Source organism: Coffea arabica, chromosome 7e, assembly GCF_036785885.1.
Source record: "Coffea arabica cultivar ET-39 chromosome 7e, Coffea Arabica ET-39 HiFi, whole genome shotgun sequence".
Lineage (NCBI taxonomy): Eukaryota > Viridiplantae > Streptophyta > Magnoliopsida > Gentianales > Rubiaceae > Coffea > Coffea arabica.
Genome location: NC_092323.1, coordinates 10,980,161 through 11,050,886, shown reverse-complemented (window position 1 = coordinate 11,050,886; position 70,726 = coordinate 10,980,161). Strand labels below are relative to the sequence as shown.

General features: G+C 36.5%; 7 protein-coding genes across 9 annotated transcripts in view; 5 read left to right on the top strand and 2 right to left on the bottom strand.

The window, feature by feature from the left end:
* LOC113702080 (protein REVEILLE 1) overlaps positions 1-2,371 on the bottom strand; it is a 4,369-nt gene extending 1,998 nt beyond the window's left edge. The window contains exons 1-3 of the mRNA XM_027223049.2: positions 1,521-2,371; positions 115-258; positions 1-9 (exon numbers count right to left, since the gene is read on the bottom strand). The exon at positions 1-9 is cut by the window's left edge and continues 103 nt beyond it. Coding sequence (XP_027078850.1) covers positions 1-9; positions 115-258; positions 1,521-1,547 — 180 coding nt within the window. The 5' untranslated portion in view covers positions 1,548-2,371. The remainder of the gene's footprint in view (positions 10-114; positions 259-1,520) is intronic.
* A 12,445-nt stretch (positions 2,372-14,816) lies between these two features.
* LOC113702209 (expansin-A13-like) lies at positions 14,817-17,897 on the top strand. Its single transcript, XM_027223281.2, has 2 exons — positions 14,817-15,425; positions 17,206-17,897. Exons 1-2 carry the CDS (start codon positions 14,920-14,922, stop codon positions 17,513-17,515), a joined length of 816 nt encoding a protein of 271 aa, XP_027079082.2. The 5' UTR covers positions 14,817-14,919; the 3' UTR covers positions 17,516-17,897.
* A 2,150-nt stretch (positions 17,898-20,047) lies between these two features.
* Positions 20,048-21,895, bottom strand: LOC113702049 (protein ALTERED XYLOGLUCAN 9-like). The gene has a single exon (XM_027222997.2). It carries the CDS (start codon positions 21,484-21,486, stop codon positions 20,386-20,388), a length of 1,101 nt encoding a protein of 366 aa, XP_027078798.1. The 5' UTR covers positions 21,487-21,895; the 3' UTR covers positions 20,048-20,385.
* Positions 21,896-23,410: 1,515 nt separating this feature from the next.
* Positions 23,411-31,613, top strand: LOC113700443 (autophagy protein 5). 2 transcript variants are annotated; one of them, XM_027220894.2, is made up of 8 exons: positions 23,413-23,787; positions 24,985-25,109; positions 25,999-26,065; positions 27,558-27,647; positions 28,378-28,465; positions 29,472-29,615; positions 30,079-30,207; positions 31,070-31,613. In XM_027220894.2, exons 1-8 carry the CDS (start codon positions 23,671-23,673, stop codon positions 31,426-31,428), a joined length of 1,119 nt encoding a protein of 372 aa, XP_027076695.1. In that variant the 5' UTR covers positions 23,413-23,670; the 3' UTR covers positions 31,429-31,613. The 2 variants fall into 2 exon arrangements, with proteins under 2 accessions (XP_071915837.1, XP_027076695.1); XM_072059736.1 differs by lacking the exon at positions 30,079-30,207 and having other exon boundaries at positions 23,411-23,787.
* A 944-nt stretch (positions 31,614-32,557) lies between these two features.
* Positions 32,558-34,270, top strand: LOC113701204 (probable glutathione S-transferase parC). The gene is made up of 2 exons (XM_027221738.2): positions 32,558-32,932; positions 33,640-34,270. Exons 1-2 carry the CDS (start codon positions 32,615-32,617, stop codon positions 33,982-33,984), a joined length of 663 nt encoding a protein of 220 aa, XP_027077539.1. The 5' UTR covers positions 32,558-32,614; the 3' UTR covers positions 33,985-34,270.
* Positions 34,271-40,858: 6,588 nt separating this feature from the next.
* On the top strand, positions 40,859-49,141 carry LOC113701970 (PH, RCC1 and FYVE domains-containing protein 1-like). 2 transcript variants are annotated; one of them, XM_027222893.2, is made up of 9 exons: positions 40,859-41,419; positions 42,322-42,408; positions 43,159-43,248; positions 43,334-43,408; positions 43,495-43,689; positions 44,486-46,555; positions 47,535-47,681; positions 47,888-48,267; positions 48,605-49,141. In XM_027222893.2, exons 1-9 carry the CDS (start codon positions 41,369-41,371, stop codon positions 48,723-48,725), a joined length of 3,216 nt encoding a protein of 1,071 aa, XP_027078694.1. In that variant the 5' UTR covers positions 40,859-41,368; the 3' UTR covers positions 48,726-49,141. The 2 variants fall into 2 exon arrangements, with proteins under 2 accessions (XP_027078694.1, XP_027078695.1); XM_027222894.2 differs by lacking the exons at positions 40,859-41,419; positions 42,322-42,408 and adding an exon at positions 42,974-43,064.
* An 8,931-nt stretch (positions 49,142-58,072) lies between these two features.
* Positions 58,073-62,443, top strand: LOC113701402 (NAC domain-containing protein 54). Its single transcript, XM_027222030.2, has 7 exons — positions 58,073-58,342; positions 58,476-58,715; positions 59,830-60,107; positions 60,273-60,632; positions 60,814-61,227; positions 61,347-61,422; positions 61,531-62,443. The coding sequence occupies exons 2-7, from the start codon at positions 58,559-58,561 to the stop codon at positions 62,232-62,234; spliced, it is 1,989 nt and encodes a 662-aa protein (XP_027077831.1). The 5' UTR covers positions 58,073-58,342; positions 58,476-58,558; the 3' UTR covers positions 62,235-62,443.
* Positions 62,444-70,726: the final 8,283 nt, after the last annotated feature.

The following is a 70,726-nucleotide window of genomic DNA, read 5'->3' as shown; positions in this document are numbered from 1 at the left end:
TTTTCTAACCTACTTGGAAGGAAGCAGAAAAATTAGAACACATACCAAAAAAACATGTTCTAATCAACAAGGAAGTGTGGAAAACTTAGACAAATTCATAAATGCCATATACACCTTTTGAGCATAGTCATCACCCCCAGGCTGAAATTGCCCAGTCAACTGGATACTCCTTACAGAAGAGACTTCCATATCCAAAGGCATTTTGTTGCCTATGACCATGGGGAGTGTGGTCTCTGAATCTGTGCTTCCACTGTCATCCTATATAATCATGTTGAGAAGAGAACGTTACAAGAGAGTAAAACGGTCTCCTCCAGGCATAACCAACTAAATCATCATGAACAAGTTTGATAACTTTAAATACATAATTTACAGTGTGTACAAAAACAGATAGGATTTCTGCAGGGAAACTCTGTCTGAATTTTAACGACTCTGTCATAAGCCTAGTGGCTAAACTAGAATCAAGTATGGTCAACTTTAACCTTTGGACAAAGGTCTTTTGACTGCTTTTACCGTATGTAAAACAAGTTGATTTCACAATTTCACAAAATCACTAGAACTTTTGAAGCTAAGGCTCTTGTCTCCTGTGATACGAAGAGATACAACCGTTTCAACTTTCAAGAGCAAGTGATGCCAAGTAGAATAACCTAGCTTCAATCTAAGAAAACCCTCAAATGCCAAATAAGGTAACAAGCAACCATTCAAAATCTTTGATTTAGCAATATGGAATTCAGTCAGTCACCACAAATTCTTGATCCCATAATTAACACTTAATATGCAGATAGATGGCCCTTCTAAGTTATAGATGAAATTATGCAACAAAAACTTGAGCTTTTTAGTCGCTTAGATTGAATATTTCATTCTGCATTTCCACTTTTTTTTAATAGGTGATCTACTCCAAGCAGAACAGTGAACTCTGGAAATCAATCATTTACTCTCAGCAGCTGGGATCAGTGGCTTTGCACAAACCTGTCGTCATTCTTCTAATCTCAATAATTAAAGCACTTTCAAATGACAAAACTGTAACGGGGTCATTTAAGTAAGTCTGCCATAAGATGAAGTTTTAACCCACCCCACCCCCCCCCCCCCCCAAAAAAATTTATTATTATTATTTTTTCAAATTTCTCCTATTTAGTTGTAGAACTAAAAGTGAGCTTACCCCAAAAAAGAAAAAAGCTGGACAATTAAATTGAACACCCAAGTAGTTCGTCTAAGAGTAAAATTTCACTTTCCATTAAAGCAAGCATTATTACAACTCTTCAACAGCTAAGAATCAGTGATCAGCCCCACGATTCTCAAGCTAATCTTCTCCCTTTTTGTTGAATAAATTTTAACCCACTACTTGCTAAAGTAAAAAATCTTTACCAGAAGATCATGAAGAAAAAAAGAAAAATAGAAACAGATATCCAGTAAAAAAGTAGGCACATAACCATAAAAGCTAATATATAACCATAAAAGCTAGAAGTACTTTTCCCAACTTTCTTTTAAGTCAGTTATAGACAAGTAAGCTCGTGTCAGAATACCTGTAAAGCCATAGATGCTGCAACCATAATTCTTCAACACTCCAAACCTCTTTCAAACTTCTGGTTTTTTCAGCAAAAGGTAACTGTTTTCACCGGTCTTCAGGATCAGAAAAATCTTATTAAACTAAATAAAGAACTAGAGCTTCCTTTAACCTCAGACGCTCCGCAAATCAATTATCTACAATAACAAAGGCTCACATCTGGATCCAAAAACTGAAGCTTTTCCTTCATTCTCGCACTCAATTTCCATGTTCCACATCTTGAAATTAGGTAATGGAAAAAACCCAGAACGAATTCCACAACTACTTGAATTCTGCTCTCACCAGTCAAAGTCTCCAAATCAACAGAACTCAATCAAGATCCAAACTTTATCTCCTTTCCAAAAAACCCCCACCAAAGAACTGCTTGACTTAATTATATAGGAAAAGAAGACAGATACAAGAAACAATGAAGAATAGCTGGGGATAAAGTACAATGACTCCGTTGCTTGTGCGCACAGAACAAACTCTGAAGAAGGATTCAAGGAAAACCTGGAAATTTTCAAAAAGAGGGGTTTCATATAAACAAACGATTAGCTGAAAAATGGAAGTTTCAAGACCAGAAACACCTGAAAGCTTCAACCTTTACAGAGCAAGAACAGAGGTACAAAAGTTTGCCAAGGAAGGAAAGACAGAAGAAAGGGTATTAGCTGACGATTGGTTATTTTAGAGAAGAGTTAAGGACAAAGACGAAATAAAGCTAATGGAAGCTGTTTCTCGGGTCTTGAGAAGATGAGAATGGAGAACAAGGGGAATAGCAAAATGGATTTGTGCCGATTACAGAGGAGTTAACTGGCTAAGTGTCTCGTTGGGAAGAGGGAGAAAAAGCAGAAAGCAAGGGGTTGCCACGTCAGAGAGGGGAAATGGAAAGGGCCAATTGCTGAAATGGTCCTTGGAATTTCAGAGATATTTTTCTTAACCATTCAATTTTGAGATATAGTAATTTAGTCCCTATTAATTTAATTTATAGTTGTCACTTTTGTTCCAGTGAATACTTTCTTCAACCATGTATTCACTTTCATATGAATTGATAAGAAAAGTTTATTTTGATAAGGAGATGCCATGTTGCAAAACTCAAAAGATTAAAATACATACAAATCCGCCTTACAAATAAATATAAGAAATAGAATCAACTTTCTAGCGTAAAAATCAGCGCTAATTCTCTGTATTGCAAGGTTGAACATGTACAAGAAAGTCATGAAATTCTTAACTTGTTCATTTTTGCCAAGAGGATGGATGACCCCAAGACGGAATGTCGGGGGTAGAATGGTACTCCAATTTATACCTTTGATGCTTTAAATTACTCAAATTAAAAAAATGAGGGAATGAAAAGTGATTCTTGAAAGAATAAGGGACCATCTTGACCATTTGCTCAATCGGAAAATATTTATATTTCTATTTTTGTTGAATAGAACGATCGAGAAATCCATGGAATCTTGTGGCTCACATTGAAAGAGAGCCCCCGACACGTGGCTGTTCATGTCAGCCAACGACACCACCGCTTTTTCTTTTCTTTAATTTTGATGTTTGCTTTTTTTTTTTTTTTGCCCCTTTTTTCCTTTTTTCCTTCTAAAATCTTCTAATTGCAATTATTCTCACGGGAGAAGTAATAAAAGGAATGTGTACTCCAGATTTTGTGGCTGGTACGTAGGGTGCAAACAAACCGAGTTCGAGTTAATTTGTGAAGCTCGAACTCAAGTTCGAACTCGACGAAATCAAAATATCAAGCTCGAACTCTCGAGCTTAAAAAATAAAAAAATAATTATTATTATTTTATTTTAAAAAAATAAAAAGTAATTATTTATTTTTAAAAATGAATAAAATAATAATTTTTTTAATAAATAATAAAATATTAGGGATATATATGTAAATTTATTATTAAAATAAATATATATATATATAATTGAGTTCGAGAACCAACGAACTTAATGTTTTTGAGCTCGAGCTCGAGCTCGAGATCGACTTAATTAGTTCGAGCTCGAGTCGAACTCGTATTCGAATCGCTCGCGATCTGCTCGCGAGCAAAACACCCATACTGGTACGTGTCCTGCTTCTAGATTTAGGTGAATGTTTGAAAGCATATGGCACTAGTTGGCAGTTGGAGCTTGAAACCTCGAGCCTTCGGCTCTATTTGGCAAGTGAGTTTTTTAAATGTTTGTTTAAAATTTTACTGTAACCCATTGTAGAAGTTTTTAAAAAAATTTTGAAGTGTGTAAATTTTTGAATATTTTGAAGTGTATAATTTAAAAACTTGAAAAAATTTCTTAAGGTTACTGTAGTTAAAGTTTTTAAAAAACTTGTAGTAGACAAACTTGGAAAAAAACTCAAGTGGCAAACAGGGCCTTCATTTACTATTTGTTTGTCTTTTTCTCTTCTCTTTTGCCTTTTTTCCCCTTCAATTAATTCTGAGGTGGAGTATGTTTTTCGTAATCAAATTGAGTATTTTCCCTTTCAATGAATAGTCAAAATGTGAAAATTCACTCTCCTTTAAGGTCAGGTCGTATTTTATCCATCTCGTTTGGATTATTATTTTTAAAATTTTTTATAGAAAAAATTAATATATGTAAAATAAAAAGTTGATTAAAAATATATTTACAGAAAATATAAAAACTCTTCTATAGAGAATCACAACTCAAATAAGGCCGACTCACATAATAAATACGTATCATTCATTTGTAAATGCGACAACATAGTAGTACTTATATATTATATTCTTGCTCAAATTAGGTTGACCAATCATATTAAGTTTTTATAATTGAAACCATTTTTCAAAGGCGCCTAAGTAGTCAATTCTAACGAATCAATTACAAATGTAACGCGTCATATGATTGGAAAGTAAAACTTATTTTAATTGACATGAAAAGCCCTTTAAGTAAATAACTTAATTTGACAGCATCTTAACCAAAAAAAGCTACTTTCTTTACCACCGACTATCGCTTCCTTTGGTATAATTTATTTCTTCCGCATATAAACCTAGATTAGATATATAAGCATGAAAAATACCACAAAACCTGATGTACTTTAACTTTATACTATTAGATTGCAACTTGATGCAAAATTGGACAGATGCTGAGAGGGAGAGAGAGAGAGAGAGGAAAAAAAAAAAAGGTAATACTAGTACTGTAGACATACTCTGTTTGAAAAATGAAAAGTGAACGTCGAGAGGAGGAGGAAAGCAGAAGAAAATAAAATAAAATAAAAATTCCCACGTCCCATCCCATTTGACAAAGTGCAAGCCCCAAACAATCAAAACGTTGTACAGTGTGAAGTGTGAACCCCACCTGTCCACAAGCCAAGAGCAGGAGGACACAAAAAAAATCCCACACAAAATATTTGCTGCAATAATCAAGAACATGGATATTTTTTTTGTGACTAGGAAAAATTCCCAAAATATCTGCATCCTCTAAAATATAGAATCACAAAAATAAATAAATAAATAATAAAATAATCCAGAAAAAGAAGGAGAGAAATTTGGGAAGCCAAGAGTTGTGGATTACAATAAAGAAAAAAAGTGTGGGTGTAGTCTGTTTTGTGGGATGAGGATGAGATAATGATGAGATGTCATCTAGTAAGTTGGAGAGTAGTACATTTCTTGTTGGCCATTAGTATTTAGTCCACTCCACCTCTCCCTTTCCCTTTCCCCTCTTCTCTCTCTTTCCTTCTCAGGTGTGACTTTCAACTTTCTTTTTGCACTTTTCGCCACGTCAACACCACTCGCCGCCCCTCATTTCTCGAGCCCTCCACGTGTACTTGATTAATGCTATTTAGAGAGAGAGGGGGAAAGGCAAAGGGCTAATTTGAAGAGTTTTTTTTAGACGTGGATGAGGGCTTTCTGGACCACAAACATATGGCAGGGACTGTTGGGGAGATGATTAAAGAATGTGAAATTTTTGTGGCCAAAAGTTTTTATTTCTGCTTGCCTGGATTTTGAATGGAAGGGAAAGTTGAGGTTGTTTCTTTTATTCTGGTAAAAAAAAGCGGATATATTGAAGGCTTTCATGAACTGACAGGTGGCATTGTGGTGAGAACCTTTTTGTCGAAACAGCACATTTAATCTAGTCTAACTTCCTCCTACTCTTAAGGAAGGAACCTACTCTATGGAACTGAATCGGAGGAACCTGACGGGGACCGGACCACCATCAGACCAGACGGATGCATCACACACCTGTATAAATTTAGAACAATCTCATATTGAGGCACATTGATGGAAGGTAAGGTTTTAATCATTGACCTCCCACCCTACAATTAATATGGTGGCCAACTCCCTCTAGAGGAGTTGGTTAGAAGGTTCGAGTTCTCAAATACTAAGAAATTGTTTATGGCATACCCCTAGTTTGGTCCAATTGTAAGAGTTCCCTCTTTCAGTTTCAAGATTGTAGTCCGGTTGAATCTGATTTTTGATTAAAATTGGCCGAATTTTTTATATTCGATTTTTAGAGGAGATTCGAACCGGATGCTTGGCCGATTTCTAGTAGTTCAATCGATCCAATCTAAATTTGAAAACATTAGTAACAAGTTAATAGGTTGCTTGTTGTTTGTATACCTGGCAATTGGGCGGGTTGGGCGGATTTTGTGCGGGTTAATATTGAGTTTTCATTTAAATGGGTTACACCCAACCCGCCCAACTTTAGATTGGATTAATTTTGGGTTGGGTCATCTCAACCCCATGACCCAAATATGACCCAATATATTAATTTAATAGATTTTAATACATAAATTCTCTCAAATATATTTTCACGTAAAAAAAAAAAATTTAAGTGGATGCCCAACACAAATATCCAAATCGCCCAAAAAAAGATTTTATGCTAATATTTTCACAAAGAAAGTATGGTAATTTTGGATTTATGTAGTTTTTACATATTGAAAATACGGTTTATAAAAACAAAAATCTTTTAGCATGAATGAGTTATGTGGTAGTTATTAAGCACCAAGGGCACGAGTAGTTGTAAGTTGACATTAACGTTTCAAAATTAATTTCGAATTTAATAATGTTCAAATTCTTCATACTGCACATTTTGATGACGATAATATAAATGAAAAAAAGTCACATTCGAACTCACATTGTCACGATAAATCTGGCAATTATTCTAACACATCTGCCCTTTTCCATATCTAAAGTAATACCCTATTAAGTATGTAACCAAGGAATTAAAAATAGGCCAAGTAAAAAAATTTTAACTTGCTTGGCGAATTATGTTATAATCACAAAAGATGTTTATAGCAAAAATAATAAAAAAAAAGTCTACAGTTGATACTTTTGAATAACTATTCACTCTTTTAAGATTGTGTTGATTATTCACTTGATTCAATTAACATAAGTTGGGTAATTGGTGCCCAACACAAATACCCAAACCACTCAAAATATATGTGAATTTTTATTACCCAACCCAAAATTGACCCAATACCCAACTTACCCAACCCAACCTCTCAAATTAGTGGATGGGTTGGGTGGGTTATTGGGTTTTGGGCATAATTGCCGGATCTAGTTGTTTGTAATAGTATTTCATATCTGTCTTGATGTTGATAAGCTCTTTTCTTTTCAAAAGAAAATCTCGTGTTACTCGTACATCTATTGCAGGTTTTGTCTATACATATTCATTTGGTTTTTGTACCAAATTCAAATCATTAATCAGTCATCCTTACTCTCATTTTAAAATTACGTTGTGGTTTGTTGAGAATCTCTTAGCCCATTTTACTCTTTTTTTCTTAGGAAAAAATTGAAAGGTGTGTTGAAAAAACATGTGAGGAAATTATTTTAACATTACGAATTAGGAAACATAAATCATAATTGTGTGATAAATTGCTGGGGACGCAAGTGCAATTTATCCGAACAAAACCCTAAAGGAAAGGAACCATGAAAGGGAAACTAAACGGCCACAATAAATTCCTCCATAAAATGAGAGGGCAAAGATCTTTTGGTGGATACGTACAAGCACGAACCTCGGATAATTTTCCTCATCAAAACTACCTAATCTGTCTCCCAGGCTTTGGAATTTTCGGTGGGTTGAGGGGGAGTCCTCAGTGGTTTCCTAAGCACTATCAATTTTTGGTGCAGGCTTTTGACACAACATGAATCTCGATTTGGCATAGGATGGAAAGCAAAAATCAGATTAGACAACATAATGAAATTGAACGGACGCCATGAGTTAAAAGAGGTACATCGGATCATTAGGTTGCCGAAGGCGAAATTTGGACCTTGTATTTCGTATCAACAAAAGTGGATTAGGCACCACCTCCACAGCAAATCACAACAAATAGGACAGGAATCTAGTTTAGCAGCAACACTTGGGACTCCTTTTATTATTAGTTAATAGTATTTAATATTTGGATCCCTCGTGCAAAGTTTGGACTCTCTGAATTTTTTATTCTTAATTAGCAAGGAGAGGGAGGAAAAAAAAGACCTCAACTTAATTAGTATTTCCACAAACACATGTTTGATTAGCCCCTTTCCCCCCCTCTTATTTCGCGTAATTTGAGGTTGAAAAGGTGCATGGGTGGGTGTCCAGCCAAAAAGAACTGCTCTTTCCGTATACAATTCTTGTTGGAAAGAAGACTGCTATAGCTCTGACTATTCTTGCAGCTCGCTTGGACTTTTTCATTAATCCTCATTTTCTTTCTGCCCATCGTGCGGGTATTGACAACCACTAAGCTTTAGCTCAATGACTACCAAAAAAAAAAACGGATTAAATTTCTTTTTAAATTATAAATTGAGGATTTGAATCTCATCTGCAATAAACAAAAGAGACGTCAAATTACCCTTTTAATATAATCAGATCTGTATACCTGTTATTTATAATCCTTTTTTTTATTAGTGTCGAAAAAAATCATATAGGTAATGACAATGTTGTTTCTTTTTAAATTTTTTTTTTTTTTTGAGACCATGTGTTCGTTTTCCTTTCATAATCAATGCCATGGTGGTGGATTTGTCAATTGAAACTGGGGTTTATGGGAAAGAACTGTCCGGAACACTATCCAAAATAGCTTTTGACGTGTCTAATGTCGTTCACATGTTAGTGTATAACTTCACAAATTGCTAGGCAGCGAATAAGTACACGCAGGCCATGATTTCGCAAATCCCTTTCATTTCCCAATAATGGACATTTTCGGAACCCACGTCTTCAGGTTTAATCCAGTTTAGAACTCGTAAAGAATGAAAATTTAAGGGCCCATTTCATCAATATTTTTAGCCACGTTGAAAAGTGAAAACTTTCTTCTTTATATTTTTACCCTTTTTTTTTTAAGTGCAAGTGGAGAACTCGAATCTAAAACTTTTTTCTTATATTCTTCCCCGTCGCATTCAACTCATCTCTTTAATCATTATTTAAACTAAACTAGAGATACAATAGAGTCCAATCAAATGGTGCACTTTGGTGTTTAAAACTTATTTATTTATTATGCTAAACTTAAACAAGTTTTAGTCAGACTAAGTTCACATCAAACTCGGGTAGCTTTGAAATTTTTGTATGAAGATATCAAATTTTGGCTTATCAAGCTAAATTCAAGTTGAGTTCGAAAGTTCACCAAACCCAGAAGAATGTTTTATATTTGATTTGATTAATTAGTGAACCGATTTGAATCTAGTTCTTATGGCGCGTCAAACTCAACTCAAATACTGTATCAAATATAGTTTAGTTCACTTTTCCGTCATACATTCAATTTCTGTTGGGCGCATGAATCTATTCATTTTCTTTTAAAGTCTAGGCACAAATGTTAAATGAGTGAAAATATTCGACCTCCTTTATATTTGCGTATATTTAACAAATGTTAAAAATGTTGGGCTCTTGAAGAGGAAAAGCTAAAACAGTTCCATATTTGCGTATTCCATTGCTTAAAAAATTGAGCTTACAACACAAGTTATACCTTCTACCACTAGCATCATTCAAAGGATATTGGAATCTTTCTCCACTTCTTGAGCTCTTCCATATATCCATTGTCAATTCTACAGCAACGATAATACAAATGTTTTCTCCAATTTTTCTTCAGCAGGTGGATTTCCACTCACCATGCTACTCAAATTAGGTTCCTAGTGGAGATCAAGAAAGCACCCAAAAAGAAAAATAAAAAAATCGTCCACGATCATTTGAGCACATTAGGTACATTGCGATTTGCTACACTTACACGTTAAAACAAACTACCGTCTGTTTACAGACTTCTGAGAAAACGGAACTAATTATTTTTGTCAAATTTTGTTAGGAGCTTGTTTAATCAATGGAAATACCATCTCTACTAAAGATAACAGCTTTAGAAGCTAGCACAGGTCACCGCGTCTGCCTAATCCATGCAAAGATTACACATTTTACATGTGACTGTTCATGTGGGCTATTAAGATAAGCCCCCAAGCAGTCTTACATAAGTATTGATGCGAATGTTTTAGATTAAAGTGCAGCCCATTTAAGACACTTTGGGGCTCAAATTAATCAACCTATCAAGTGTTTGGTGCAGTCACGTGCAAAAGATCAAACTCGTTTGAATTGTTATTTTTAAAAATTTTATAAAAAAAAGTATTATAATGATTTAATGTATGTGAGATAAAAAAATATATTCACAAAACATGTAAAATTCTTTTGCAAAAAATCACAATCCAATTCATGGTCCAACCCGATGGAAATAAACAGCGGTCTAAATTTCCCTCTGTTTGGGGTTTGCATTATCTTATCTTATTACATTAAAAAGAGTAAAAGATTCCATTTATTCTATTCTATAATACAATCAGAGTGTTTGGATAGTAAATTATTTCAAATAATATTTCGCTTGCATCATAAATATATTTTTCAATTCATCTTTTTATATTTTTAACTACCTTTTTATTTCACATAAATTATATCATAAAAAGTACTACACTAATTATTTTAAATAATACTCTATCCAAACAAACAAACAGTACCCGTCGATTTAACTATAATCATGTGCATAGAGGACAATAGTGAAGCAATCTAATGAAAGAAAACCTTCATATATCTAATCACGTGCGTCTGATTTTCTTTATTTTCCCTACTTTTACACCTTTTGCAGATAAGAGCATCCATAAATGAATCATTATTAATTGGATCTGCGGCAAATAAAAAGTCAAGCTCATTGCGGTGGGAGCTACACCTGCCGAACTTTGGGGTCCCATGTACACTATGCCTGTTTTTGTGAAGTGATTGGTGAAATTGACCTAAGTGGATCATGTTCATATGATGCAGTTTCTTAATCACGCAAATTCATGTGTTCATTCTTTATAAGCATGCACTTGTGCAATTACCTGTCGTATTTGTTTGGTCTTAACAGCAATATGAAAGAGATTAACAGCAATATTCACGAGGTTCAGTATATCTTAGGGATCAATGCAATTATTACGCTCACAAACAAATATGTTTGAATACACATATGTTGTTCCACCAGAATAAAAATACAAATGTTAAATAACAAAATCATACCGTTTTGGAAAAATTAACAATAATTAAAATAATAATATAATAATGCATAAATGTGGAGGGTTGAGGTATGGATATCTTGCTTTCTTTAAGGTGATTCAAGTCTCTGCGAAAAAATCAATTCCTGTACAGCAGAATTTTCAGTTTGTCACCCCCATGCTACAACACCCCAACCACACTAGCTGACACTCTCTCTAGACTGCATAACTAGAAGAGTATAGCTCTACGAACACCTTTTTTCTTGCCTAACTATGAGATAGAAAATAGTGAATTTAAACTCACAAGATATAAGTTGTAGTAGTAGTATTTTTCCATTTCAATTATGCATATTTATAGGTGAAGAAAAGTTAGACAAACATAACCTATACTACTAATAAAACACCAAGTAAATGCTAAAATTATTGGCTATTCAAAACGCATTGAAATTTGTCTTGTAGGTTACAAAAACTTATTGTAATTGAAAAATCATAATTTCACATAATAATTCTTTAGTCAACACCCATTCAATTCAAATTTGAATTGTAAAATACAAAATCTCAAATGAAATTGAAAAGCCATAATTTCATATAATAAGTCTTTATTCAAAACCATTCAAACACCTATAAGTTGCAGAAAATTTTACTAGGTTATTTTCTTTGTAACATGCACATTTAATTGAGAATTTAATTATTTTATTGAAATACTCCAACAACATAATTATTTGCAAGTAATTTTTTTGATTGTATTACAAACACGCTTTTCATCTTTCTAACTATCTTTTTATTTTACATACATTTATTATATCATAAAAAGTTCTATGATAATTCTTCAAAATAAGAACATACATATTTATGTATAGGCTCTCGTTCTCAACAAAACAAAAAGTGCTGCAGCATTCTATGATTCACACATGCTCTCCAGATAGTCTGGCAGCTGCTCGTTGCTACGCGATTTCTATTATTGCATGGGCCCAAATATTCATGGACCTAGGAGGAAGGAGCTTCTGTCTACATATTCATGGACCTAGTCAATTTGAGAATTCCCATGATTGGTCTAAAGATCCTCCAGTTTCAACAAGCGGCAGGAAATGGGGAGTTATTGGACTTTTCCGAAACCTTTCCTTCCATCCACAAGCACAACTGAAGTCCGTGGTTGAGGTTTAGTAGTTTCAAGTGATGCCCCACCTACAGACCAGGGGTGTTCACGAATCGAGCTACTCGTGAGCTGATCGCGAGCGGCTCGAATACGAGCTCGATTCGAATTTAATTAATATCGAGTTTAAGTCGAGTTCGAATTCAAAAACATTAAACTCGTTGGAACTCGATCATATATATATGTATATTATTGTAATAGTAAAATTACATATATATATCTAATATTTTATTATTTATTAAAAAATTATTATTTTATTCATTTTAAAAAATACAATAATTGTTTTTTTATTTTTTAAACTCGAGCTCGAACTCGACTCGAATTTGAGTTGAACTCGAGTTCGAGCTTCATAAAATTAACTGGAGACTCGACTTGATTAGGTCAAAACTCGACTCGACTCGAGTCGTTTGCACCCCTACTACAGACTACCATGATGGATTCTATTTGAGCATAACGGGTTATCTCCAAATGCTGCAATAAAAGAGATCAACCAGAAACCGCTAGACTAATCAAATCGTTTGACTTGCGCTATTAGACGATCAAGAAATGGGCACTCGTGCAAGAAGGATTCGAGAACATCCCTAGTTACGTACAAACTTCTCAAGCCCAATGTTCTTTTGGGACTTAAAAGTCGATCAATTCACTAACTGCGATGACTATCAGGCCAAGGGATTCAGTTGAAAATGTACAAGCATTGGGGTCTGTTTAATTGGGCTGAAAATATTTTCCATCATTTTCAGGTATTTGGTACTAGGGGTGCTATCGAGCCGAGTTGAGTTCGAGTAGCACCATACTCGAGCTCGAACTCGATCACAATCAGTGTTACTCGAGGTCAAACGAGTGTATAAATTTGGACTCGAGCTTGACTCGATAAAATAAAATTAAACTCGAGCTCGACTCGTTTGAGTTCGAGTAAATATCAAGCCCGATCTACTCGAGTTCGAGCTCGAGTTTTGAACTAAACCTATAAATATTTTCTCAAAATATATAATATAAATATAATATGAATATATAAGATAAATATAATATGAAAACTCGATTAAATTCGTCGAGCACTCGAGTATTTATTTTTGAAACTCGAACTCGACTCGTTGAATGTAACGAGTAGTTCGAACTCGAGCTCGAGCTCGATTTGAGCCAGGCTTTTGACCAAGCCGCTCGCAAGTGACTTGATTGCACCACTATTTGGTACAGATGTGACTTCACAGTTGTTAAAATGATTTCTTTACTCATTAATTTGGACATAAATTTCTCACATGAATATTAAAAGCAAATAACTGTGAACTGATCACATAAATTTCTCACGTGTGAAATTTCTCACCCGTTGTCTGCCTCAAAGGGTGGCTGGCATTAGCATGAATTGGCTGGCATTAACTTGTACCTGTTGCACGCAGGTACATAGTTGTCGTACCTTACAACTAACAATAGTGACAGCAGTTCCAACTTCCAATCATTCGGCTTTGCTGTAACGCCATCATGCTAAGTTGGAGATTCAAAGCCAGCCTAGTATATTACAAAGAAGTATTATGCTTGCTTTTTTTTTTTTTAAAGATTCAGAGATTGCAGCAGCGCACTTATCTGATCTAGAGATTTACACCTCAACCTCTTTATAAATCTAGTTGAGCTTCCATTCTCCCATGGTATGGTTATAAAGTTTGAGTCGCTATAGCTGCCCTTCGAAAAATTTAGAATTACAGAAGCCCTCCATGGACTATAATAATAGATTTCATTAGTCACAAAAAAAAAAAAAAAAGATGTCGTTCGTTACAAATAGGCTCAGATTAGCCACAAGTAGGCAATGCAAGATTTCGTTAGTCATAGAATTGTCCTTTTGAATTGTTTGAAAATAAGATGTGAATGATCAATCCGACATTTGGCCCTAACTCTCCTGACCAACGTTTGGCAAATTAGGAGGAACCCCCGCCATAAATTTATTTCTTTTAGATGAAAACTCCTTCCAATGGTTGTCATGGCATAATTAACCAGTTTTGCAACTGAATGCTTTCCTTGTTGGTGATTTCATTAATCCTAAGTAAATGGTAGTCGAGAATGCCTCAAAGTCTAGTGTTTAAGATTAATCTTAAAAATTAAATATTTTGAATTTAAATTTCCATACCCCTCCCAATCTCTCAATTCTTAGACTTCGATTGGGAGTTGACAATTTGGACAGAAATGAAAGGGAAAGAAGAGGAAGTTTAGTTTTATTTTATTTGTTAATTTTTAGTAGAAAAGAAAAGAAAGGAAATGGGAGGATTCCGAAAGATGAAATGAATAGTAGTCAAAACTTTTTTCCCAAATTGGACAAAAATGAAAAGAAACTTTGAGAAACCTTGTCAAATTTTTTTAAATTACCTATTTTGTCCTTAAAAAGATCTTGAACAAATATTTAATGACTTCATATCCAAAATCATTCCACTAATTTTCAAAAACACCCAAACAACATAACAATCCCTTCTCTCCTCCCCTTCTCTCATAACTTAAGTTTTTCCTTCTTTTCTTTTATATCCTAAACTCCCAAACTAAGCATTAAACAACATCATTTTCCATCTTTTTAAAAAAATTAAATAAATAATAAGAAAGTAATACAAAATACACCAAATTCATCACTAACCTAATAATAATAACAAATATAATATGTAAAGATCTCATAATTATTTTAGTTTAAGATTTCAAGAAAAGAGGAGAACATAAAAGGAGAAAAATACAGCTCCCAAGAACAATATGCGACTAGGTATAGGAACTTGAAAGAGGAAATCAAATATTGTCTTCGATAGCTTCGCTCCTTCACTCACCCTCATCAAGATCAAGACAAAGATGCCACCAACTTTACTCTTGCAAACTCTAGTCACAGTCACAGTAGCATTCACGCTACTCTCCTCACTACCCCAGCTAGTCCGCTCCCACTACCACTACTCCCCTTCTTCCTCCACCCCCTCCTCCTACACAGAGTGGAGATCCGCCAGAGCCACCTACTACGCCGCCGCGGAACCGGGAGACCCGGTTGGTGGGGCTTGTGGCTATGGGGACCTGGAGAAAATGGGATACGGGAAAGCCACAGCTGCACTCAGTACAGTCCTGTTTGAAAAGGGTCAGATCTGTGGAGCTTGCTTTCAAGTTAGGTGTGTTGAGGACCTGAGATGGTGTATTCCTGGGACTTCCATTATTGTTACTGCGACTAACTTTTGTGCTCCGAATTATGGGTTTGAAGCTGATGGTGGAGGACATTGTAATTTCCCTAATGCACATTTTGTGCTTCCCATTGAAGCTTTTGAGAAAATTGCCATTTGGAAAGCTTCCAATATGCCCATTCAGTATCGCAGGTATTGAGTTTGTGTACTTAATTCTTTAGCTGAATTCTCCTTTTCTTTCCTGCTGTTTTTTTTTTGTCTGAGCTAGAGTTACTCGTGTAATGGTATATTTGTAGCTGCATCTATTTTTTCAGGCCTATTCTGTAAACAATTTTTTTTAATTTTATAAATAGTTGGTAAAGTGTTGGTTTGTTTTTATTTCATATTGCTTTTTTTTTTTTTTAGGGTCTTCAGGAGCATAAAATTAGAAATATATGTGACTTATGTTCTTAATCTAGAAAACTTAACATGGCACAAACAAATGAATAACCTATTTTGTCTACGTTTGTTGTTTTGGGATGTGACATGTAGATTCCATCCCGGTCCAATGTTAATGTGAAACCACAATCATCTTTACAATGGAGAATGGATGTGGGACCGGTGACTGACTAGTGTAGCTATCTGATGTATGCAGCAGAAAGCCTTAGAAAGTTTGCTTCAACAAGGTGAAATAGAATATTTTTGTGATTAGAGTTGTAATTTGACAGGATGCCAAAGGAACTAAAGATGTAAAGATCTTATTTAGCATGTAATAAGGTGATTGAACTACAGAAAGTATGAAATTTGGAGTCAAATTTTATTCAGTGCAAACTCTAAACATCCTTTAATGCTGAAAGACTAAAAATTTCTGGGTAATCATTGTGATTATAAACTCAGGATATCAGAAAAGATTATTGTAGGTATTGCCTATTGAATTAGTACATGGAGTATGTTGAAACAATTGGACTGATTTTTTGAAATTATGGGTGTTAAAAATTGTAGGCTAATGACTCACGAGAAAGACTTGAGAAACTTGAAAGTCAACGGAAGATGATATATCATCTGAAACTTCTGAGATTTTTCAATATGTCCATGGCATAAAATTTTTGATATGAATACGGTAAGTGAAATATGATTACTTAGAGGGCTTCAAGTTGCTTCTTGTAGAATCTCTTTAATCTTGAATATAGAAGCCTTTGTAGTCTCTGGTGAGTCTGAGAGATACAGGACTTATTAGAAAACTACTTTGGGCTTAATGAATTCTTTGCAGTCTCTGTTCTGAAACGTCTGGAGAAATTAGTTGAGATTTTTTTTCACTAGTTCGAATTATTCTTTTGAATATGCAGAAATTTAGCTCTTAAAAAAACTTAAATAAGTTCTTGAAAGTAGGTAATCTGGACACGATACCTGAAAAGTGTGCCCAGATATGATTTGGGAGTGTTGGGAGGTTAACTAAGGTAGCAGAGGAGAATTGAGACTTGGAAGGTATAAGTGTGCTGTAGTGTTGGTAAAAGTTGTATTATAGAAGACGTATGGTCCAGATATGATTGAAGCTTCATTTCAACACCTTGCTGTTTCTTGAAGTTGTCAGCTGTGAAAATCTTTTTTAGGCCCTCTTATCAACATACTTTTTGCACCAAGAAGCAATTTGTCACACGGTGTGGTGTTGATTAATTTGCCAAGTTTTTTATGCTTGTTGTAATATAAATGCAAAGGTAAAAGTAGTACATTCCTCTTTTTTTTTTTCTTTTCTTTTTTTGGGGGTTTTGTTTATCCTGTTGACCATGGCACATCTTGTATCTGGTAGTTATGGTACCATACTTCTACTTATAAGAGGTGATTGGCAAAAAGACACGGGAGAGAGTGTGTTAGTTAAAAAATGTAAAAACATCCTCTATGACTATAAATCCTTTATATAAAACTATAACGAGATAGAGGTTTCTTGATAAGATTTTTTTAGTCATATGCTTATTTTTTCTTCTTACTTGAACAGGGTCAAATGTAGAAAGGAAGGAGGGGTTCGTTTTGCAGTTAATGGTGCTGGAATATTTCTATCAGTGTTAATCAGCAATGTTGCAGGTGCTGGAGACATAGTTGCTGTGAAAATCAAAGGCTCAAGAACCGGATGGCTTCCAATGGGTAGGAACTGGGGGCAGAATTGGCACATAAATGCTGATTTGAAGAATCAACCTCTCTCATTTGAGCTTACCAATGGTGATGGAGTGACCCTTGCATCTTACAGTGTCGCTCCAAAGGACTGGAATTATGGGCAGACGTTTGAAGGAAAGCAGTTTGATTATTGAAAGTAGAACCTGTCTGAAATGAAAAGATAATATTGTTATTGCTGACCCTCTCCTGAATCAAAGGTAGGGAGTACGAGGTGTATTGGTGGCTCTTTCTTTTTGCTGTATCATTTCCGAAATGAGGTTTAATTTGAGGAAGGGGCAAGGCTAGGGGTTTGGAAATGGTGTTGGATCATCATTGAGGGCAAAATATGTTGTACAACAGAATTTGTATTCACTTTTATTGGAGGGCACCTTTCGAGCACCGCATGGAGCTTGAAAATGAGAAGAGAGCAAGCAAGCTGTCTATGTAGCAGTCTATTTTCACTTCCACAACAGACTTGCAAAAAAAAAAAAAAAAACTGTTGTCACCAAGTGGAAGTTATAAATTTGTTTGCCTTCACTTTGTGATAGCTATATGCCAGTATCGAGATCAACGATGAACCTCAAAAGACTTCTCTTAACATGCCATGCAAAAAGTGAAAGAGAATTTTGTCTATCAGTTGCTGCTAAGTGCAAGGCCCAATGAATATAAACAGTATAAACTGATAAAAGTAATGAAGACACGCTGCAGATCAAGGCAAAGTTGCTCTATGCTAATTCATTCAACTGTTCAAAAATTAACAAGTTAAAATGATAAAAGAAGAATAGGTTACAATTGAGTTTGTGAAATTGCCATCCTTCTGAAACTCGACGAATGCCAACTAAACAGGCTCCATGTTGAAGTCCAGAATTTGAAGCTTGTTCATGAAAAAAAAGTGACCTTTTCCTTCAGATGGTGGTTGTCCCTGATAACAAAATCTCTACCGATCAATACTCCATCGGTCCCTTAATTAAGACCTTCTGGCATTGACGCATTATTGGAGTAACTAGACCTCAGTCTTCTTCTAACAGAAGTTTAATGGTTCTCACCTCACTGAGAATCTGGAAAATTTTAAACTCGTTTGCCAAACAAGGCCAAGATTTAGAGGCATGACTTTTAACATGGTATTGCCTTGTAGTCCTACATATTATCCTCCTCCTATCCTTCTTTCTTCTTGCGTATCTAAGAACTTCCTATTACTGCTTTAATCCAATGTTCTAAAGTCCAAGGACAGAATCAATACGTCCACAAACAATCCATTTACAACTTCATCAAATAATCAGTTCTCTACTGCTGATGAGAAACAAATAATAGGTTCATAATTTAACTATTCCATCAATCATATTTGCACCTAATGCTTGATACCATTATAGTTTCTTGCCAATTCTAAAATTCCATAGAAAAGGCTTCGACTTGCCAATCTGCTTCAGCTAAATATTCAGTTCTCCTGACCACTGAATCCTAAAACCTAACCAAATACAACAGAGTGATTATACATCAGTTCTATTACACTGAATCTGGTCCATTATTCAATAGATCAACTGGATGATCATGAATTACCATAAGAAATTAAGGACCATTCCTATATGCTTTTTTATTTTTATTTTAAAAATTTTTCTCTCTTTGTTGATAGACACAATTATCTTTTACTTATTCTGTTAACACCATACATAAGCAGCTATCTTCAAAATCACCCTTCAATCCATGGTCCAAGGTAATAGGGAGATAAAACTCCTGGGGATTTGCAAATGGTTATTCTTAGAATGTCACTTCTCTGCCAAATTACAGAATATCACTGGACAAGTGAGTGGTGCATTGACATGAAAAGGTGGGTTCAAGCTCAGCACTTGTGTTTTTTGAAAATCCAAGATAGATGTTCTACCTAGCATAATTCAGTGGCAGCCATTGACTGCAGAATTGACAGCAAAACCTGTCACAATAGGTTTCAATATAGAACCAACCACAAGCAAGCAAGAGGCACCAAAGATAATCCCAGCAACAGCTTAGGTAAAGTGGTAAACTGAAGATGCTTGCCAACATTGGTTTCCTAATATCTGTTAATTAGAGAATTTGAATGATGAAAATACAACTCAGGTGTATGCAGGATTAATTCCATACACATTATGCAGAAGAGTTAACTGTTTGATTAATTCTTTATTTACTACAGGAGAGATAAAAGACAGCATGTAGCCTCAAGTTCAGATGCAGATGAAGAACAAGCTTGTGGCAGGAAGGATATGCTCTACAGTATCATTATGAACTGAACTACAATCATGCGGCGTACCCTATAGTCCTAGATCATTGCTTGGTCAATCACATAAATATGCAGGGATGAAACAAAACGTGGCGTATATTTGCTTAAAAAGAAGTATCATCATTGTTGACAACGAAGCATGGCCTAGTTAAGATGTTTCACCCGTAACTGATAGGTCACAGGTTCGAATCATCACGGGGGTAAGTAGGGAACCAATATTGATCCTCTAAGTAAGAAAAAAAAGAAGTATCATCATTGTCAACTTACCAACTATAGAGAATGAGAAAGTTAGATACCCTAACTACGTGGCAGAAAGCATACGTGTAGCTTTCTTCTCAACAGAGGACGTTACACCATCCCAAAATTCATATTCAGAACTACCACTCAAGAATCAAATGAAGTAATTTAACAAAGCATCTACATCAAATTCTTAAAATTGACAAGTATGTATCAGAAACATTCATAACTAATGTGGAAAAACATCAATTCAGATCATTGTATCTCTTCACATCAAAATTGAATGAGATACAGGAGTGGCTTCCTTGACTATGAAATACAAGTTTTGTAAGTGTCTGTATGGATACAAATTATCAAGGGGGGCAAAAATGAACCTATAAACCAACAACTAATACAAAACTTCCCATATCAAGGGAAGTGGGCTTGAAAGAATCATACATGAAACATTGAAGCAACTAGAGCTGAAACTCATGGAAGAATGATTTTGCTCCTCCATGCTTCTGGTTTCCTTAATTAACTAACTAAACCAAAATTGCATCACGACAACCTCTGTTGGGACTCAATGAGCAACGCGTTCAACATGATATGTACAGCAGCTTCATAAACAATTCCATCATAATGCATCCCATCTACTGTACATGTCCTTCCACATCCGCTACTCAAATAGTGAATATCCAATAAGAAAAGAGGTCCTCCAAAATTCCGCACTAGCTTACTTTTGTAAATCTGCTCATCATAAGCATACCACATTGCATCAGTCATCTTCGCTCTTTTCTCCTCTGTATTCAAAATCGAGTTTATCAATGTTGGCATCCCGAGCCAAAACATAAGAGGTGAGCGAACTACTACCGGCCTATCCTCAAATTCAAATTCTGGAGTAACAGGTAAAAGTGGCATCAACGAATCCTTCAACCTGCTCACTGAAACACCATAATCAGTTGCATTATTCACGTGTAACATATCCCACAACCCTGACCCAATCACAAAAACATCTGGATGGTACCTTTTCTCCCTAAATTCAACCATCAAATCCGTCAAGTTACTAACATATGGCGCCCAGATAAAATCCAACTTCATCCCGATCACGTCCACAGTGGTGTGGTAATCACTATGCCTCTTGAACAAATCCCCTCTAACCCTTTCTATCTCGTCCAATCCCATTAATAATTCTAACAAAGAAACCACCATCAACCTCGCCTGTGAATCACCAGCAACAACGACCCACGACCCGTTTAACAAATCAGAAGCATCAGATTTACTCAACTTCTGAAACTCACAATCCACTACACCCTTATTAGAATCTACCCATTTCCAAGACTTCTTTTCACTAGTACTGTCATTATTTCTAGAATCTTGATTATGAAATTCAATTTCGTGTAAAGAGGAAATGCAAGAATCACGATTTACAGAAGAAGCTACAACAGTTGGTGATGAAGGCAAAGACGATGATGATGGAATAAAAGCGGAAAAAGAAGGAAAATAAGGGGTTAGATGAACGCCTACCGCAAGAGTAATGAAAAGGGCACCGCTAAAAAACAGCATTTTGTTGCGACTCAAGTGCCAACCCGCCATTCCCATGGGTACAAAGAGTACTATACAGGCCGCCAATACTCCAAATTGGACGGCCCCTAACATCATTTCCGTGATTTCTGAAGTGGGTTCTTGATAATTTTCACATTTGAAGCGGCAAAAAAAGAATCAAACTTCTGGGTTCCAATCCTTGTGCTTATTTGTCTGGGGCACTCTAGGGTTGGGATGGGTGGGGAAGGGGCAGAGGGCTGTGGATTGTGAGCTAAGGGAGCTTTCTGGGGGTGATGGAAATGCTACAACTACAGAGAGAGAGAGGGAGAGAGCGATAGATAGAGTCAGTGTGTGTTGTGCGTGTAAATTTGGTGCTTGAAGAGGCTTTCCTTCTGGTAGCTGACAAAGATGGCCGAGGAAGGACGGACTGAGGAGGATGATGGAGACTTGCTACTTGCGACCTTTGCTTCCGATTTTTGCTTTCATTAGCTAATGGATTTTGGGCTTTTTGCCATTTTAGGAGCGATTTTTTTTTTTTTGGGTCTAAAATTTTTGTTGTTTTCTCTTTTATAATGAAGTTTTTATTGTTAGTTTTTAATCCTAATCAAATTACTGACAGAATCTGCAGACCGCACTCTGCTAGACGAACTACTAAATATGCCAAATTCGAGTAATGTTAAATTTTAGAAACATTTTTTTTTTTGAAAATACCCCCTAGATGAAGAGAGAACCAAGGGTGATGAAAAATGTTAGAATCAAATAATTAGTTGCACTATTTGTAAAAGAAAAGTGTTATTAAGACCTCACATAGTTAGAATCAAATAATTAGTTGCATTATGTATAATGAAATCTCCAGCAGTGAAGTTTGTTTCTACATGTTTTCCGCTTATATTCAAAGTACAAGAGGTGTAAGTAAATATTTTTAAACTACAAGGGGTGCATTTAAGAAAACACTTCGTCACAAGAAGTGGATGAAGAATTTGCACTACATTAGATGACACACACACCACTCAATAAGTAATAGTAGTATTAGTTTGTACATTCCCTTTTTCCCTAAGATTTTAAATATACCTCGAGGCTTATCCTAGTTAATTGATTTTTTATTGCAAGATTGTGTTCAAAATATGGTAATATTTGTAGGGTTACGAAAACGTTGTCGATCACAAATCAATTGCCGTGGTATTTAATTTGATATGAGAAGTGATGTTATTGAAAATTGATGTAGCATTAAAATATGAGGAACTTTGAGTCTGTAAGTAGTGATTGATTGAGAGGGCAAATTTGAAAATGGAGAAAAGAAATTGTGGATAATAAAATTTAGGTCTCCTAATGCTCAATAAGCTAGTCGAGATACCATTAAAGTGGAAGCAAAAAAACTAGTCGAGATAGTTATTCAAAATAACAATATAGTAAGTACTAGGGAAAAAGGATGTTTATGGAAAATAAAGATCTATATCAATACAAGTTGATTTAATGGATAAGAACGGATTATATTTTCGAAAACGGGGTCACGTGTTTGAATTAGCTGTTGATATCAGAACTATATTGATGGGTGATTTATAAGAAATCTTATAAGCACCTGTAGTTTTGGAGCACACCCTCGCATGCTCGTGTGTTTGAATTCTATTGTCGAATGGTAATTTGTAAGAATTTTTGTAAGCGGTCTAAGCGATCGATAGTCTCAAGAGACGTGTCCTCATGTGTTTGAATATTACTACCATATGCTCATGTGTTTGAATCCCATTATCGTGTGCGAGTACAGTGTTGGAATGCTGTACCGTATTAATGAGCAATATATGAGAGCCGCTATATGCTCCCAAGGGTCAGCTCGAATGGTCCGCTCCCCTCTTTAGGGTATGGTGGACCTTCCTGGGCAACCAGGGTTCGAGCCCCCTTGTCACCGTGCTCGAGTGGAGTGGGGTCTCCTCTCCGGACCGAAGTGGAATTAGTCGGAGCTCCGTAAAGATTGACCTGAATACTCACTCTGTAAAAAAAAAAAAAAAAGAGAGCCGCTATACACCTAAAATACGGGGGCATGCCCTTACCGGTGGTCCTAAAAAATAAGGATCCACTGTGCGAACTTAGAAACGTGGGATGAGACTCGACTCCTTGACTAGTCCGAGTCTTTGATTATTTGTGTTTGACAACTTTGGGGTTTAACCCGGGCATCACGAAACTGATGAAAGAGCAGCTGGTTTAAACCCCCCCTGAGACTCGACAGAAAAAAGAGAGAGAGGTCAGAGGAGTAATTGTGGAAGGAAAAGAAGAAGGAAGAAGAAGAATTGTGCAGTGAATCAGTCAATGGGAAGTAAAACGGCAACAGAAGCCCAGAAATACGTATGGGAAGGAGCCATCCCTCTTCAAATCCATCTTCATGAATCTGAAGTCACCACTCTTCCTCCCCCTTCCCCTGCCCTGGTACCTTTCCCCATTTATTGCAATTTTTATATTTTCCCTTCTTTTTTTATCTTTTCTTTATTTTGTTGAGTGTTTTTTCTTTCCTTGCTTTTTCGGGGTTATGATTGTCTCCTAGACTTTTCTTTTTTATAGACTGTAATACTACAAGAGTATTCATGATTGATCTCTTAATTAGTATTGATCGTTGTATTGAGCTTAATGGCAACCTGGTATTGATGGGTTTTCATTGCGCTAAAGCGTGCCATTGATGACTAGCATGTAGAATAGCTACAGTGTATTTTCCAGCAACAAGAATGTATAGAGTTTGAGAATATTCTTATCTGATAAATGCGTCGATCTGCGATTATGCCCAACTGGATTTCTTAGGGATGCTTTTCTAAAGGAAGAATTTTTAGATACTAAAATGAAGGGATGATATTTTTATCAGTGCTAGGAACAAGTTTTAAGCTTTCATTGGACCGTAACGGATGTGAGATAGTATCTACTAAGCTTGTAGCTTGCGTGAGTGGCTAATACTCTTAGTGTGAGTGTAAATGTGACGATATACTCAGACATTCTCCGTAGTATGAACTCTTAGCTGGGCGGCAGCTACAGTAAATTGACGCACTGGGAACAAGCTGCAGTAGTTTGATAGGAGACTCTTACCTCGGACCATGTTTTTAGACTTTTCCCTTGTCTCTTCCTTGAGATTTGTCAAGACAATGTCTTTTGTGCTGAACTCTTAAGGGAGTGATGTTTATGTATTCACAGTTTGTGTATGAAGGACCCCTGATGAAATTTTATTCATTGCTAATCGTAAATATAGTTGGCTGCCAAACTCCTTGCAACCCCACTTCTTCTTTAAAAGAATAATACTTCCTGTTATTAGTCTTTGACTTTAAAATTCTGCATGGCTTGCCGAAGATGAGAACTATGATGGCTCTAATTTTGATGTTTCTGTGCCAATTCAAGAGTTTGTACTGGGTAACACCAATTACTTGAACAGTGGAGTATTTCGCTTGGAGATGATAATGAGATTTGGTTAGATGTAGCCAATCTTATAAGACTTCTGCTTAATTTCTTTTACTGCATCCCAGTAGCATTTGCTGTTTTGGTTTGAGAATCCTGCTCAGGCGTAGCACCTATTAGTAAACCTTTGGCTTTGTAAGATGATTTGGTTTTCCTGATGAAGTAACAGATCCAGTTTCTCTGTTTCAGATTTTGGCTCCTCGCATAGGATATCTGCCTCTCTTGGTGCCACAAATTAAACCTTTCTTCAGCAGTACGCTTCCTCCTGGTTCTGACACTGTCTGGTTTGAGTACCAAGGATTGCCTCTCAAATGGTATAATGTGCTTTACGTGAACAAGTTTTAGTAGATGGCTTCATTTCTAGTAGCATGGATAATATTATCATAATTGTATTCTTTTGAAACATCAGTCAATGTAAATATGCTGATTTGCAAGTAACATGTACCATACCACGAGTAAGTCACTTGATAAAAAATTATACTTATTGGCCTTGAAGGATATATATAAAAGCGTGCTTCTTTCATTGCTTTATTTGGCACTTTGTGTCACCTCTCAATAGCATACCTAATATTACCGTTCATTACCATTTTCTCTTTCCATAAATTATACTTGCATGCTACTTAACCTATTGGGCTATGGTCTACACTACCTGTTAGACCATGGTGATGAGCAGGAGACTCCGGAATTGATGCCTACCCATGGTGATGCATTCTGTTTCCTGCAGTATGTTGCACAATCGGGGTGGTGCGTAAGAAATTCAGAATGAAGAAGAATAAAAAAATCTAGTAAATGAGGAATATTTTACAATTTGAACTCAATTACTGTCACTTTCTCTTGATTAAAACTTCTACCAAAGCTCTTTCACACTTGAGTGCATGGTTATGGAAAAAGAAAAAGAGTAATTTTGTTATTTGCTACTGTTTTTTCTCAATTGGAAATGTTGTTTTGTATGACATAGACTATTTTTATTGTTTTATTTAAAGTTTTCTGTCCAGCACTGGACTTCTCATGTCACCATAGCGTAACTTTTGCTTATCAACATTATATTGACTAAAGAATGCATATTCTTGGTAGCTGTTATTTGGGACGATCACTGTTTCATGCACATTGGCACAAAAACTTTTTGCTTAATTGTATAAGTTTTCTTGAAGGTATCTGCTTATCTTTCATTTCTCTTAACTGAAATTTTCATGCTTTTTTCAGGTATATTCCCACAGGAGTACTTTATGACCTTCTTTGTGCAGAACCGGAAAGGCCCTGGAATCTCACGGTATATGTTTGCCATTTGTATTTCTCTGAAATCTTATAGACGTTTATACCATTGGTTATACTTTATTTTCATACTTTGGAGTTTATTAATTTGCTTACATCAGACAGATAACTTACATATTCAATTTTATTGCCAAATAAATTTTGTGGTCAGAAGGGTTTTCTGCTCTTTTAGACTCTTCTGAAATGTCAAAGGAGAAGATTTGGCTACTTTTTGCTATGAATTAGTTTGTTGCTTTATTATTGTTGCATTAAAAATACTTGTGTAAAGTTTTCAATCTTGTGCTATTATGCTATCCTTTTAAAGCATATAGCGTATGTCGTTTTTTATATGAAGAAAAGCAAGATAGTTGCATTAAAATGATAAAAATGCTGCTAGATACATCTCCTTGTTTAGCCACATAAGTTGTCGAAGTGGCTTAATATCTAATACTGCAGAATGCGTGATCGTATTCTTACCACCCATTTGGTTTGGGGGAATCGCCACTATGGAATGGGTTTTGATGTCTCAAATCCCTTACATGATGGTCGGTTGACACCTATAGGTATGACTCTATCACTATGGAAGAGCCAAAAGTGGTCAATGGCCATTACCGACCAAATTGGACACTTTCATTTGGATTCCATAATTTTAAGCACTTTATTTTTAATAAAAAAAGTAAAGGCAAAAGCACAAAAGACCGCAAGCCTTCATCATTCTCTGTCTTCTCCATCTACATTTTCTTCTTTCCTGTTTGCTCTCTTCCCTTCTTGCTCCACCCTTTATGGAGCTCTCTCTTCTCTCAATTCAACATCCTGACTATAGAATATGGGTGCTGCCATGGTGGGACTTTTTTTCTTTGTGATTTAAACTCGAATTTTGGTAGATTCAGAGAATTTGGTAACCAGGTAGTGTTGCCATGCATGGATTCTGTTCTTGATTTATTTGGAAAAGCCGCGAATCTGCCATGAGTTGGAGGTGGTTTTGAACCATTTTTGTTGGGTATTTGTTGATTTTGTTGAAACATCAAATCAAAGGGGAAAATTGGATGGAGATCTGGAGGTTATGGAGATTTGAGGTAGAGCAATTGATGTTGTGGAAATTAGTCCATCACAAGCATTTGATGAAGGGCTGATGACTAGCGGGACTATAACAGAAGGTTTCAACAGAGAACAGAGCCATTGAGGCGATAACACCCCCCCCCCCCCCCCCAACAAAACAACAAAAAAAAAACCCAAAAAAAAGAAAAACCTTAAATATGCTGATTCCTATACCGATACAAATACTCCCAAACATCAGTTTTCAGCAAAAGGAATCCCACGTAAATCCATTATTATTGAGGGGTCATAGTTGTTGCCATTGCCTAATGTGAACCAAATGGGTAAGTAATTTTGTTGGGTTGTCATATAACAACCTGGGGTCAGCTTGGCATGTTGCAATTGCAGAAAGATTTAAGCTACTTACTTATTCTGTAGAATTTGGTTTTGCAATAATTTTCCTTATGCTGTTGCAGGTACATTTTAGAGGATATCCAGGAAATATTCTAACTCCATGTGAAGGTGAAGATAGTGTAAAATGGAGCTTTATTAATTCATTGAAAGAGGTTAGGTATAGTATCTCTTTAGCTGTTTCTATGATGTTCATATTTTTCCTAGAGAATTTAATAGAAAATTTGTCATTCTAGCTTTCAGTTGGTTTACATATTATTCATCCTTTTTTCTTTCATTTTATCATGGATTGTTTATTGTCTTTGTTTTGTTATTGTGGAGCCACACAATTTTCCTCTTCATATAGGTTGAACCACATTTCCTTCCATGGCTATATTTGCAGTTACATACCTTCTTTGTTGAGTTTCATTAAATGTACTTTAGTAATTCTGGTGGATTGAACATGATTTCAACTTTCATAACATTGTCGCATTTAATGTAGTAGAAAAATTGGAAATTTGATGAATAGAATGGAAAATGTGGTCCTCTATCCATAAAAATAGGAAATGAATGGGCATGACAGCAAAAAATTATATTTGTGCCTTACATCCAAGTAATAGTAGAACAAAATAATTTCAATTAGATTCCCTCTAATATTTAATTAATGATTGTCTGGCACTTCTGGAATGATCTTGGAGATATCCTCCAAAACACACAAGAATGTCAGAAAAAAGGGAAGATATCTGCATTGGATAAAAAATGTATTCTGGAACCTAAGTTAGTCTGGTTAGTATACTTCTTAATTTCTTATTGCTTTCCAAATGATTTTTTATTTTCATAACAACTCTTTAAGTTTCAAGCATTTTGTGCCAACCTAAATCTAGAGGGTTCCTGAATCTTCTGCAGGCAGCGTACATAGTCAATGGTAACTGCAAAAATGTGATGAATATGTCGCAATCTGATCAGTCAGAACTTTGGCGCTCTGTCCTTAATGGTATTGTACCACACCATTAGCTTTCTTGCTTCCTGAGTTCTTGTTTCACACCTTTGCATTCTGTTTTAACATGATTACACTATACTTGATAACAATGTGGAGCAAAAGCACAGGTCAGGATGAGGATCGTGATTTTAATAATTTTTTTCCTTTTTCTTGGGTGCCCCCAAAGGTGGGTGGGAGGTGGCACATATCTAATCTGGTTGCATACCTGAATCACGTGAAATTACCCAGTGCTTTTTTGCTTTTCCCTTCCCTTTGAGGTTGACTGAGACTTCTATCACGAGATATATGTTAGGAATGTTAGGCCTTGAAATTTACAAATTGATCTTCATGAAAGCCAATGGGATGGAAAAGATTCAAAGCTTAAATTGGCGCAAGATAACATGTAATATTGAAATTCGGATCTGTTGGTTACTTTCAGATGATAATTATAGATTCTGAGTGTCCTCTTTTGAATTGTCCATTGTACGGTTGATTATTCACTATTGATGTTGGAGAGGAAGTTGATTATTTCCATTCCTTTTCATTGCTTTGTTTTCAAATGTTTTGTTGTAGGGTTGCATGATAGTTGTATTGTGTATAAGATTTAAACTGTTATATCTGTCTTTTCTTTCTGGAGTTTTAGATGCTAGTGTTATGGCATCGTGACACGAAAGTGGCCCGATTATCTTAAAATTATAAGTTTCTTGTAGTTATCCTATTTGTTTCGCTTTATATACTAAATCAGTTGGATTTCCTTTATGTTAGGCATAAATATCAGTAGATAGATAGATATCATTTCTTTTACAGCTTTTAATTGAAAAGGAACTAATACTTTGGCTGTTGTAGAAGAAGTGCAAGAGCTTTATTCTGATATTTTTGCGTGTCTTATTTAGATCGTAGGATAATGAAAAATCACTAGCTACTTGATGAAGTGGGAACTACTCTACTTCTGAACTTGTTAATTTGTTAAATTACATTTTCTTCTGAAAGCAATCTGATTCCATCAATAAATCATGGTCAGGTAACTTGGAAGCCTATATCCGGGTTTCATCAAAGCTGAAACTTGGCTTAGGTGGAGATGACTTTTCAATAAAGTTGAACACATCCTCTTTAAAATATCGGCAAAGTGCTGCTGATGCAGAAGCTAGTGCAACAATTAAAGCAGGTGAGAAGATTTGAGCATGTTCAGGTTGGGTATACATGACATGTATGTAATCAAAATAGTGCATGGCATTTCCCTGCCTCCCTTAGTTTTTCAGATATTTCATTTCACATGCTTTAGCTTGTATTTATAGATCACCATACTATGCTTTTCTTCAGAACTTGCTGGTAATCTAGATGGACATATGCTAATTTTTCAATTTCAGGTTTCACCATTAGGTTTGGTTAGTTGATGTTTGCTATGTCTAAGTGCTAGCTTCTCCTGTGATGCCATTTATCTGAAATCAGGCTGGTATGGGGTCCATATTGCAACTGATAAAATAGAGGAACAAAAACATGCTTCATTCTGGTTTGAGATATGGTCCTTTACTTGATTTGCAGGGAGGAGGATAGAAAGTAACTCATATCTGTTTTTACACATTTTTTGGTCATTTGCATCCTTCACCTTCAATTCTGTGCTCTGGCAGGTAGAATTCCTGTTAGGTTGTATGTTCGACGTGTCAATGAAGATTTTGATGATGTGGAAGACGCGCCTCTGGTTGATAATTGGGATAAAGTGTCTTATATAAACCGCCCGGTTGAGATTCATGACAATGGTAATAAGAATTCTTGCTTTAACATCAAAGATATTCATTCCTAGGTCTACTCAAAGCTGGCAAGTGAGCTCTTAACTTCATCTTGCGAATCATTACCCATGGATACCTTTAAACCTTCTAACACTGCCCATGGATGGTATGGTTTTAGAGAGAACTCTAGAAGGTTATAACTTGGGTAATTGGAGGTTAGTTTGTTCAATCTGTCATGATTCCTTTGTCTTGATTTTGGGGCTGAACATGCGTGCAAGTTTTCCATAAGAAACTTTTGCTTTTGATGTCTTTCATCTTGTGATTTTGATTCCTGAAAATTGTGATGTGGTATTAAGTCTTAAGATTAAGCATAAACTAGTTTTCCATGCCTGATTTTCCCTGTTAACAGCTTAGTTTTGGCTGTTGCTACTTGCTCAACATCCTTCAGGCAAATAACTTAAAAGAATTGGTTAATAAGCCGGTATGCTGTTCTGGCAATGCTATGGAGTAGCCATATTATATTGCTCAAAACACCATTGATGGCTATTGCTAATACAAGGATAGTGGTCGCCTATATTTTTTTAGGTGGCGGAGGTGGACAGTCTTAGTTGCAGCGCTCCAGAATATGTTCACTATAGTCTATAAGGACCACACTAACAAAATTATGCCTAGCCACATCATGTTCAAACATCCCTGTATTCAACATCCCTTCCATTTTGAGTCATATGTAACAATGAGAAACTTAGCGCACACTATAATATATTAGTAATTAATTACCCGTTAAACTAGGAGGACATGTTGTCTATTCAAAATTGTTCCTTCTTGTTCATTATTATGATAACAACTTTGGTCATGGCAAATAAGCACTTGCTATGCACATCTGTGACTGCAGGGAAATGCTTCACATTGGGCGATGCTGTCAAAGCCCTTCTTCCAGAGCTTTTTCCTGACAAATCTTTGCCTAATGATAGCATGTCTTTGCCTCAAGTGGAGGATGGAGAGGGATCAGCATTAGAAGAGGCAAGCGACACAGGCAGTGCAAGAAGTCCAGAAGATACAGGAGAATCAGTGCGTGAATGTCAGGATTCCTGCTCTCTATCAGAGACGGCTGATGTAAAGCTCATTCGCATTCAAGGAATTGAACCAAAGTTGGAGATTCCCTTTGCATGGGTGGTAAACAACTTGATGAATCCTGAGCACTTCCTTCATATTAGTGTATATGTCAGAGTTCAAGAACCAATTACCGTATGATATGGCATGTCTCTCTTCATACCCTACCCAAGTCTCCCCGTTGTATTTTTTCTCTCACATTTTTGGAAGCGTAATTCTTTTTTTTGGCTGTACAGTGTACAGAACAGTTAAAAATGTGAATGGATTGGTTCTTTGCCGATTATTGGTCATATACAACTTCATCAGTTGCATTATCGCTTGTGAAATTTCAGCAGTGCTTTGATGGTTTAAGCTCTTCCCCTAAGTTGATTGCCTCTTCTAATTGTCAGTATATCTTTTGCGGTATAATTTGATGTTAACAGCTGCTGTCCCTATCTTCTTGGGGACATGCGTCACATGAACTGCTCTCATTTAGGACCTAAACAGCAGCTGTCTTGCTAACCTTGCGGTTAACTTCTACTGCACACGGCTAGATGCTGAAAGCTCCTACTTGGCTACACTTTTCATCTGAGATATCTATGACCAAGCAAAGCAGAACCACATAGAAACTGCGAATGTTCTCATTGGTTTGCTCTCATAAAATTTTCCAATGTTGTATGGCTTTTTCCACATTGCAAAGCTATGATGGGATACTTTCTATGTTTCAAGGTAGAGAAGAGTTACGTCCAAGATGGGGAGAAAATGGCTGAGAAATTGAGGGCAGTGTTGTGGGGTTCTAACTGAGAAAGAAATTATTGACAGAAAGCAAATGGCCTTGTAATATCTGTTGTCATCTCAACGGGATGAAGCTCGTAATGGCAGCCAGTGTTTGTTCTCTTTTGGGATGATCATCTTCTGTATATTGTACCCCAAACGGCTCCCCTCCCCGCCAAATAAAAAAGGGAAAACCCGGAAAATGAAGGTTGCACCATGAACAGAAATCCAAAAAATTTCAACCTAATAACCATAATCTCATGACGTAAATCACCAGTTCATTCAGCAAGAGGATCACAAAGTAAATTTATTGCTTAATTATTTTCTTTCATGAGTTTGCCGGCAGCACATAAAACCATCTTTCTAAGTTGTATATATTAAAGCACCCCAAGACAAATTAACCCTGGATGGACGAGCCGAACAAGGCTCTTTTGGATGTGCTTAGCAACAATATTTGCATAGAATTCAACATCTATATTAGATAATTTTTCTATATAAAGAGAGATTCATGGCAGTGGAAATCATCATTACAGCTAGAAATCAAAGCAGAGCAAGTTTTTGAGGAGAAAAAAAGATGGCAAAGGAAGACGTTCTTCTTCTTGATTTCTGGGTGAGTCCCTTTTGCAGTAGGGTGAAGATTGCATTGGCTGAGAAAGGTGTTGCTTATCAACAGAGAGGAGAAGACATATTTGGAGGCAAAAGCGAATTGTTCCTAAAATCAAACCCAATTTATCAGAAAGTTCCTGTGCTATTGCACGATGGGAAACCAATGTGTGAGTCCACCAATATTGTGCAGTACATTGACGAGACTTGGCCTTCCCCTCCACTGTTGCCTTCTTCTGCTTATGACCGAGCCAGGGCTCGATTCTGGGCTGACTTTATTGACAAGAAGGTGGGATTTGGCAGCAATCTTCTTTCCCTCTTTTTGCTATATATAAACTACTATGATTGATATGAAGTTTCAAGTTTTCGTTTTCTCTGGTATTATCAATTATGTTGCAGTTTAAAACACTGAAAGGGTAATTTGAAGTAAAATTTCGTTAAACAAGCAGCAATGCAGTCCAAATTAAGTACTTTTGGCTTAAGAAGAAATAAAATCAACTCATTTAGAATATCCGGTTGCTAATTCTTAACTAAAGATTCATTAGCGTAAACAATGAGGTTTATTAACTTAGAAACTCAATGGTTAATTGACGATTTACAACTTAAGATGGATTATATATGTTGCATTTCCCATATTCTAAGCCAACTTTTCACGGGGGGTATCCAGGCTTCGGGTAAGCCGGACCCGACTAATCCCCCTGTGGTTCAAGAAGAGAGGCCCCTTCCCGTTGAACACGTTAATCCTGGAACTCGAACCCTGGTGGGGGATGGACAACGTACCCTGAGGAGGGGCCGTGACCAACCGAGCTACCCAGGTGGGGCAGTCGACAGCACATTCATTGATACAAATGTTCTAGTATTACAACTGAGTCTTTTTAATATTTGGTTTTATTTCTAAATATTTAAAAAAAAAAAACCAATTTTGGCTTATATTGCAATTGAAATCGTGTTATAGTATATATATATCAATTGTTGCTAACAAATTTTGTGGTGCAGCTCTTTGATGCTGGTGGCAACATTTGGAAGACAAAAGGTGAAGATCAGGCGGCTGCAAAGAAAGAACTCATTCAAATTCTGAAGTACTTGGAGGGAGGTTTAGGGGACAAAGACTATTTCGGTGGTGATAGCTTTGGATTTGTTGACATTATAGCAATCCCCCTGACCAATTGGTTCTTTGCTTATGAGAAATTTGGGAATTTTAAGGTTGAAGAAGAATGTCCCAAATTTGCAGCATGGACGAAGAGGTGTTTGGGAAGAGAAAGCGTTGCCAAAACCCTTCCTGATCCTCAACAGGTTTTTGAATTCGTCAGTATGATGAGGAAGATGCATGGCATTGAATAGAGAAATTGCATGGCATTGTTGGGATCGATCACTTTCTCCTTTTTTTATCTTTTTGTGCTTTGGATCGATCGCTAATAAAAGAAAAAGAATAAAGGAATGGAAAATAGTCGTTCTCCATATCCTTTTCTTTCATGTATTTGGTTGTTTGTGGGCAGAAAGTACGGGAGAATGAGTCCAATTAGGCCTTGGGCCCTTCCAATTCGACTTCAGGCAGCTGTACTTTGTAAACTCGGTGATTAGCTATTTCATCATCTTTTTATTTCCAAAGAAATCGGGTTTCTGATGATGCACTTTCTTTACATTGGTGGCACACACTTTCAAATTTCAATTCATATAAAAAGTGGAAATTCTTGTATCTTTTTAAGGTTTGAAGTCTATCCTCAAACAGGTTACGCAAAAGAGAGAGAGAGAGAAAAAGAGAGAAAGGGTACAACTTCATCTAATATATAATTACATAAAATATAACTTCATTAATTAGTGTTCAATGTTCAGCCTAATTCTGCAGCATTGTAAGCTATTTCAAATGTATATGTGTGTTGATTTGCAAGTTTGCATGTAAACCAAGGCGTTTAAATGGTCTTGAAAATTGAAATGTCTCTGTCATTTTTATGAGATAAAGCTTTTTGTTATTTCGTAATGGCAATTAGTGTCTGTTCATCAACCGTGTAATGTCTGCAAAAGTCCACCCCAATCCATCCGCACCTGTGGATTGGGGCTCACAATTTTCATATCAAATAAATTTGTCCTCGAGTGTATGTATATAAGTTGGAATAGAGTGTAAATAAATTACAAGTAAAGTGTAGATGATTTATAGTATGGTGTAAAAAAAGAAAAAGAAAATGACCATTTTATCTTGAATAGGGTAAGACGGAACTTGTGATGCCCCGATGCTCCTCCCTTCTGATCACCCAAAAAAAAAAAGAAAAATCTAATAGATTTATGTATACAACTTTGGATTCTTATTAAAAAGTATATTAGTACATGAATAATAATCAAATATGACATCTTTGTTATATAAGTAGTTTGTCATGAATTATATTATGCTGAATTGATGTCACACAATTCACTAGTAGATGTACTGAAAACCATTCTTGCCTCTTTCCCACCGTTCTGTATATATCCTGCATATACTGGTTTTGTATTTAACAGACGACTTTTTTTTTTTTTTTTTGGTTCTAGAAGTTATTTCTTGTAGTGATTATCCATCATGTATAAAACGACAGTACCTTTTTATTTTTGTTTTGGGCTGTGAGACGGCTGGCTGTGCATAAGCCATAAGCACCATCTTTGTAAATTCTATTTGCGTGGTGCCAACTATCCAAGTTACCCCATATAAAAAATAATCCTGCATGGACGAACCTAGCGAGGCTCGCTTGTTCGTGCTTAGCAACACTAGTCTATCTGCATAGAATTTCACACTTACTGCAGATAACCCTTTTATATAAACAGAAACTCATGGCACTGGAAATCCTAAATTAAAGCTCATGTCGATTTTCTTGGTTTCTGGACGAGTCCCTACTGCAATAGGTCAAATTTGTATTGGCTGAGAAAGGTGTTGCCTATGAATACGAAGAAGAAGAGATATTTGGAGGCAAAATAGTATTACTTCAAAATCAAACCCAGTTGTGCAGTACATTGCTGAGACTTGGCTTTCCCCTCCATTGATGCCTTGTTCTGCTTATGAACGAGCCGGGCTCGATTCTGGGCTGATTATTATTGACAAGGTGTTGGGATTTCGCCGGCATCTTAGTTCTTTCCATCCTATTTCTTTAACAGATATTACTACTATGATTTTTGTGAAATTTCAAGGTATTATTGTTTCCTTCGTGAAATATCGATCCTATGCATTTCCGATATTGCAATCCGTCGTCGATGCCCAACTTGTACGTATATAATATGAAAACTTCTTAAATTAGGTGAGGTAATCTCAAACATGAGGAGAAATATTATTGATGGTAAGAAAAAAACTAGGCAAGAAATTTCATACTTATCAAGAGGGCGAAAAGTCCATGAACAAAGAAAATCAAGGCCCCTATCCTAAGATTTGACAAAGCTTTTAACATATGTTCTTGGATGAGATAAACGCAGGGCCATAGGGATGGAATGACTCCTGAGTCTAACTTTCTAGCTTGTCCCCTTCCCTTTGTCAATAAGGGGAACCTATGTTTTGGACATTTTCCAAAATCAAATCATGTGGACGTAAAGTCTAGCTGATAGACAACACACTTCAATTAATTAAGCAGGAATGGACTTCATTTTCTGATGGCCATGAAAAAAGATGACATGGGTTTGGGACAACCCTCATGTGAACTGCCCTACATTGCTAAGATGTTAGGTGGTTGTGAGGTAATAATCTTTGATCTCTGTTCTCTAACCACAGGTCCTTGCACATGCTCCCAAATAATTTTTCTTGTCCAGCTGAATATTCATGCATGTATGTTATAGACTTAGCAATTACTAGCTAGAATCTGCTATCAAATTCAGCCACGTCTTTGTATGAGTTGAAGCTTGAAAGGACTCGTATGGATAAATATATATATATTCCATGATGAACTTTTTTTTTTTTTAAAAAAAAATAGATGTGCTTTTACAAACAGAAAATCTAGACAGCTAATGACGAAATGTGACATTAATTTGACAGGTTAATGGATACTCCATTCATACAAATTCAGTGGTTCATTGACATCATCATCAGATTAATTCCGAGCGACTTTGATAGGTGGGATTAATTACATGAAGTTTCAGAGGATATAGTCGATGTTTGAGATCACATATTGGCGACAGAATTGAAGAATTACAGTCAAGTACTCCAGTAATTATCAATTGATTGATAGAACTAAGATAAGTTCAACTCAAGAACTTCACTTGCCACTCATCAATTTAATTTTTTCTATTTGTACTGTTCTCAATCTGCATTGATTCCAGCTGGAAATGTGTAGCTCAACCGTTAAATAGATTAAGATAAGATAATTCCGCCTGGCTCTTTCTGTTTAGATAATTCAAATTTATTTTGCATGCTATAAAACTTTAGGGTAAGCTGTATGGTTCAGCATTTTTCATATGATTCTCTCAAAGTTATATATAATTTTTCATGATTTAGATTTGGTTTTAAGTATTAAAGTGACAGTCCTCCATATAATAAACCTAGTTGAAACGTCAAGATTATCTTTATTTAAAAATTAAAATAACTAAATTAGCGAAGATATATAAATGGGATTAACTTTTTATACACTAACAGTGTAGTGATTTTTTTTATACTAATAGTTATGAATTTATGCCACATATGCATAATTTAAATTTTAAATTTGGATTCATGTTATGTGGCATGATTTAAACCTGTTAGTGTATAAAAAAATTATACACTGACAGTGTACTCATATAAATTTACATATTATGGACTATGGATAAGACTTTAGCACCCATGTCATAGTATTTTTCTATATAACCCTTTTATAGTTTTCAAATATCTATTTAGTCATTGGTTAACAAATAATTTCCATCTTGACATTGGGGCACCTTTAACATTTTAGTCAGCTTTTTTTATGGAGGATAAGTTCCGTCATTTTGACACTCTAGTTTAAACTATAAAAGGGTCATGGATAAATTTTGTAATTGCAGTAGGGTTGGGTGAATACTGCTAAGCTATAGAAGGATAAACTATAATTAAGCCAATATTCTTTCCAAAACAATGAAAAACACAAACGCATATAAATTTTTTTATCATCCCAATGGCCCTATGAATGCCATTGAGGAGGGTGATGCATTCTGCATTAATATTGCAATGCTGCTATTTCTTTACCACTAAAAGGCAAAGTGTTGAGGATTATTTTTGCATCCTTTCTTTTGCCCTGTGGCTTGACATGAAAACCAGCATGTTTTGTTCATTTATGTACACTTCGCATTTAGTACAAAAGAAGTATTTGTAACCGAGCCATCAATAGGTCCAGAAAACTGGACATGGGGTGGGCATTAGACCCAGCAATTACTGATATGTCTACCTACAAACTTCATCTCAGTTTGCATGCTATTTATTCATGTCCATCTCAGGAGACAATGCACAACTGCATAGGACCTTCTTGTTGGTTGTATACTTCTTCTTGAATATTCACCGATCAATGTAGCAGGTGGTCGATGTTCTGAAGTGATATAGATGCACAAGATCCCACTATCTTCCTTCTCAATTTTACTGCCCCAAATTGAATATTGGCTACAGTTCATGTATTGGGAAATTTAACTGGAAAAATCCAAATTGTAGATGATGTAACGCCTTCAAAGTCTTCAAACTTGTGCAATTGATTATTCACCAATCATTCGCTGCCAATATCAAGTGTTTGATAGTAGCTTTTTTTTTTTTTTTTTTTTTTGAAAAATCATTCTAGGATACCATTTGTGTGAAAAACAAGGTAAACATGACTAAGATCTAATAATAAACTAAACAAGGTCATTTTAGAGTTTAAAAATAATAATAATTAGAGTTGAAACCGACTCTATCAAGGATTGGTCGAACGTATGATGGGTTAACACTAACTTGAAGGAGTCCATATGTTAGTTTTTTAAAAAATAACATTAAATTGAGAAAGTATCTAATTGATGCAAACAAATTTAGTTGTATGCATTTAAATAGTACCGGTGTTAATTGGGTCCTCGATATGTAAATCTTTTTTATTAAGAGCTGTAGGTATTAGTAACATTTAATAAGTTCTTAGACAAATTTCCTATTAATGATTTCTTGATCTCTCTTCCTACTATTCCAACATACAAACGAGGTAGAAGTAACTGGTCTGAATGCACAAACCAGAGTTTGGATCGAATATTCCCTATTTAGTACTCGTATAACTATCAGTTTCCATTACTTAAACACAGCAGTACGTTCTAATTAAACAAAGAAAACAAATTGCTTCTGGGGTTTGAGAATTCTCTGTCATAGAAAATGATCCCTGTACTAAAAAACTTAATGATGCGGTATCATTTTCCCCTCTATATCATTCGTACAAAGAACTGTACTACTACCAATAATCCATTGCATTGTCAAAGCTAGCTTGCACATGCAAAATGAAAACAACTACACCGGCAATAAATTTGAAGCCTAGACCTAAGTTATGATGGCATTCATCAATAATATTGTCTTTACATGCATCCTAGCCATCCATACAAATAGCCCACAACTTTTTGCATCAGCTTTTTAATCGGTTCCCTCAAGTTTTATGCATGTTTTGTACCCTATATGGCTGGCTGGCTGGCTATATATATAAGGGCACTCTATGGACTTGCAAGTGAATAAAATGTACTCCTCCTACAGCTACTAGTAGTACTATGCATGGCGCCCTCTTGTACAATCAAGAATGTTGAGTTCAATCAGTGGCTGGTAAATTTGGAAGATGGCTAACGGTGGCCATGTGAGAAGGACAAAGCTGGCCACAACCACCAAACTTGATGCTTAAACCAAAGACTGATCATGCCATAAAAGCATCAAAATTAGCAGTTGATTTTTGTCCTTGTGGAAAACCCCCAACCAACAAATGGTTAAATTAATGAACGGTCCAAGGCTCGAAGTAGAGGAGGGAGTACATGGATACTCGCATTCTGGAATTTTAATCTTCATCTTTCCATTATTAATGTAATAAACATATAATACATTTGTCCTGTGTATTTCCTTTATGTTAGCCATGAAAATATATCATATTAAGGCCATTTCACCTTTCACTGTACAGCAAGCACATCTTTTTCCTTTTTTTTTTTTTCGGTTTTGTTTTGTTGCCTAATTTGTGTTCTCGAGGAAAACTGAAAACCAATGTCTGAAAAGTGAAACCTTCTCAACTATAGGAACTATTAGAAGAAAGGCGACATAAAAGGCTCAGATGGGTCAAAATGAGAATCTATTAATTGCTTGCATGAGGTGATTATCCTAGTGATTAGAAGATTGTAATCAATAGGTTTGAACTTTAAGTCAAGCGACCGATGAGAAAGTTGGGTTGAATTGCATGGTCCTACTACGTTTTCACCTTTGCCAGAATGAAGGGTCCTACTACGTTTTTGGCTGACTTTTTGCGAACTTAACTTTGGAAGCATTTGATTTCTACTGGTACTGGTGCATACAAACAAAGCGAAAGATAATGAGGGGTTTTCGGTCATGATTCAGACTGACAACAAATTGACACTAAAGAAAGGAAGCAAGCAAAAAAGCCTGGATATTGCTAGATATTCAAGAACAAGATGTCAACAATGTTGGCAGTTTCAATGATCTTCTTAGTTATTCTCACTTTTTCACATTGCAGGGCATGATTTGCACAAAATGTACATCAATTCAATGTTAGTGCCTTATGAAGTCTAATCTAATTTGAGAAAAAAAGTTTAAGATGCATAATATTTTGAAGAAAAAAATGAATAAAAGTGATTTTCGCGCTTCTAAATTAGTTCCTAGCACTTCAATTTACTCGCTGAACAGTGCCACTAAAGAATACAAGCAACTAAGTTGAAGAGTGCGTGGGAGGCTAAAAAGAGTTGTAGTGTTTTAGCTCGCAACTTACTTCGAGAAAGTACTGAAAATTACTGCAATAAATGTGGCCAATGACTATCCTTATTTCAAGGGAGATGAAGGGCAAGATGTACAAAATCTTGAAATCTTGTATCTTAAAAGATCCTTGGGGAACAGTTTCAAACAACCTTTCAATTAGGGAGAAATAACAGTGAAAGGTCATAATCTTGGGTGATTACTGATTAGATTGGATAGCCTAAAATAATATGTACTCTATAAGCATGTTCTAATGCTGAACACGTGCGGTTTAGTTGAGTAACTTCCATAATAAAACAAACAAAAGACTCGGCTCCATCCTCTTTCTTCTGCACAACACCCAAAGTATGGGAGTTGTCATGATGCAAGAAGAAGAATAGGATCACTACTACTGCTACTATCATTCTCTACACTACCCAAGAAAAAAAAAGCAAAAGAAAGATTGAAAGTCGAGAAGTAGTGAAGTGAAGTGAAATGGAGGGATCCCATCACACTTTTTCGCTTCATTTCCGTCTTTCTCTTCTTTTTTTTTACCCTTTTTAACTTCCAAACCAAGAATTTCCAGGAGTGCTACTACTAGTTGAGTCATCCAGTTCTACTGCCATAGTGATAGTGCCACTTGAAAGTTGAAAGTTTGAAACCAAGAAAAGTAGCTCTTCTCTCGCTTCTCTTGCTCTCTTTAACTGCACTGAAATGCTCTTCTTCTGACTACAAGCTTTCACACATTCTCTTGTGTTTTAAGGTTCCCCTGAAAGGAAACCAAATCCTTTGTTCTCTGTTCCTCTTGTCCCTCTCACTCCCTCCTTCCCGTATTCTTATTGCTTCTTTCTATATTAAACATTCTTCAACTTTACATGAGTTCTCTGGGAAAATATGGGTGAAGAACATGTAGCATTGTGCCCTTCTGATAGAGCAGTTGAACAGGTTTTGCACCCCTCCTTTTCTTTCTTTTCTTTCTTTGGAGTTTAATGGATTTGAAAGTTGAATAATGTCTATATACCAGTTTTTTCTCTTGTTATCCGCCTCAGAATGCCTAGCCTATGACCATAGTTTATTACTACTGGAAAGAAACTTAAAAATCCAACTTGGGATCAGTGCTGTTTCAATTTTAGGAGCTGCTATCAATGTTTCTGGAAATTCTGCTTGTATTTTGTGTTCTAAATCAGTAAAAATATTTGCTTTTCATTTTTCTGTTTTGTTCCTAGTGCTATTGAAGGTGTAATATTGAGTTTAATTGCCACCATTTGTTCTTTTCCCAGAAGATTTCTGCAAAATATTTAGTGAAATAACCCATCATTTACATGCCAAATTGCTATTTTTCTTCGACTGCAGGTTTAGTATTCTTTAATCTTATTCAACGAAGTTGGAAGTCTTCAAATTGCTGAAATGACATCTATAAGAAATTTAGAAATTAAAGTTAAGACATAAAAACTTGGTTTGTGCCTTACCCAACTTTCTGCTAGTTGTTGAATGTTATTGATTTGCACCATATTGCGCTTTAAGATTTTTCTGCTCATTTGACCCCTGGTAATGAATGTCCAACTGACCTTGCTTTTCACTACCCTTTTTCCTTCCTTTCTGTTCATGTTATGATTACAGCTAAATTATCGTCTCAGTTTGTGGAAATTTGCTAGAGCAATTGTTTGATCTCAACTTCCTCTGTATTTGATCCATCCAAGAATTGTGCATTTGTGTGCAGAAGACAAATTCTTTTTCTAAGCTACTTTCTTTGGGATGTATAGTTTGAACTTCATAAACTTAGCATTATTGCTTAGCTTAGGGCTTTAGGCTTCATAATTGTTGCACTAATCCTAAGCCAAATGCAGGCAATTGTCGCGTTGAAGAAGGGTGCACACCTTCTGAAGTATGGCAGAAGAGGGAAGCCCAAATTCTGCCCCTTTAGGCTTTCCATGGTAAGCTTAAAAAGACCTAACATGATATTGTGTTGTGAGACTCCACTGTGCAAAAGCTTGTAGTTCATCTTGTGGGTAGTAATAGAAAGTCTCATTCAGGGATGAGTGGATGTATTCAGCTTATCAGAATATTGTCTGTTGTGTTCCTTGAAAGTTCCTACTTTGGGTAGGGGATGAAGCTCCAAAAGGCATAGTGAAATTGCAGTAATCTTAAATTTATACCAGCTAGCTGGCATCTACTGGTCTTCCTAAGGTTTTTGTGTCTGTCAATAAACAACATTCCACTTAATAATTTTTGAGAAAAACAGAAAACAGAATGATGTTATCTTTTGATTTTAGGCCTTCAAGTTTGATATCGAGTAAATAAAAATGGCTGGAACATGTTACTATGGAAAGCAACTGTAAGTGTCCACTGAAACTTGAAATGAACATTATTTAACCATTTAAATTATTTGTTATGCAGATTACCTTTTGCGACTTTTATTAGATAAACTGGGAGAAATCTCAGGCATGTTGCTATCTAAGAAGAAGTTCCCATATTTTTGTGTACCCTTATTTATTCACTTCCAATTTGCCCAAAAGTTTTGTTGCACCCTACCTCTTAGCCTAATTGAATTGACTTGATAACAGCTCAATCAAGTTGACCAGTCTTTCAGGTGTTTTTCTTTTTTTAATTGTTGCTCCCTGTTTAATTTTTCTTGACCTGAAAATCAATATTTTTGTAAGCCTGAAGGATGGTTTTGATTTCAGGATGAGAAATCTTTGATTTGGTATTCTGGTGAGATGGAAAAACAATTGAAATTAAGCTCGGTTACAAACATCATTCGCGGTCAAAATACTGTGAGTAGAATGAACTGTCTCTTTTGGGATTTCTTTTCCATTTTGTGATATAGATGCCCTGTTAATCTATAATGCTGAATTTCAGAAACAAATGAAACCAGAAAGAGAAAGTCAAAGTTTTTCACTTATCTATGCGAATGGTGAACGCTCTCTTGATCTGGTAGTGGATTTATTTGTATAAATTTTGCATTCCTCGATCATATTGTCCTTACTAATGTGTATGCTTATTCTCTCTCTTTCATGCAGATCTGCAAGGACAAAGCACAGGCTGATTCTTGGTTTTTAGGCTTGAAATCTATAATATCCAGGAGTCACCATCGTAGATTGTTTGGCACATTGAAAAACCAAAGATGGGCTCAAAGTTGTGTCAATAGTCCAGCTAGTTACATGCGAAGGAAGCAAATTCTTGGAATCACGGAAGAGACAGCTAAATCATCTCAGGTTCTTATTACCTTTCTTTACCTGGTTATTAAAACAAGAAGCTGATCCGAAGAAGAGACCTTCTTTTTAGGATTTTCTCAGAACGTCTTCATTTCTTGTTTTGGTGTATCTGTTTTGTTTGCCATTCCTTAAGCAGAATAAGGTTGCAACATGCTGGAATAAAATTAAAGGGTGTACTAATTATGAAGTTGTACTTGGCTCAAAAAGAGGAGAAGTTTTACTTGGATTAATTTCAAATAGCAACATTGAATAATTGGATTTAAGACCTTGAAGACAGTAAGAATAGAAAATGATTAACGTCTGAAAGATAATTTCATACTAATATGAAGTGTGAGTGATACTTCAATTGGAAACAAACAGCATCTTGATGGTAAGTGTAGTCAAGTGATAGTCCCAGTTGATTGTCCACTATTGCTGCTGTTTATAACTGATGTTACAGATAACTTGGCTTAGATGCATATCTGTAAAAACATCATATATGTTTCATTTCAAATAACCAAACAACTTTGACCTAGTAGTATGTGCACTCAACTCAAAGAATCCTATCAAGCTAATAGCGGACATTATGATAAATTTTAGTTCGTTTTTGTTGAAAGGGTCACGGGCATTTGTGTTTCCCAGAGAAAAGTCATTCCCAATTTTTTGGTTTTCTTACTTGTCTTCCTAGGAATCTTACTTGTCTTCCTAGGAATCTAGTTGATGCCTGGTTCTTTTCGGATTCTAGTTTACTCCTTGTCTTCCTATGCTCATCAGATTCTAAGTCATTGAGAACTTATTTAGCTTTACTGATGTGAAGGTTCAAAGCATAGATGGGAGTCCTGCACAATCATTTTCAGAGAGGTGTTTTTCGGATGGGTTATCATGTTCTTCTGATAGCTTTTATTCGGAGTCAAGTCTATCAAGTACCCAAAATTCCGTGGATAACTTTAACACAAGTTCTCCATATCTTGGCCCTGATGATCTAAATAAGAAAGAAGCAGTTTGTGCCAATACAAGAACCCACGTTCACAGCCTTAGTCAGCTTGGGAGACCCCCTCGTAATTTTACCCAATTAGGAATGGATGTCTTAAGAGATCTTCTGATTTGGGGAGGAGGAGTAGAAGGAGGATGTTTTGCTGGCGGTGAAGAGCAATGCGATGCATTAATACCCAAAGTGCTGGATTCTACCATGATGCTTGATGTGCAATCAGTGTCTTTAGGGGGGAAACATGCTGCCTTAGTCACCAAACAAGGAGAAGTCTTCTGTTGGGGTGAAGGAAAGAGGGGAAGGCTTGGTCACAAACTCGATATGGATTCTGAATGTCCAAAAATTGTTGACTCCCTTAACAGGGTTTTTGTAAAATCTGTTACATGTGGTGAATATCAGACCTGTGCTCTTGCAGATTCTGGTGAGCTGTACACGTGGGGTGATGGTGGTTGTAGTGCCGATTCAGCAGGTGGAGATATAAAGCAAAGCCATTGGCTGCCAAACAGACTTTGTGGGTTGCAGGATGGTGTTTCGATAGCCAATGTTGCTTGTGGAGCATGGCATACAGCTATTGTATCTGCAAATGGGCAATTATTTACTTTTGGTGATGGAACATTTGGAGTACTTGGTCATGGAAATGTCCAAAGCATTTCACGCCCTAAAGAAGTCGAGTCACTTGTTGGGCTATGGGTAAAATCTGTTGCATGTGGTCCATGGCACACAGCTGCAATAGTGGAAGTTGTGACAGATTGTTTTAAAATCAAGCGTAAAGGAGGGAAGTTATTTACTTGGGGAGATGGGGATAAAGGAAAGCTTGGCCATTCGGATCAAGAGAGGAAGCTTTTACCAACATGTGTCACAGAGCTTGTTGATCACGATTTTGTTCAAGTTGCATGTGGAAGAGTGTTGACTGCTGGACTGACTAATATGGGTAAGATATATGCAATGGGGAGTGCAGAGCATGGGCAACTGGGAAATCCTCATGCCAGGGATAAATCAATAACAATTGTACAGGGGAAGCTAAAAGATGAGTATGTTAAAGAGATCTCTGTAGGTTCTAGTCACATTGCTGCCTTAACCTCAAGGGGCAACGTTTTCACATGGGGAAAAGGTGCAAATGGACAATTGGGACTGGGTGATAGAAGGGATAGAAACTCTCCAACTTTAGTAGAAGCCCTCAGGGACATGCAGGTAGAACATATTACCTGTGGATCAAGCTCTACAGCTGCTATTTGTTTGCACAAATCTGTTGCTACAACTGATCAATCAGCTTGCAAAGGATGTGGGACAGCTTTTGGATTTACAAGGAAGAAGCAAAACTGCTACAATTGCGGGCTTTTGTTCTGCCGTGCATGCTGCAGCAAGAAAGCTAGTAATGCATCTTTGGCACCTAGCAAAGTCAAGTCATTTCGCGTATGTGATCCATGCTTTAAAAAGTTGCAAAAAATAGCTGATTCTGATGGACAGTATAAGCTTGATTCTCAGAGCCCAAGATTATTATTAACATCACTGAAGGCTATGTCTGATGAAAAAGAATACAGAGGAGATGGAAGTGGTGCATGGAGTAGAATGAAATTGACAACAAATTACTCTGAAGAGAAAGTTCAAGGGGACAAACAGCAGCCCTTGGACTCCACTTCATCTTCATTGGGTGGATTGCACAGGTGGGGGCAGGTTCCTTGCCCTCGAGCTTTTAGAATAAACTCTGGAGACCAAAGAATTCCCCATCTGTCTTCCCTTTCACCTTTGAGGACTCAATTAGCTTCCTCTTCTCCAGCTAACTTCCAAGCACTTCCTTTGGTTGTGAAATCTGCATCTTTTGCTGCTATGAATCAAGAGAAGGACACTTTGCTATCAGATGAATTCCTTCTTGAAGAAATACGGAAGCTAAGGATTCAAGTATATTCTTGCCCCTTCTCTTTGAGATCAAATTTCTGCAGCTTATACTTGCCTTTAACAGTATTTCGTGGAGGTATTAACTGTCTGTCTGTGTCCCTCTCTCTCACTCTCACAAATTCACACACAACACAAACTAAACAGTCCAACAATAATTGATCAGTACCATAGCTTAGAAGGAAATTTGTTGCCTGGAGGGAAGGGTTGTGAGGACGGGGGAGGCATGTGTGGTGAAAATGGACAAGTCTCCCTATTATGTGGCTTAGAAACAGTATTACCTTTTTGATGATCACCTTGTCCTAGCTTCCTCTTAAATAGAAGATTTTGGCTTAATTAGCTATATGCAAGTGTATTAAACATGGAAGTGGAAACCCTGAGGTTTGGTAATTGTGGAGGATTTGTAAGACTTTGTTTGGGTCAAGCTAAGGACTTGTGAAAGGATGTAGCTAGGGAACTTAATGACCAAGAGAGCCTTTCTGCATAGCTTGTTTGACATAATGAGGAACTCACGAATTTGAACGTGAAGGTGTGTCATAAAAAAATCTAGCTATGCGATGCATATTTCTTTCATCTACTTTGAAACTGATGAAAGATGTTCAAAGCATATACCTCATGCTTTTTGTACTAAAGTATTGCTGAAGTGGTAAGAGTTTTGTAGTCTCCCAAGTTTGCTGCTTTGATGAACTAGTAAACCATTGAAATGAAATTTGTGATGTCGTTATATTCAAATTGTCTCTTCTACACTAGGTTTTGGGAAGTGTGATCTAGTCTCTTACTTCACTAGTGAACCATTGAAACAAATTTCGTCACGTCGTCATATTCTGTTGTGTCTCTTCTACACTAGGTTAGTAATTCAGTGGAGTTTTGTTTCACTGACAATTTTGTGTGTGAATTATTTTGAAAATTAATTTTTCAATGCTTAGCCTTTCATGCAAACAAAAAGGTTCTCACTTGTACTTCCACTGTCTTCATTTTTTGAAAGTCTGAGAGTCTTAAAAAGCTATGCCAAACAAGAGATGAGGAAATTCAAGAATGTCGACGAAAACTTGAGGAAGCGTGGGCACTTGCAAAGGAGGAAGCTGCCAAGAGTAAAGCAGCAAAGGAAGTTATAAAAGCTCTTACATCAAGGGTAATTTTATCTGAATTCATCAGATTGAAGTAGACTGTCCCTGCATCGCATCCATTATTTTGAACATCATTTGCTAGTGGTGAAAATTTTTTTACCAGCTTAATGCTGAATTTAAAATATTAATTTTGACTTCAATGTTACATAACACTGGATTTATTTCTTACTTGAGAAGAGTTTCACAGGATATCTTGTGTTCTTTATTGCAGCTTAAAACAATGTCAGAGAAACTCTCTGCTGAAAGGGATCTTAAAGATCAAGCTAGTGTGGAGAAATTCACATCCATATCGTCCTCTCAAGTTGTTACTACATGTGAGCCTCCTGAAGTATGTCGAATGGAAGACAGAAGAGTGGATAGTGTATGCAATTCTCCAATGCTTTTTTCCAACACATTGAAGTATCTCCGAGATAAACACCGTAATGGAGATGCTGCATCAGTAGAGAAATCCTGTGCAGAAAAAGTAGATACTGAACAACTTGGAATAAAGTCCTTGAAGCTCGAATGGGTAGAACAGTATCAACCTGGCATCTACATCACACTCACAGCACTGCCAAATGGACAGAAGGCCCTCAGGCGAGTTAGATTCAGGTAACCATTTCTTCTTGGCGGTAAAACTTTATGGTTATGCATGCAAGATTTGCTGTCAAAACAGCTTTGGAGCATAGAGATAGTTTGCATATTATAGGAGCATAAATTAAAAAAAATATATTAAATTGCGTCACCACTACCATTCAGGTCAGCTTCTCATCATGAATTCTGGGTAGCATTCTGCGTTCACTCCGATAACCTTGATCCAGAACAAGAGAGGAGTGAACTTTGAGCAGCTAATATAAGATTATGAATACCTTAATTTGTTTAGTTTGTCTTGATTACGATAGGTATAATATGTGCCAGCTCTTATTTTTATTGGCATGGGATTTTGCAGTCGGAAAAAGTTCACCGAGAGAGAGGCAGAAAGATGGTGGGATGAGAATCAACTGTTAGTGTATCAAAAATTTGAGATTGAGGAATATACAAGTTCAAATCAAGGTATGATGGTGTTATGAGGTTTCCTTTGGCTTCGCAGCATCTTCTACTCTTAGTGATGCATCGTTCAAATAGCTTTTTCATGTTACCAAATGCAAAAGGCTATTAGTAATTACATTTGCCTGAAAATTTTGTCTTCTGGCTTTTGCTGCCACAAAAGCTTTTCATCCATGTTGTCATCTTTTGTATCAATTTGATTCTCACAGTTTACTCTTGATGGTGGGTTTTGAAACTTACTTTTGTTTCTGGAGGGATTCTTTGCCACCCGAGTCTGACAATTGTGTATCCTTTCAATGTCCTGCTGCCCAATCTATTAATCTGTGACTGTGTTTGATAGGCAGGTCTTTCTGAAACATGTACGAAAAGTGTGGGATAGGATAATGAACATTAATGCTATTTAAAATTTGTATACATTAAGATAACTTTTCTTACCCCAGGCAATTTTATTCAGTTGATTTTCGCCAATTTTACGTATTCGTGTTACTCTATGAATTTTGTTTACCATCTGGGTTCGTAGCCAAAAAAAAAAAAAAAAAAGATCTTGTGCCATGCTTGATCCTGACCAGAAGAATGCTTTTGGAAAGTAATAAAGATTCTTTTTGTAATTTGCCCATCTCAGTATACTTTTCATTTCAAAATCATTCTAAAAAATTATTAGAAGAAAACCAGTTGAATTTTTACATTGTTCATTCGACATTAACGAGGGATTTATCTAAAAGGAAATGTAAATCAGGATTCTTCCATTCTGAATGATCGCCCATCCAATCTAACATGTTGTAGTGGTAATGAAGGTGTATTTGGACATTCTTGAATGTATTAAAGTATTGCGTCCGCAAGCAAATGCAAATTGGGAGTTCTGAAATCTTTTCACTAAAAAATAGTTTTAAAAATAACCGTAGAGTAGTAGTACACGCTTACAAGGTACTGAAAGAGTCAAGATTGGTAGTTTTTTATAGGTGATAATCTAGAATGCATACTATAATTCACTTTTTAGATTAATCCTTTCTATACTACTATTTGTCAGTGTATATATTTACGGATCTTAAATACATGCTACACATATAAAATTTGATGTTTAAATACTTAAACAACAAAATTTGCACGTCCAACGTACATCTAGACCTGTAAATGTATATACCATCATCCATGCATAAAAGATTTATTCTAACTTCTTTTTTTTTTTTTTTACTACACAAACAAATGTTATTTAGTTGTTTTAAAGACAAGCTCGTGGAATTACGGCCAATAAAGTTAGTGTCTTTGTCCAACATTGGACCACGACCTACTTTTACCATCTCAGCACCGATTGAGAATTAAGAAAGTGAAATAGGAGCAGAACAAGGTTCAAAGTTCATGACGGCTTGAATACTTTTGAGTAAAACTTGATGGAGCTTTACTTCACTTGTACCTTGAATTGACGTGTAAAAGATACCCACAGATCAGTGAATCAAACCTTTCTACTCATGTAAGAGTAGACGCAAACTAAGCCAAATCCTCAAAATCTGTCTGTGGGCAGTGGGCCTCTGTGTCTTTCTTGTGATAGTTCAACCTACGATAGACAATAATATTATATTAATGGGAGTGTTTGGATACCTCCATTATTTCAAATAATATTTTGCTTGTATCACAAACACATTTTTTAACCTATCTTTTTATATTCTCAATCACTTTTTTATCTCACATACATCACATTATAAAAAGTGCTACAGTAATTATTCCAAATAATATTTCAAATAATACACTATCCAAACAAACCTAATTAATGTTTTAAAACTCGTACAGTTAATTGAACTGATGACTGGTGAGATGTTCGGGTCAAGGTTTAACTGGTCGGATCGGTTCAATCCTGGTTTAATAAATTTTTAAAAAAATAACTTATATATATGCACAACATAAGGCATACAATGGACTAATTTAAAACTTTATATGATGAAAAGTTTAATATTTTCAAAGAACTTGGATTTTTAAAAAATAAAAAATTTAAATTATAAGTTAAAACAAATAAATTTCATCTCAATTTCAATTATATCTACCAAAAAATTAATCTTAAATCCAACCCAAAAAGATCACAATATCTTGAAATTATACAAAATTCACATCTATGGGAATTAGACATTGTGAGTTTAAATTTTAATTCGCGTTTTTGGGATTTAGAAATTGCAACTTAAAAAAATGAAGTTTGGAGTTTGGAAAAAGTCGGGAGAATCGAAAATAGAGATGCAAACTTGATAAGAAACAAAAAATGAGATGAAGTGAGTGGTTGTGTCATTTAATAATTAGTCTTTAGAATTAAAGAAAAATAATTCTTTTTTTAATTTAATAGACAAAATCAAAATTAAAAGATAGAAGAAAACAAAAGATGGAAGAAAACACCAATAAATTAAAACAAAAGAGGTTGGATTAAAAAGGGGTTAACAAAAGAAAAGAGAAGAGAGAGAGTTGAATACTAGAAAAAAAGAATCATGAGAAGATGATATTTTGTAGGGAAAATTGAGAAATGAAAGATAAATGTTTGTTTCATATAAATGTGTTATCAAAAGAGACTAATTGAATGTGATAGTGCAGTGGTTATTGCATCAGACTTCAATAGCAAAGGTTTCAAGTTCAATTCATGGATTCATTGGATTTATCGGTTTTGATGAGTTTGACTAGTTATTTGATACTTTCAACTTTAGTATAGAATCGGACCGATGTCATGGTGGATTCGCAATTCAACCTATCAACCTAACTTCTGATGCGGAAAGTATGAAATACGAGTTTTACTTGTAGAAATGTTGTTGTAGAAGTTAGCTTACGACTTCTCTTGTCGAGGAACTTTTGATTAAATTTTGACTTTCTTTTCTGTTTTTTCTTGCATTAGTATCATTTATGTTGGTGATGCCAGCTAAAACTGGCTACAAAAAAAAATTTGGCATCTCTGCCTATCTTTTGTCTTAAATAGTGAGGACAAAAGATATTAAAGGACATAATGGAAAACTTACTTAGTATTATAATACTAATAAATTAGTATCAAGCCCAAAAAGAAAAATAAATTAGTATCAAATAATAATGGTGGATCACACATTGTCCATTTACGTGATCAGTGATTTGTATTAATACATCATGTAGCATGTCACGTATAGAGTATGTAATACCTTCTGAGCATGATGTACTATTTGAACTTTTCATTGTGCTCAACATTCCAAGAAATGGTCCAGAAAATACTAGGATATAAAAAGGATACAATTTCCTCATAATTCCTTAAATTTGGCACTAACTTTTTTTTTTCTTCTTTTGTTCTTTTGGCACTAACTTTTTCATATGGAGGGCCTTAATGGCCTATTGCCTGTCAGCAGTCAGTCAGGTTGCAAACTTGCAACCCCTGTTGCATTTGCATTAAATCCTTTGACAGTAATTTGGATAACTGGAGTATGGTAATATTTTCTAGTATGATGAAATAAATAATTTAAAAACAATAAACAAATCTAAAAATACTCAATTTTTTTCCTGTACATGTATGCCCAGATGATTTTAAGAAATGAAAAAATGTACACAATTGTAACACATTATAATGTCTCTTGTAGCCATGTTGATCACTACAACTTAATCTTTACTATACTAAAAGCGCGAGTTGGAGTTGCTACAGTGCTCATGGACCGGTTATCCGGTTATTTTGAGCAATTTCGGTGGCTTTTTCATAGGTAGATGGCCTGGTTATGCTGTAAATTTCGATAAATCCAATGGCATTTCATAGGAATTTGTTTGGGCTTGCCCTCTTGCTCCAGAGTTCAGACACTAGAATTCTTTCCCCTCTCCCTCCAGTGGCATTTTTTAGGAAGCATACATGTGCCATATATAAAGCTTGATGCCCTTTACGGTGTTGTATTGTTAGTTCTTTCTTCTTCTTTTTATTTTTTTTGCCTTTATTATAAAGGATAAAATGGATTTATTCTCTAACAAAATAATAAAACAACAATTTTACTATAACTTCGAATCTTCCCGTATTTTTACGTTCAATTTCTCCATGTTTATCTACTATATTTGACACACATTTCTTCAATTTTTCTTTATTAACATCACCGAAATTAAGCCCATGCACTTGTTTCCCCTATAATACTTCACTTTTATAAGAGAATTATTATTACAAATATTTTTATTCTAATTAGTTATACACACATCTGAGTGTGCCTTAATCACTATTATGTATAACGAGAAAAGAATTATCGAACATGTTTGAACTAATTCTTGATAAGAAATTTCAGAAAAGTAATGTACTACCCAACCTTTAGCTTTAGATACTTTTATTCGTATTTTCTTCATTCAAAGTTTTAATTTTTGTTTATATTCTTAATTAGGCTTGCTATAAAAATTGAAACCTAGAAATTGGAACATTCGATTTGTTTTCTTAGGGTTTGGGTGTATGTATGGTGGAAGTTGGACCAGTTTTGAGTGCTTCAACTTTTAGATATAATATGGCATATCCATTATTATCCTCTTTAGTTCTCTTCGTGTAAGGCATTAATAGTGCTATATCATGCAAGCAAACTTTTCTTGCTGCAATAGAACGATGAAACTTGGCATCTTTGTATTTGATTCACGTTGAAAGCAGCATCTTACATTTCCACTGTTTTGCATATGTAGCTTTACGAAATATTCTTTAATTATCTTACATTTCAACCAAGAGTTTCAGAATATACAGTATACACTGAGTTTATTTGGATAGGAGTTTATTTGGATGATTTATTTGAGACAATTACTGTAGCATATTTTATGATGTGATATATGTGAGATAAAAAGGTGATTGGAATTTGTGAAGCAAATTATTTTTTTCAAATCATTTCAATCTAAACACACTCACTATCATTTTTGGATACATGTCATATATACAAAAGTTGATATTAGAATTCAAATTTGGATTAAATAATATGCATTAAAATGTGAAAATGTATACTGTCAATATAAACAAGAGGGTCCTCCTGTTTTGGAAAAAAAAATTAAAAAAAATATGAAGGAATCCCGTGGCCATGTAAACATTTTTTCTTTTTTTTTTGCAAAAGGATAAACTTTCTTCATAAAAAAAATATGCAATTTAAGAAATGGATTATAGTTTTTAAACTTTTACAGTAGTCCCAATTTTTCTTTCGAGCATGAAAAAATGATTCTATAAATACATATTTTCGGATTTTAAACACGAGTTTGTTACTAAAAATATGAAGGTATCCCGTGGCTGTGTAAATTTTTTTTTTTTTTTTTGCAAAAGGATAAACTTTCTTCATAAAAAAATTATGCAATTTAAGAAATGGATTATAATTTTTAAACTTTTACAGTAGTTCCAATTTTTCTTTCGAGCATGAAAAAACGATTCTATAAATACATATTTTTGGATTTTAAACACGAGTTTGTTACCCCATTTGTAAAATAGATCCATTGCCTAAATTATGGGCAACTTCGGTGGCTTTTGCATTCGTGCTTCGGTTGTGTGCTTGGTCAACTTTGGTGGTTTTTGTGTTTGTGCTTCAGAGTTCAGATGTGTATTTGTATCTTCATCGTATAGTTGTAGTTGCTTGAGCTCCCCTGGTGAGTGGGCGGTGGGCGGTGGGTGGTGTCCGAAGCGGTCTGTGGGAGCCGCACAAAGCTGTATTGCCTATGTAATCTTGAGAAGAAAACCATCTGAAAAGCAACATATTGGATGTGTTTCTTTTTCCAATTGAAGACCTGGATTTGGCGGTTTTACAAGGTGAAGTCTTCGCACTCTCACCTAACTGATCTTGTTTAAACTTATTTCATTCTTGATTAGATACAAATAGTGTGTGCATAATTTTAAAAGTGATCAGCGTCACCATATTTATGATATATGTATGTACTTGTACATTTTAAATGAACGCATCATTTATTTATAAGATCAAGAATTCGCAAAGATCTTAAGTCAAAGACTGACTATCTAAGAGAAAATTACAAATCAAATGAGTAAATGAGTAACAACAATATTCAATTTATCTAAAGTCAAATTGTCCACATTTATTAACACCTATCATGTATTAAATATATAACAATTTTACATTAATCCAGTTGCCTTCATTTGATATTGATTAACATAGACCCAGGGCATCCTCACGTATTACGTGAGGCTGAAAAAACTAGTAAGCTAAAATATATGAAGAAATAAACTAAAATCAAGCGACCTAATTGACCAACTTCCACAAACAGATTGAGCTCCGATATTTTGGAATTGTCCCTAGGCCTCCTATCCTGCCAGCCATTTGAACGGAGCTTTTACCCAAAAGAAATCCAAAGAAAAAAAAAAGCTAAAAAACAGAACAACGAGAAAACGAGCGAAGTACGGGCACGATTACAAAGAAACAAGGACCTCTCATCAAAAGGCGTGAAATAGAGGCACAGAAGACCACGCCATCCATACAATTTGTTTCTTTATCCGCTATAATTAAGTAAACAAATAAAAATTGCTGAATCCATTCTTTCAAGTAGAAGAAATTGACGTTTAACATCCTCAAACAGTCAATAAAGACCTCCTAATGATTGCTCGATGAGTCAATTATTTGGACAAATATATTTGCTGACATCACCATTACAATTTCCAATACACCTTTTTATCTTCCCAATTACTTTTTTATCTCACATACATCACATCACAAAAAGTGCTACAGTAAAAATATTTCAAATAACTTACAATCCAAACACACTTATGTCACCCAATGATCGGTTAGTTTATGCCGTCTATCTTGACACACAGGAAACATTGAACGTTTGATAGTAGTATTGTAGTCACAGATGACATGCAATTAATCTGAGTATTATACAAAAGAGTATTCTAGTAGCATTATGATGAACATCCTGTAATTTTAAAAGTTACACACACACACACACAGATATATATATATATATATATACACACACACATACTCACACACTAACTAGCTATCAGCCTATCAGTGTGGACATAACAGTTCAAAAGAAGATACTGCTACCTTTGATACTGTATTCAACCGAGGAAAAGAGACCGTATATATCGATGATTACTGTTGTCGGGTGAAACAAGAAGTCACTTTTTTGCCTTTGCAATATAATAAAGTGGTTAATGAAATGTTTTATGGTTTAATTGTGCTTTTCCTTTTGTTTTTCCTTTTCCTCTTTTGGGTTGTAGAATCATGTAGCAAACGTTTGCGCACATTCAGACCAAAGAAGAAGTAAGAGATGCCCTCTTTCGGCAAGTGCTTCTGCTTAGAAAATAAATCATTAATTTAATTCATGTTATAACGATGCCATGATTGTACTACTTGTATCTTTCTTTATATGCGTTCAAACAACCTTTTCCTAAATTCAAGTGAAAGCCCTCAATTTTTTTTTTTTCAAAAAAAACTTTTTCTGCTTTTCTGGGCATCTCAAAGTGAGAATCCTTTCAAATGGTATAATATTGTCCACAAATTAAATTAATGCTAGAGTTACACTAATAATTAAATGCAAGAGGAAGGTACAATCATGGATGTCGAACATTATTAGTTTAGCTAGCGAGCGAACAAACAATCCACTCCGTTTTTCTAACCACATTCGTAGAATTTGGTTCAATTACTAATACCTATGATTAATTCATCTACTTTTAATTAGATGCCGTAAGTCGTAAACTTGTAATTATCCCCTGATTACTAGAATTGAGGCATTTCAAAATTTAAAAGTAATAAAAACAGCATGCATGGTTTTTTATATAGAAGTTAAGTCGAATACTAACTGGCTAGGTTACCCAAGTTAATTCTACTATATATATATATATATATATATATATATATATAAATAAATGTGCGCGCGCGAGCGCATATGCAGCTTTACATCCAATTGCTATCATTGAAATGATGAAGAGCCTACTATATATAAATTAATGCCATCCTACGTACATAGCAGAAGAAGCTTGTACTATAGCAACGAACATTATACTATAGGCTATAGCAACGAACATTATACTTGAAGCTATAAAATGTAGTATTGTTTAATGCGCTGTATGAATTGAGAAGAAAACATTAACCCATAAAAGGGGAAAAGCACCAAAAGATAGATTGATGAAAAGGAAAAGTATGCGAGAGAGGCAGCAGAATAACCCAGGAATAGGATATGATATATACGAGAGCACCGAGCAGGAGAAGAAGCGAATAGAAGACTGCATCAAGGGATCCTGGCCTACCGCCACACAAGAACTTTTTCAATCACGTGGAAAAAAGTAGGCCCCATCAGAATTAGTGATTGAGCCTTCATCTCTACGAGGAATTTGTGATTGTTCTTCTTTGCACTTTTGAATATGCAAATTGCAAAGAACGAAGAGCTGCACATGATGATCCGATCCATCCACCCACCCAATGCCCTCTAATTGATCTGCTTATCATAAGCACGATCGAGCTGCCTCCAAGGAACAGGAACCAAACCTATTTTACGTACTACTGGACAGGAGGCTCAAGCAGTCTGTAATGTATGTGTTTTTCATGAGGAAGAAGAGTTTAATTAGAAGGTTATCTTCTTCCGGGAGATTGTTAGCATATCTTTCAGCAACGTATATTAGTTCTTACAAATTGATGACCAATAAAAGATTATTAGCAGCGAGACTCATACTACTATCATTAAACAAGATGAATAAGGGACACAGGCAGGTGCTGTAAAGGTGTGATTATTGTTGTACAGTTTATAATATTTGGCTAAATAGAACTATTAAAAACCCGTTTCCTAGTATTTTGAGAGAACACGAATAAAAGAAAAATAGATCAAGTTCTAGGTGCAGTCTCCAGATTAAATTAAGGGGAATTCGCATAACGTCAACTTCAATCTTCAAGGGATGGTTCTCTATGCAATTTCTTTGTTTTTTTGAAGCACAATTTCTTTGTTTATTAATGAACATTACTAGTACTGTACATTTTTACAACATACTTGCCATTCCAATTTCCTTATTTTTAAAATCGTTCATGGGATTTGATCAAGTAGTGGTTCCTAGCTAATCCCCAGAAAGCAACTGCCAGTAAATAATAATTAGCATGGAGATTGGCGGATTATATAATTATTGACAGATGATCAGCGAGGGAGGACAAGGAGCAAATGATTAGAAGTCCATGTGAAAGGAACATTCTTTGGAGATTGCAGTTAAGAAAGCCGCTCAGTTTGTATAGTTGGTTAACGTAAGATCCTTCCCCAACCAACGAACATAGGACGTAGACACGGGTCGGAAATGCATCAAATAGCCTATTACCACGTGGACGAGGCAAGCTCAGATTCCAAGAAAGCACAACTTTGAAGCATGGGATAATTTCCACAGACACAGAGATATATACAAGGACGTGTATATAACTACGACATATATCTGCAGGTATGAAGGAGAGATTTGCATGTACTGCTGGTATATGGGCTTTGGAGGAGCTTGAGAAGAAAGATTATTAAAGCATCATTTGATGTGAAAAAACAATTTTAAAGGCAAAAGTGAGTTCCTAGGAGTGGCAGCCTCCCCCTCTCATTTTGCTTTTTGAGTTCCTTCTCTTTTTGTCCTCTTGTCAAAAACCCCCTCAGGTCCCAACTTCACAACCCCTTCTTCCCTCTTTTTTTCCTGTCTCCGTCGTTTGCTCTTTCTTCTGTGCCCCTTCTCTCTTCTTGGGATCTTCTTAATTCTCAGGTCTCTCTCCCTTTCCCTCTTTCTTTCTTTTTCTCGAAGCATGCTGATCTTCTAATGTTTTGCTTTTGTCTTGTATCACAATTGTCTTTGCTTCAATTTGTGATCACTGATTTTTCCAAGTGTTTTTCTGTAGGTGATCAAAAGCTGGTATAGTTGGTTATTGTTTTTCTGGGAGTTTCCGAATTTAGAAATTACAAGAAGTTAAATTTAGAGCAGATGGCACCTGTTTCATTGCCACCGGGCTTTCGGTTTCATCCCACTGATGAGGAACTTGTGGCTTACTATCTCAAAAGAAAAATCAATGGCAGAAAAATTGAGCTTGAGATCATCCCTGAAGTCGATCTCTACAAGTGTGAACCTTGGGAACTGCCAGGTACCATGCTAACAATCATCTTGATCTTCAAGGTTAAATAAAATAAATGTTTTGACCTCAAAATTGTAGTAATTAGAAAAGTTTAAATTCGATGATTAGCAATGTTTCAATCTACTTTATGCAATGCATTTTGGTAATCTCAAGTCATTGCGTTGCTAAAGTTTACTTGGACGTTGGAAAGTGAGTACCAAGAAAGGTATAGAAAATATTTTGGCTACCTTCACGCTCAAGTATACGGGAAATTCCATGAAACTACAGTCCACACCAATCAAAAAAAAATTTCTTCGATCGAATGGTTATGCGAGCACTACATTTCTCCAATGCTTTCTACTCATACCAAAGTTTTCAGAACTAAAATTTGAGAATTATAAAGACAAAATTCTACAAAAAAAACAACGTATGCAATATCATAATTTTAACCCTAAAAATTTTAATTCAAAAAAAAAAAATTGTTGCCAGTTTTGTTATTCATATAGTTGATCAAATTCTGAAGTTTCTTGACCATAATTTAACTACTTGTAGGTTCCACAAAGGGGTGTGAAAATATAGTTTATCTTTAATTTTGCTGTTTTTCTTACATGAGTCATTGGTCTGTTTTTGGCCGAATTGATGAATTTTATTTTCGGTTGAGGGCCATGTATGATATTCTCTAAAGTTTGAACAAGCACTTTAATCTTCAACAGTAAAAAAAAAATCTTTATTTTATGGTACAATAATCTCATATGATCTTCTGCTCATAGCCGAAAAGAAAATTTGCTTAAGACCCCGACTGGTCCCTACGTCTTTTAATCTGCCATTGAAGCCTAAAGATGTGTACTTATGGAGTCAAAAAGGAAGATCGAACATGATTGCATTGTCCACTAGAGATTTATTTTCCAGCCTTTTTTTCTTTCCGCCCCGCATTTCAGTTTTCCATAGAAGCTTCACCAGACATCCACTTTTTTTCATGTTTCTCTTGGACAAAAAGGATGTCCTTCGATTAAAAATATGAGGGGCCTTAGAATCTTTATAGAAACCATGCAAGATGCAACTTAATTTTGATTTTCTTTCTATCAATACCTTTTTGTTCAAATATATCTTAATATGATAATGATTTGATTGCCTAATTAATCAGGGAAATCACTATTACCAAGCAAAGATCTTGAGTGGTACTTCTTTAGTCCCAGAGACCGTAAGTATCCCAATGGATCAAGGACTAATCGGGCAACGAAAGCCGGGTACTGGAAGGCCACCGGAAAAGACAGAAAAGTAAATTCCCAGGCGAGGGCTGTGGGCATGAAGAAAACCCTAGTTTACTACAGAGGGAGGGCACCCCATGGAGCTCGAACTGATTGGGTCATGCATGAATACCGCTTAGATGAACGAGAATGTGAAACCAACTCAGGCTTGCAGGTGCAACATAGTAAATTTCACTAGTAGTTTTTTTTTTTTTTTTGTTGGCCTTTTTGGGAATGCTAAAGTAAGAAATATGGCAACATTTCTTTTGATGGTTAAAACTTGTCATTTGTTTAATGGATATCTATTGGATTTTAACTTGTTCTTGTTTAAATTTTCCAGGATGCATATGCACTTTGTCGAGTATTCAAGAAGAGTTTAAACATTCCAAAAATTGGAGACCATTATGGAACTGCTACAGCTAGTGATCGCTCTTCTAGCATTGATCCATATTCAGAAGGAAGATGTGATGATCTAGAGAGCTTTGATTATTCAATGCCATCGGCTACAACTATTAACAACTTTAACTATCCAATGCAATCAGCTAGTTGCTCATCCAACATCATCCATGGTTCTCCATTGAATAACATCAATGAGGGACCTAGTGATAGTAGGTGGATGCAATACTTGTCAGATGAAGCATTTGGTTTTAGCAATCCATCATTTCCAAATCATGCAGCCATGTCATATCCCCCATCAAGGGTAATGTTCGAAATTGCTGATGTTGTACATTTTTCACGAAGATTTTTATTATTTCCAAATAGATCATTAGGAAAATTAGAGCCCATGTATAATTCTCTCTATGATACACGTTAATTCTTCAAGTCCTATGCATGTCTTTTTCCAACCCTCATTCCTTAATTATTGTAAAACTGTGACTCAGGTGGATATAGCATTGGAATGTGCAAGATTGCAGCACAGGTTCCCATTGTCACCTTTGGAGGTGCAAGATTTTCCCCAAGTTGGCTTTGCCGATGCTAGGATGCCACAACTGGGTTATATTCATGAAAACCCGAATCAGCAAGATATTGTAGAGGAGATCCTATCTGTTGCACAAGCTTCTCAGGATTTCATGAACGAAGACGCCTGGGGTGGAAATTATGCTCCTGCTGATGATTTCTCGTTTCTACCTCCTACCAACCAAATACATGATTCTAGTTCCTTCAAATTTATAGACAAATTAAGAGAAGATTGCAGTTTTAGGTCCATTGACATAGGCATGGATGAGGGGTTGAAATCTGAGAGAATGGTTGAGAACCTGAGATGGGTGGGAATGTCAGACAAGGATCTTGAGAAGGTACTATACATTGTCGTCCCCCCTCCGCTCCACGACAAATATGCTAGAATTAAATACCAATTATATTTTGTCGCTGAATTTTTGTCAACAAGAATTTATTTTTTTGTATTAATTGACAGTCTTTCTTGGAAGAATTCAAGACAGTCCCAATAGAAAGCATATCAACCTTCCAAAGAGAAGAGAATCAGGTTCCAGGTTGGCTTTTTCTTCCACGTTTCAATCCCCAATTATTTTGGTTCTATTTCTATTCATTAAATATTTAATTAGATGCCCTCTGGAATCTTGACTACTAAATGATTGCAGGAGAAACCGTCCACCAAAATGACCAGAATGAAGCAGAAAAGACTGATTATTCCCTTGGATTCAACAACGACAAGGGAAGTGACAACTTCTTAACTGATGGAGATGTGGAAGACTTCTCAAGTACTTCCAACTTTGAGGTTTATGAAAAGATAGAAGTCAGTCATGGGATGCTTATTTCGACTCGCCAAACAGCCAACACATTCTATCATCAATTGATGCCTTCAAAGACCGTTAGAGTCCATTTGCACCCCATGATCATGCATGATTTTCCAGTTGCGAAATCAGATTCCAGAACTGTACCAAAAACTGGACATTTTCCAGCCAAATTTTCGAGCTTTTCGAGTGCAATATCCAAATCCCTCAAGCCATGGAGGAAAACGGTGAGGACTTTTATAAGCATGATTGCCATTCTCAATGCTTACTGGATTTTTTATGGAGAATATTTGGAAGATAAAGAGCCAATGGATGATCCTGTAATGCTGAGCAACAAAGCTTCCGAGCTAATAGAGGGTGACTGTACAAGCAAGACCATGATCAAGACAATAAAAGTTCAAGATTATGAATTAAATTGCGAGAAATCCAGGGTTTCAATGGTGGGAAAAGGAGGCAGCATTAGTGCGGTTCACAACAAGATTTGGACTTATCTTACACTGACTTTGGCTCTCTGTACATTTTGGATGCACCAGATAGTGCCTAGCCCTTGACTTGGTTCTGAATATTGATTACTAACCACAATTGTGATTAGAAATTAAGGCATTAGTTGTCTTGACAGATATGCACTTTTTTCTTTGGTTTTTTATTTTTTGTTAAACAGTGGACCACACTTCATACTACTTTTTAAAGATGTAAGCTGACACATAAATTATGTGTAAGTTGATTCATAGTGATATAGCATTCTTATTTTTGTATTCAACTAAGGAATTAATGTTTCTATTCTTCTGAGTTTGCTGGAGTGAGAAGATAAGCTGTTTGAAGCCAAGAACAAACACATACTACACCTTTGCATAGCATATTCGAAAGCTCATATGCTATTTTTACTTTGATAAACCATTCACTAACTTCTGATCAAAGTAGACATGACATGGCCACTAAAGTTTAAAGTTTCAGGAAACTCCAATCCGGAATTAGTCCAAGCACTGAAAGTTGATCCTATCAAGTCTAACTATGCTAAATTCTCTTCTTACACGTACGCAGTAAAGTTGCTATGGTAAATTCTTGAAATGAGAAAAACGGTGCAATACTGGAATGATGGAAGAGACTGCACAATTTTTAGTCAATACTGGAAGAGACTGCGCAATTTTTAGTCTTACTAGCGGCTGGCAACCTTCCAGATCCGGCAAGCCAAAGCCCAGTATAAGGAATCCGTGTGTTACTAAAAGATTTTTTTATTAGAAGAATAATAATCCACTATGTGACTCCTGACAATATTTTTTTTCTCTTTTTTTTTTTTTTTGCGTACCATAAAAGGCCTGCAGCAAGAATTGTTAATAGGGTTGGGCCAATTTGATCTGACCCTTCCGGCCTTATAATTAGGGGGCGGGGCTAGCATTGTTTATGGGCTCAAAACATGAGTCTAATAGTAAAATGTGATGAGTTTGAATAACACTAAGCTTAGCTCATTATCAGACCAAGCCATGTATCTATATATGTTTAATATAAAAGATTATATAAAAGTGTTTATCAAATAAAATTGATATTCTTAAATAATTGCTCATTATGTAAAATTTTACTATTAGTTAAGAAATTAATAATAGTAATTATGATTAATCTCATTCTTAAAATTTTAACCGTTGATTCTATTTAATTAATATCTTTTATTTTTAGAAGAATACAATTTTTTAAATAAAAATTATTGAATTTGGGCAAGCCCGTTTGGAGCCCAAATCGAATGAGACAAAAGAGTTTGACTTGGGCAACAATATCGAAACCTTAATGGGCCAATGTTGAACCCGATTGTTATGATTCTAACTGGGCCTAAGTTTGGACATTTCGGAATGCAGTGCATTTAACCCAATTGTCAAGGCAAATTATAGCCTGCTAAATCAAAACTAACCTAAGAATGGAAAGTCCCATTACATCCGCAGCAGCAACAAGGACCTCAAACCCACTGTCAGGCTCCGAGCTAGCACTGCCACAATGGCTTCAATAGTCACCGGAAAAGATAACAGAAAGGGAGGAAAGAGAGAAAGGTAGGTATAGGAAGAGAGAGAGGGAATTAACAGAAAGAGGGAAATGTTGGAGTTTGTTGATTTCAGACAAATAAAATCCTAACTGCCTATTACAATCATTCGGTGGGTTATTTATGCAATTAAGCTGTAACCGCCTTTATTAACTACTAACTGTCACTTAGCTGAACGACACCATTTCTGGTGTCTGTGTCCTGCGCCTACCAAACGCTAAACAATGTGAATAAAACGACAATAGCTAACTTCTGAGTTCCTGACAATTCCTCCCCCTTAGGCAAAGCTTGTCCTCAAGCTTGGAATGCTGGAAACTGTTTGTCGATGAAGTCCTTGTCTTCCCAAGAAGCCTCGGATTCTGGTAGCTGATCCCACTTCACTAAGTACTGGATGACCACTTGAGAGTTACGCCTGATAGCTCTTCGTCTCAAGATTGCCTCAGGTTGAAGTAAGCATTGGTCAGAGGAGTCCCATGCAGGCAACATAGGGTCAGTGCCCTCAGCATCTCCAATTCTTTTCTTCAACAGCGAAACATGAAACACTGGATGAACCTTAGCTCCATCAGGTAACCGCAACCTATAGGCCACCGTCCCTACCTTGGCAATGATCTGGAAAGGTCCGTAGTATTTTGCTGTGAGTTTCAAACTCCTTCGAATAGCCACCGTTTGTTGTCTATAAGGTTGTAGTTTAAGAAACACCCAATCCCCCACTTGAAGTGTACGTTCAGACCTATGTCTGTCAGCAAAGAGTTTCATGCGGTTCTGTGCCTTTGCCAAATTCTCCTTGATGAGTGAGATGACCTGGAGCCTATCCTGCACCAGGTCAGTTGCAGCTGGAATAACACTGTCGTGGAAGGGTCCCAAAGGAATGTGGTTGGGCTTGTATCCATATAATGCCTCAAATGGAGTAATTTGTAAGCTGGTGTGGAAGTTGGTGTTGTACCATAGCTCAGCTGTGGGTAGCCATCTACTCCATTGAGAGGGGTGTTCACTGCACATACACCTAAGATAGTTTTCCAAGCATTGGTTCACTCGCTCACTCTGACCATCAGACTGGGGATGGTAGGATGAGCTATAATGCAGGCCAACTCCCAACAGATGGAACAACTCTTGCCAAAACCTGCTAACAAAAATTCTATCCCTATCTGAAATCACAGATTCTGGTAGTCCATGAAGCCTATAAATCTGGTCAAGGAAGACCTGAGCTACCTGTTGCGTAGTGAAAGGATGTGTGAGACGTATGAAGTGACTGAATTTTGTCAGTCGATCCACCACTACCAAGATAGTGTCAAAACCATGAGATAGGGGCAGCTGCTCAATGAAATCCATGGCTATGTGGGACCATGCCTGTTGTGGAACTGGAATAGGTTGCAAAAGTCCAGGATAGGGAACATTCTCATGCTTGTTCCTTTGAAATACATCACAAGACCTGACAAAAGTGACAACATCCTGCTTGAGCCCCGGCCAATAAAATAAAGTTTGTATCCTGTGTAGACATCCCCTTTGGCCAGAATGCCCCCTACTGCTGAGTCATGTAGAGCCTTGATCACCTTGCCACGAATACCATTAGCAGATCCTACGTATAGTCGATATTTAAACTTGAGCATTCCCCTATCCAAGTGATAGTCTGAGACTGCATTGGGGTCTAACAGGAGCTGAGCTATTTTCTGCTGAGCCTCATTATCCCCCTCATAGCTTGCAACCAATTCCTGCATCCATGTTGGTTGGACTGAGGAAATTGCACACATGGTACAATTTACTGCTATGTCCCCATGAGGGTCTTCAGTCCTCCTCCTGGATAGCGCATCTGCCACCTCATTGTCAGCTCCTTTTTTGTACTGGATTTCGTAGTCCAGCCCAAGTAATTTGGTGAGCCATTTATGTTGCAGGGGGTGCGTGAGCTTCTACTCCAGCAAGTGTTTGAGAGCTTGGTGATCAGTTTTGATGACAAAATGATGGCCCACCAAGTAGTGTTTCCATTTGGTCACGACTAGCACCAGAGCAAATAGCTCCTTCTCATAAACAGATAACCCCAAGTTCTGGCTGGATAGAGCTTTGTTGAGGAATGCTATAGGATGTCCATGTTGCATTAACACTGCTCCAATCCCTACTCCGCAAGCATCAGTCTCTATAACAAAAGGAATTTCAAAATCAGGCATACTGAGTACTGGGGTTGTGGTCATGGCTCTTTTGAGGTCTTCAAAAGCCATCTGAGCATGATGGTTCCGCCCAAAACTCTCCTTCTTCAATAGCTGAGTTAAAGGCTTGCAAATTACACCATACCCCTTTATAAATCTTCTGTAATATCCAGTCAACCCCAAGAATCCCCTTAATTCTTTAACTGAGTTAGGAGTGGGCCAAGACAGAATACACCCCACCTTATCTGGGTCCATGTTGACCCCAACCTCAGAAATCACATGCCCCAAATATTCCATGGATGTCTGAGCAAAAGAGTATTTTGACTTCTTACAGTATAACTGGTTATCCGCTAAGACCTGGAGTACAATTTTTAGGTGTTGTGCATGTGACTCTAGAGTGGGACTGTAGACCAGGATGTCATCAAAAAATGCCAATACGAATTTTCTCAGGAATGGCTGAAAAATCCTATTCATCAAAGCCTGAAATGTGGCTGGTGCGTTTGTTAGGCCAAAAGGCATTACTAGAAATTCAAAGTGCCCATGGTGTGTTTGGAAAGCAGTCTTGGGAGTGTCTGCTACCTTGACCCTCAACTGATGGTACCCAGCCCTGAGGTCCAACTTAGACATATACTTGGTGCCATGTAACTCATCTAGCAATTCATCAATATTGGGGATGGGAAATCTATCCTTGACAGTCACCTCATTTAGCTTCCTGTAATCTATACATAGTCTCCAAGTACTATCTTTCTTTTTAACCAACAAGACAGGGGAAGCAAAAGGACTAGTACTGTGTTTAACAATCCCATTCGTAAGCATTTCTACAACCTGCTTCTCAATTTCTGCTTTATGGGAGTGGGGGTACCTGTAAGGCTTGAGTTTAAATGGTTCTGCCCCTGGTTTGAGAGGGATTTGGTGATCCAGCTCCCTTTCTGGAGGCAGTCCCGTTGGAGTAGCAAATATCTGTGGAAACTGCTGTAAAACTTGTTCCACTAGCTCTGGGATGTCTTTCTGAAGGTCTTTGGTGGAGTTCGCCTGCAGGTGTGCACAGCTCCTCTTTTTTTCTTGGATGAAGGATCTGAGATCCTTTCTCCTCACAAGCTCCATCGTAGGTTGATTTATGAACCCTTGGAGGTGAAGTAATTGCCCTCGATCACTGAGTGCGATACTGAGAGTGTGGAAGTCAAAGGTGATTGGACTGAACTGACACATCCAATCAACTCCCAGGATGATATCCCAATTTCCTAGTTCCATTATCTTCATGTCAAACTGAAATTGGTAGTCTTGTATCCTCCAAGCTACTTTAGGACAGGCTGTCCCACTGGTGATGTCTGTCCCATTCGGTAAAGTCACAGTAAAAGGATTCACAGATTGATAAGGTAAGTGCAGTAAGGTAACAAGTCTATGGTTGATGAAACTGTCAGAACTCCCGGTGTCCACTAGTATTTTGATTGGTAAGCCACCAATACTGCCAATCAGCATGATGGACTTCCTCTGAATAGCACCAGACAAGGCATTCAATGATACTTCAGCCATCTCCCCAACTCTACCAGTAAACTCATCCTGTTCCCCCACTGCATCCTCAAAATCAGTCTCCTCTTCTTCTTCCACACTAAGGCAGTTCAGACCTTTTGTCCTACACTGATGCCCCAACCCAAACTTCTCTCCACACCTGTAGCACAGGTTATTTTTGCGCCTGTACTGCAGCTCTTATGCTGAAAGTCTTCCTACCTCCTTGTGTGCATTTTCAGTCCTCTTAGTGTTAGGAGTTATCGCAGGCAGCCTGTAAGAACTAGGTAAGTTCTGCCCACCAAATTGGCCCTTGTACATCCCAAACTTAGGCTCCATGGCAATCCTGCCAGAATTTTTGGTCTGCTTACATTGCACCGCCAGTGCATACTCTTGCAACTCTGCTACCTCAAATGCTTTGGTCTAAACATCTTTACCATGGGCTTGATCTCCTCTTTCAACCCACTGATAAAGCTGGAAACAAAATAGGACTCATCTAATCTGGGGTTCTTGGTCAACATCAGAGTTTTTAATTCCTCAAATTTTTCCTCATACTCCTCCACTGTCCCCACTTGTTGCAGTTTGTTAAATTCTTCTACTATGTCAAGTGACCCCTTTCCAGAGAAACGCTCACATAGCAACTCACTAAACTCTTCCCAATTTAGCCCAGGTTTAGCTAATTTCACCCCTTGGAATCAATTATCGGCTTTGCCTTCTAAGAACATCTCCACTAAATCTACTTTCTAGCAAGCAGGTATTTGGTAGTTCAAAAAATATTTATGATATTTCCTAAGCCATTCCCTTGGATTCCCTGCCGTAAACATCGGCAAATCTAATCTAGGCACATTGGGAGTAAACATCCTACCTCTGGATTCCTGCTGATGGCCTGCCATTTCAGCCTGAGCCGCCAGTCGGAAATGCGAGGGTGGTGTAGGTAGAAGAGGTTCGGAGGATCCTCCTTCGTTCTCCTGAACTCCCTTGTCCTTCATCATCACTTTCATTAACACGCTGAACTTTTGCTCCAACTTGCAGAATTTCTGGTCCAGATTTCCCACCACCGTCTCCAGTCTCGAGTTGCTCTTCTCCATTTCCTCCTGGAGTCTCTGCCGTAACTCATTCTGCCCGGACGTATGCAGAGCGGCCATGGATTCGGCCAATTCCTGGAGCTTACTCTCTTGTTTCTTCAGCTGATCTTCCAAGGATCGGTATCTCGTGCCTTCCGCCATGGCAGTCCTTCTTCCTTAGCAGCCAAGGATCGGCTGTTCTGATACCAACTGTCAGGCTCTGAGCTAGCACTGCCACAATGGCTTCAATAGTCACCGGAAAAGATAACAGAAAGGGAAGAAAGAGAGAAAAGTAGGTATAGGAAGAGAGAGAGGGAATTAACAGAAAGAGGGAAATGTTGGAGTTTGTTGATTTCAAACAAATAAAATCCTAACTGCCTATTACAATCATTCGGTGGGTTATTTATGCAATTAAGCTGTAACCGCCTTTATTAACTACTAACTGTCACTTAGCTGAACGACACCGTTTTTGGTGTCTGTGTCCTGCGCCTACCAAACGCTAAACAATGTGAATAAAACGACAATAGCTAACTTCTGAGTTCCTGACACCCACTCGCCGTCCTAGGTGAGTTGGGCGTAGGGTAAAAAGATAAGGTACTGGTCTGATTGCAGGTTAGGATTTCAAATCTCTGCGGTTCCAAAAATTATATACGTAGTGCACTCTTTTGATTTAGAAGTGAAAACCGTTCCTTTAACTCCCCTAGTCCAGTTAGACTTCCCTTACTTAGATTAAGGTTAGAGAAGTTTAGAACTTAAAAAGGAAGGGCTTCAAAGCTTGTAGTGGTTCTTCAGAGTTTCAGGATGGCTTCTAGATTCAACCTTTTCATGGGTATTGATTTCCACTGTTACTTTGCGTGGCTGTCAAAATTTACACTTGTCTGTGATTTCCAGTTGGAACTTTAGTTTACAAAATTTTAGAAGTGCACCTAGGCTCAATATAATAGTTGAGTTAAACTTTGATCCAAAGGCTAAACATAGCACTTAATATATACTACGGGTTCTTTTATCTCTGAAATAAATATAGGTCAAATATCCCTCAAAATATATAAACACAAGAGCAAATTATCCGGTTGACCACTAAACTTTTACGATCGTTGAGTTTTGGTCACTCAACTATTAAAAGTCTGGTTTTGGCCACTAAAATGTATAAAGTTAAGACACGAGGCCATTCTGTTAGATTTAGCCGTTAAGTTCTCAGATCTGTCTGTCCGCACGATTTCCAAGACAAAAGAAAGGGTCAATATGGGAAGTTGAAAATAGCACTTGCACCTCTTGAAAAACAAAAAGTTTAGGAGGGTACTCTGAGCTTCCTCTCGAACAAACTGAAGCTCCCATCCTCACAATGGATCCAACAGCTGGCCTTCATTTGACATTGAAATTGAAGAAGTAGTTGACCCAAAGGACGAGCTACTCTCTAATACCAACGATTCCGGCACAGCCCCACTGATTTCCTTAGCCTCAGCACCATTATTACTCATGCTTTCAGCTGGATTCTCCAAGGCTGCATTACAATCCGATCTACCCAAAATATCCAAACCCATTAGTCCCTGACCCAAACCAGCAGCATCAGCAGACTGACCCCTCTAAACAATCTTCGTGTTATTCAGAGCATCAGAAAACCACGAGTCAACTTTCGGATCAAGAAGCGCTGAACTCGGAAACTCTGGCTTTATGGGGAAGAGAAATAATCTGATGCAGGATGGTGTAGGGGATGTAACGGCGGAGATGCAGTCGTGCTCTTCCAGCATATTCTGGAGGTCGTGATCAGTGGTGACGGAGATGAGTGAATCGAGGTCCTCATTTGGGAGCTGGACTTCAGATGAAACGGGCGGTTGCCGAAGAGGGTCCGGGAGAGGTGGGTGGTGAGGGCATAAATGGATGAGCAGTCCATGAACAAATTCGCCGATCTTGCTCTTTTTTTTTTGTTCCTTAATAATTAAATTTGGGCTAGCATAGATAGTAGATTGAAAGACTGGATATCTCACTATTATCGATCGTCCCTCTTCTTCCTTTTTTTTTTGTTTTTGGTTTTTGGGGTGCCGGTGGTTCATCTGCACTCCCTGTGTAGGTTATGGTTGAAAACTAGGTGGTGATAATGACTCAGCAGCCGACCCTGTGACACATCGCTATTGCCCAATTCTATTGAAATTAATTCAATTAGAAGACCAATCCATTGCCTTTCACTGCTTTGTTGTTGTCGTTGTAGCAACTACTACTAAATTATCCCTAACAAAGTGATGCGGTATGGTGCCTGGACTAAATTATTCCTAAATTGACCCTTTCTTTTGTCTTGAAAATCGTGCGAACAG

Coding starts and splice junctions, on each gene's coding strand:
- LOC113702209 (XM_027223281.2), top strand. CDS start 14,920: ATGCCACCAACTTTACTCTTGCAAACTCTAGTCACAGTCACAGTAGCA. Junction 15,426..17,205: donor ATGCCCATTCAGTATCGCAG/GTATTGAGTTTG, acceptor TTACTTGAACAG/GGTCAAATGTAGAAAGGAAG.
- LOC113702049 (XM_027222997.2), bottom strand. CDS start 21,486: ATGATGTTAGGGGCCGTCCAATTTGGAGTATTGGCGGCCTGTATAGTA.
- LOC113700443 (XM_027220894.2), top strand. CDS start 23,671: ATGGGAAGTAAAACGGCAACAGAAGCCCAGAAATACGTATGGGAAGGA. Junction 28,466..29,471: donor TTGGCGCTCTGTCCTTAATG/GTATTGTACCAC, acceptor AATCATGGTCAG/GTAACTTGGAAGCCTATATC. Junction 30,208..31,069: donor GGTTGAGATTCATGACAATG/GTAATAAGAATT, acceptor CTGTGACTGCAG/GGAAATGCTTCACATTGGGC.
- LOC113701204 (XM_027221738.2), top strand. CDS start 32,615: ATGGCAAAGGAAGACGTTCTTCTTCTTGATTTCTGGGTGAGTCCCTTT. Junction 32,933..33,639: donor CTGACTTTATTGACAAGAAG/GTGGGATTTGGC, acceptor TTTGTGGTGCAG/CTCTTTGATGCTGGTGGCAA.
- LOC113701970 (XM_027222893.2), top strand. CDS start 41,369: ATGGGTGAAGAACATGTAGCATTGTGCCCTTCTGATAGAGCAGTTGAA. Junction 41,420..42,321: donor CTGATAGAGCAGTTGAACAG/GTTTTGCACCCC, acceptor AGCCAAATGCAG/GCAATTGTCGCGTTGAAGAA. Junction 42,409..43,158: donor GCCCCTTTAGGCTTTCCATG/GTAAGCTTAAAA, acceptor TTTTGATTTCAG/GATGAGAAATCTTTGATTTG.
- LOC113701402 (XM_027222030.2), top strand. CDS start 58,559: ATGGCACCTGTTTCATTGCCACCGGGCTTTCGGTTTCATCCCACTGAT. Junction 58,716..59,829: donor TGAACCTTGGGAACTGCCAG/GTACCATGCTAA, acceptor CTAATTAATCAG/GGAAATCACTATTACCAAGC. Junction 60,108..60,272: donor AAACCAACTCAGGCTTGCAG/GTGCAACATAGT, acceptor TAAATTTTCCAG/GATGCATATGCACTTTGTCG.